Source organism: Dendropsophus ebraccatus, chromosome 4 (genome assembly GCF_027789765.1).
Source record: "Dendropsophus ebraccatus isolate aDenEbr1 chromosome 4, aDenEbr1.pat, whole genome shotgun sequence".
In the NCBI taxonomy this organism is placed as follows: domain Eukaryota; kingdom Metazoa; phylum Chordata; class Amphibia; order Anura; family Hylidae; genus Dendropsophus; species Dendropsophus ebraccatus.
In genome coordinates, this window is record NC_091457.1 from 112,023,729 (window position 1) to 112,093,861 (window position 70,133).

At 43.7% G+C, this 70,133-nt stretch overlaps 1 protein-coding gene across 2 annotated transcripts; it reads right to left on the reverse strand.

Annotated features, from left to right (window-relative positions):
• Positions 1–9,936: 9,936 nt before the first annotated feature.
• On the reverse strand, positions 9,937–58,823 carry MGLL (monoglyceride lipase). 2 transcript variants are annotated; one of them, XM_069968732.1, is made up of 8 exons: positions 58,742–58,823; positions 53,943–54,077; positions 41,052–41,158; positions 23,162–23,298; positions 21,963–22,073; positions 21,095–21,184; positions 19,339–19,554; positions 9,937–11,122 (listed from the first exon to the last, which is right to left on the reverse strand). In XM_069968732.1, exons 2-8 carry the CDS (start codon positions 54,068–54,070, stop codon positions 10,976–10,978), a joined length of 936 nt encoding a protein of 311 aa, XP_069824833.1. In that variant the 5' UTR covers positions 54,071–54,077; positions 58,742–58,823; the 3' UTR covers positions 9,937–10,975. The 2 variants fall into 2 exon arrangements, with proteins under 2 accessions (XP_069824833.1, XP_069824834.1); XM_069968733.1 differs by lacking the exons at positions 41,052–41,158; positions 58,742–58,823 and having other exon boundaries at positions 53,943–54,020.
• Between the last annotated feature and the right edge of the window lie 11,310 nt (positions 58,824–70,133).

Genomic DNA, 70,133 nt, shown 5'->3' on the forward strand with positions numbered 1-70,133 from the left:
TGTTTTTTAGGACAATAACTGCATCACCTGCCAAACGGACCCCAGGACAGATCTTGGATTAAAAGCAGCTATCCAAAGGTAAAAGTGGTTTGGGGGGGGTCAGATTGTGGGTACAGAGTCGCTTTAAAAGGGTTATCCAGCACTACAAAAACATGGCCACTTTCCCCCCTCTCTTGTCTCCAGATTGGAAGGGGTCACCCCCTTTTTGCATTCTGACTCCTCTACACAAGTGTGACGGGTAAATTTACCAGTTTTCATACCTTATTTTATATCATATGTCATGGTACTTGTTCAAGTAAAAAGTGCTCTTTTATCATCTGCAGATTGTGCTAAGTGGGCAGGACTTCACTTCTACGGTGCCACTTGGCCCCACCCACAGCATCACCATAGGCCCCACCTCTTCGTGACGTCATGACGACATAGGCCCCGCCCACTAGACACCCATTGGTAATGGACCGACCTAGAGGGGGTGAGGTCTAGACCTTTAGGCCAGCCTGTTCCAATGGTCAGCGAGGGGGCAGGGCTAAGTGGTGCTGTTGCTGTCAAGCCCCGCCCACTTAGCACAATCTGCAGATAATAAAAGATCACTTTTTACACCATGACGTATGATGTAAAATAAGGTATGAAAACTGCTAAATTTACCCTTTACATCCATGAAGAGAAGTCAGAATGCAAAGAGGGGATGACAGTGTCACTTTAATTGCAAACCACACCTGAAATGGAGACAAGAGTGGGGCAAAAGTAACCATGTTGTTGTAGCGCTGGACAACCCCTTTAAGTCTTTCCTTATATGTTTTATGCTTGAGACTATGTTATGTTTATGCTTCGCCTCTAAGGGCTCTATTAGGGTAATTTGGGCACTATCAGGGTGGCTTCACACTGCAATAAAAACGGCATGGCATTTGCAAAAATGCCAGCAGCCAGATGTTAGCTGAAGGTCAATGGAAGTTTATGATATGCCTTATTCACGTGGTGTTTTTCTCTCCACTCTGGTATTTTGAGGCTCTTTGGCAGTTTTTCCAAAACACAGCATGCTGAGGATGTGGCCTTTTTGGGGGGCAAACGATGGCGTTTTTTTTTACCATAGACTTTAATGGGATTGTTCTGGTTGTCTGAAAAGTGTCATTGGGGTGCCCTCACACACACTTTTTGCCTGTTGTTTCCTGCATTTATGTTTTTTTTGGCATTTTTTCTAGCGTTTTTGATTTTATGGGGGAGATTTATTAACAATTTAAGCCATTTTTTTGGCATAAAAAAGTCACAAAATTTTGAGCAGCTGCTTAGCTGCTCAAAATTTTGTGACTTTTCCCAGACATACACTGATCATGCCTACTTCAGTTTACGCTTAAAGTAGGCATGATTTATCATGTGCGACTATCTAAACTAGTCGCACATGTGTCGCAAACTGACTCCACACTAGAGGTGGTGTATTTTACAACCTATAAAGTGGAGCCGGTATGCTCCGTGGGTCGGGTGCAGTGCACCCAGTCCACGGAGTGTAAGGGGTAAAGTAGTGATGCAGCAGCATCACTACTAACCCACTGGGGCTGTACAGTAAGAAGGGGTGCATAGCGCACCCCTCTTTACAGTACAGGAGCAGGGAATTCCCTAATTAAGCCGGGATTCCCTGCCTACAGGGTTTCCCACCCAGAAGCAGAAAGCAGTCTGCTTCTGAGCGGGAAATTTGAAATCCTGGCACAGAAGTTACAGTCTGGTCCCCAGGGGCTTAACCCCTTGAGGACCAGACTGTTCTGGCACCTGTACCAGCAAGGAAGAGGATTAAGTGCCCCCTTTCTTGCTGGGGCAGATGCAGTGCGATCTCCATGGGGAAGGGGGGGTTGATGCTAGGGGCTGGGGGTTACCTGCTGAGTCTTCCTCTGCAGTTGCCAGCAGTCCCGGAATGTCTTAGGTAAACCCCGCCCCGATAAGCCCTGCCCCCGAAATCGGCTGCCGATCCTGCATGTTTATTGAGCCATGTAATAGGCTCAGTGAGTGCCGATAAAGCAGATTGTTGCAACGTTTAAACTAGTGATCGGGCTGTGTAATATGGCCCAAACACTGAGTCACAAACTGCAGCTGCATCCCTCCATGCAGGGGCGTAGCTAATGTCTCCTGGGCCCTGGTGCGAGAGGCCAACTTGGGCCCCCCCCCCCCTCCTTTCACGACCCAGTGATGCTATTGGTGTGTGTGTATATATATATATATATATATATATATATATATATATATATATACACACACACACCAAGACAGATATTACCACTAACACCAGCATATTGGAAGAGAAAGTATTATCACCGTACATATTACTGCCATACTGTTACCGACCAAATCCTGTATACTGAGACCTATATTACTAGTGATACCAGTATATAGGAAGGAAACATTACTGCCACACCACAACCACTACCATCACCACCATATTGTTACTGACCAAATCCAGTACACTAAATCACCTCATCCAGTAATATAGAGGTGGCCCCAGCTCTACACAGGCTCTATACACCATATACATTACAGTGCAGATATATCAGGTGACTCACATGGGACGTCTTCTCTGATCGGAGTTCTTCCCTTTTCATCTTCTTCTCCATTTGCCCTGGGCCGTTATGAGAACTTCTCCGAGCCACGAATCCACAGAATCTGCCAGACAGACATATTAGTCTCCTCACTCTGGCACCATCCTCATCTATATACACACTGCACATCTGTATTGTCCCCTTTACACACTCCTTTAGTGGGTAGCCCTGACTCTATGTGACCCCCTAATAATATATGCCCCCCTCTGTGTATTCCCTCTCCCCCTATGTTGCCCCCCCCCAAATAGATGGCCCCTCTCCCCCCATGTTGTCCTCCTTATAGATGGCCCCCTCTCCCCCCACCCTCCCTTATAGATGGCCTCCTCTCCCCCCTCCATATAGATGGCCCCCTTTACCCCCTCCCTTATAGATGGCCCCCTCTCTCCTTACCCTCCCTTATGGATGGCCCCCTCTCCCCCCACCCTCCCTTATAGATGGCCCCCTCTCCCCCCCTCCCTTATAGATGGTCCCCTTCCCCCCCTCCCTTATAGATGGTCCCCTTCACCCCCCCTCCCTTATAGATGGTCCCCTTCACCCCCCTGCCTTATAGATGGTCCCCTTCACCCCCCCTCCCTTATAGATGGTCCCCTTCACCCCCCCTCCCTTATAGATGGCCCCCTCTCCCCCCCTTCCCTTATAGATGGTCCCCTTCACCCCCCCCTCCCTTATAGATGGTCCCCTTCACCCCCCCTCCCTTATAGATGGCCCCCTTCACCCCCCCCTCCCTTATAGATGGCCCCCTTCACCCCCCCTCCCTTATAGATGGTCCCCTTCACCCCCCCTCCCTTATAGATGGTCCCCTTCACCCCCCCCCTTATAGATGGTCCCCTTCACCCCCCCTCCTCCCTTATAGATGGTCCCCTTCACCCCCCTCCTCCCTTATAGATGGTCCCCTTCACCCCCCTCCCTTATAGATGGTCCCCTTCACCCCCCTCCTCATAGATGGTCCCCTTCACCCCCCCTCCTCCCTTATAGATGGTCCCCTTCCCCCCCCTCCCTTATAGATGGTCCCCTTCACCCCCCCTCCCTTATAGATGGTCCCCTTCACCCCCCCTCCCTTATAGATGGTCCCCTTCACCCCCCCTCCCTTATAGATGGTCCCCTTCACCCCCCCTGCCTTATAGATGGTCCCCTTCACCCCCCCTCCCTTATAGATGGTCCCCTTCACCCCCCCCTCCCTTATAGATGGCCCCCTCTCCCCCCCTCCCTTATAGATGGTCCCCTTCACCCCCCCCTCCCTTATAGATGGTCCCCTTCACCCCCCCTCCCTTATAGATGGCCCCCTTCACCCCCCCTCCCTTATAGATGGCCCCCTTCACCCCCCCCTCCCTTATAGATGGCCCCCTTCACCCCCCCCCCTCCCTTATAGATGGTCCCCTTCACCCCCCCCCCCTTATAGATGACCCCCTTCACCCCCTCCCTTATAGATGGCCCCCTTCACCCCCCCCTCCCTTATAGATGGTCCCCTTCACCCCCCCTCCTCCCTTATAGATGGTCCCCTTCACCCCCCCTCCCTTATGGATGGCCCCCTTCACCCCCCCTCCCTTATAGATGGTCCCCTTCACCCCCCCTCCCTTATAGATGGCCCCCTTCACCCCCCCCTCCTCATAGATGGTCCCCTTCACCCCCCCTCCTCCCTTATAGATGGTCCCCTTCACCCCCCCTCCCTTATAGATGGTCCCCTTCACCCCCCCCCTCCTCCCTTATAGATGGTCCCCTTCACCCCCCCCCCTCCTCTCTTATAGATGGTCCCCTTCACCCCCCCCTCCTCCCTTATAGATGGTCCCCTTCACCCCCCCCCTCCTCCCTTATAGATGGTCCCCTTCACCCCCCCCTCCTCCCTTATAGATGGTCCCCTTCACCCCCCCCTCCTCCCTTATAGATGGTCCCCTTTCCCCCCACCCTCATAGATGCCCCCCTCTTTCCCCCCACCCGTACAGGCTGATAAAAAACAAAACTTAACTCACCTGACAACGCGCTCCCACGTTGATCCTCACTCCTTCGGTCTGTCCCCGGCTGCTGCGCGGCTGCCGGGGGTGTCGCGTCTTATCCCTGGCAGCGCGCGCATCCCAGAGCTCCCTGCGCGCCGGAACCGGAAGTCAGGGCCCAAGGCACGCAGGGAGCTCTGGGATGCGTGCGCTGCCGGGGATAAGACGCGACATCCCCGGCAGCTGCGCAGCAGCCGGGGGAAGACAGAGTCGGACTCTTGTGACCGCAAGCAAAACAATGCTTGCGGTCACAAGAGTGATTGAAAGGGAGGGCCCTGCGGGCCCCCCTTTGTGGCAGGCCTGGTCGCGGCGGCGACCCCCGCGACCACGGTGGCTACGCCACTGCCTCCATGCTCCCATCTCCACATACTCACTGTATTATCAGAGATATGTTTTTGGTGAGCTTTCTAATATGTAATCACAAACACTACAATTACAATATGGGTACCTCTTATAGAAGAAGCAGCGCAGAGGACCTGTCCACTCTTATGACATATATGTTTACCTAATACTTGTATTACCCATAAAATAACAATTTTATAGTATCCCTTCTTAGGACTTTTCATTGTAAAAGAAATGTATGAATAAATTGAAAAGTAGGTGTTTCAATCCCCTAGTCAATAAGCAGCATTTTAACAAACACTAAGGTTACCTTTACACAGACAGATTTATCGGACAGATTTTTGAAGTCAAAGCCAGCAATAGACTATAAACAGAAAACAGGTAATAAAGGAAAGACTGAGATTTCTCCTCTTTTCAAATCCATTCTTGGCTTTGTTTTCAAAAATCTGTCAGATAAATCTGTCTGTGTAAAGGCACCCTAACCAAGCAGGCACATGAGTTGGCCTATAATTCATGTTTTCTCAATGGGGAAAGACGAATAAGCCACTGCCAAGCACTAGTTAGTGGCTTGTCGCCCTTGTGAACAAAGAATTGGGCATGTTGAATTTTAACTTGCCCATTTGTTTGCTTCCCTGAAAGATGCCAAACATTTTACACATACACATTAGATAGATGCCCTAATTGGCAAGTTTAGCTGACAATGTGTATAGCCATCTTACAGGGAACGTGTCCCATTGAAAATGCAGTTATATTTACAGGCATTATGCTATGGAACAGAACTGAGAAGATTGATATATAGTTTGTGTGGAAAGGTCCACTTGGTCAGTTGTTGTTCATTCTGGGCTAAGTAGTCAAGTGGGCGGAACTGTTTAGTGATTGACAGATCTCTCTTTATGCACATTTATGCACATATAGCTGTCAATCACTGAGTAGGACAACCTATATTACTACTAAGCCCAGGGCAATAGATTACATGAGCAAATGACAAGTTATCTTAAAACTTTTTGCACATCAGTCTTCTCAGCAGTTCCTTCTCCACAACATCATGTCTTCAGACTGGACTAAAGTTGGTTTTTACCTTCAGATAGGAAATAAAATTTTCTACATATTATTATACTTCTTTTTTTAAGTTTATGTTCCAGGAACCTGACAATAGAATGCAGGGTTATGTCACCTAGAGATGGTGCCTAGGAATGTATCGCTGAAGCTGGCAGTTCATGGTCTCCTCACAATGGGGTATAATGTATAGTGGTGCTGACTCATATAACAGAGCCTGGTTATAGATGCCAGAACAGCTGTGTTGTTGTGTTCTGGTTCAGGAGAAAGCAGATACATGTTAATGAAGAGAATTTACATTTTAACTGCTGCACTGAATACATTTCACAGCTTGTACAAAGTATCGCTCTTGGTTACGGTGACACAGAAAGCCTCCGATAGCAGCTGCAGCAGGTTGCCGCTTACCACAATGAGGTGAAGCTGTGCGCTTTTCATTTTAAAGATCTGGGCCAGCTCTGGGCACTTCAAGGAAAACTCCTGCCATACCGGAATACTCAGGATATATTGCTAATATCAATGTATAAAAGAAGATCTATAAATTATGCCCAGTGGAGCAGCTATAGCAGACACAGGGGTTGCAGCTGCAACCAGGCCCATAAATCTGGGGCTCTCAGAGGTCTTTTACCATGTTACGGGCAACTGCTTATTTCTGACCTGCTAAAACTCAGCTCTTCTCCCCATGAACAAAAGGAAATATATATAGACCATGGGGGAGATTTATCAAACATGGGGGGGGGGGGGGAGATTTATCAAACGTGGTGTAAAGTGAAACTGGCTCAGTTGCCCCTAGCAACCAATCAGATTCCACCTTTTATTAATCACAGACTCTTTGGAAAATGAAAGGTGGAATCTGGTTGCTAGGGGCAACTGCGCCAGTTTCACTTTACACTATGTTTGATAAATCTCCCCCCATGTTCACACATTGTATGAACATCGGCCATTGTTTGACCCAGCAGGGTCAAACAACAGCCGATGTCTGAGATGTTCACCTGGCCAATACTGTAGTATTGTCTGGAGAAACATCACTTTATTTGAATTAGAATGTGGGCACATTCAGGCACTCCAATTAGCCATAGCCCACAATGTAAAGTACGTCCGGGAGCCATACTTTACACTGTGAGCAAAGACTATCTTGTATGGCCACTGTTCACTGAATAGACCTGTCAATTATTTTGTGTATACAGCATGTATACATTACGGCCGTTGTTCAATACACTCTAATGTAATTGCACACTCTCAATAAACAACGGCCATTGTTGCAACCTGTAATAACGGACGATGTTTATTGTAAAAATACAGTGTTTGTACATGGCCATACAGTGTATATATTTATTGGAGATAGCAATATCTATAAGACAATAGAAGGAGGGGACAAGCTGAGCTTTTGCAGCAGGGCCCAGGAATCTTTAGTTACGCTACTGATTATACCAGCTGTAAATTATTTAATTATGTATAATAGGCTCAGGTTATGCCAGCATGGTCCATATCACACTGTACAATATGATGTATGACTTATAGCAGGTGAACATATAATACTGTATATACCAGAAGATACTCGGGTTATACAAGAATGGCCCATATCACTTTATACAAGATGATGTATAACTTATACCAACTGTACACATATAACTGTATAACAGAAGATTATACCAGCATGGTCCATATAACTACATACAAGTAGATGTATAACTTATACCAACTATGGGTACATAATTCTATACCAGACTATAACCAGGTTATACCAGCATGGTCCATATCACTATATAAAAATATACTGCCATACCATAAGATTCTCAGGTTATATTGCCAATATCACTATATATAAGATATATTAAGTTATACTGGTTGTAATTAGATAATTATCAGTATACCAAGGTTATACCAACATGGTCCATAAGACTGTACACATGAATTATAAATTGTATAATCATGTATTAGGAGATGACCAGGTTATACAAGCAGGGTCCATAACAGTACATACAAGAAGATTGTTAAGCAGTACCTGTCACTACAAATAACATTTGACATGTCATCAGACATGTCAAAAGTTATTGAACACAGCAGGTCTCACTGCTGAGACCCGCTCTGATTAGAAGATATAGCCATGGAGAGATCGCTGCAGTGTGATCCACTCTCCGGCCAGCCGTGCATTGCAATTTTCAATGAAAATTTATGAGAAAATATTGAATGAGCAGCCGGCTAGGAGTGGATCGTACTGCCTCAATATCTCCATGGCTGTATCTCATGGCAGTGAGACCTGCTGTGTTCAACAACTTTTGACATGTCTGATGACATGTCAAAAGTTATTTCAAGTGACAGTGCCCATTTAAATTTGATAAAAACACGACAGAATTCGGGGTCTAACAGTCAGAATTTATTTAGACAGAACCTCAGTGTTGCTACCGAGTAACATTTATAAAAAAATGACATATATTGTGCCTTTTATTTTATTACAAAGTGCAATAACGTTTATAGAAATCTCCGGGGTTGCAGAACAGACCATTATAGAGACATGTTTGTTAAGTTTTCAAAACAGTGGTAAAATACCCTGTCCTTTCCTATGCAGGAATAATTTAGAGTAAACAGCGACATATTTATCGTTCTCTCTATCTGTTTGAAGCTGGTGAGGAACTATAAGTCCCAGTATGTCGTGCATGCTTTGTCTTCCAGAGAATGATGGGGCTTGTAGTCCCATTAAGTACACATATCAAGACATTGTAATTTTGCAGAAGTACATTCAGAAAAGGTTCTGCATAAATCCAGCTTTAAAGAGAATGTGGCCATGCTACAGCTATGGAGCTAAAATAGTATTCCTAAAATCCTAGGTAATTTACTAGGAAAACATTGCTGTTTTGTGGACTATTAAGAGTAGTCCTGTGTAGCGCAAGAGGATTCTTGGAATGTTTAAATACATCTTAAAGGAGCAGCTGATGAGAAACATCCAGTCACACCTAAAGCTGCATTCAAAATTCTGCTGGCCACCTCTGTGATGCAGTTCATTGTGGGGGGTTATTTCTCTCAACATCAGATTACTTGTATAGTTCCAGGTGCAAACACAACAAACCGTAGCCTGTAAAAAATAGAGCGCCCATGAGCAGTCAGAATCCTAGATGCAATTTTGGTTGTGAACGAAGATTATACAACTATGGAACTGCTTATATTTTTAAATCATTTAGTTTATTTTTTAGTTTTATTATTATCATTACTTTTAAATAAAATATCTTCATCGGAGTCAGAGCCCAGTATTCCTGATCCAGAGCTTTAAATACCTAATCCACAACCACACTAATATAAATAGTGTTACATTCAGAGAGGACATTCATTTTAAGGGGTTGATACTGAAGTGTTACTGGCTAGAAAGCTGTAGGCCTTATGGAATCATCAATGGAGTAACTATTAGGAGTGCAAAGGTACCAGTCATGATGGTAGTACAAGATGGGGAGGTCCTGTTTAAAGAGACTCTGTACCCACAATCTGACCCCCGTAACCACTTGTACCTTTGGATAGCTGCTTTGAATCCAAGATCTGTCCTGCGGTCCTTTCGGCAGGTGATGCAGTTATTGTCCTAAAAAAATACTTTTAAACTTAAAGCCCGTGCCAAATGGGAGTATCTGTGCCCTAACTTTGCACAACCTCTCTGTCCCTCCTCCCCACCCTCTTCATCATTAGGAATGCTCCAGGCAGATTGCCCTCTATTCCTTACCTGTGGCAGCCCGGCACATGGGCTGGATCACTAAGGACCTGTGCAATGAAGAGGGTGGGGAGGAGGGATGGAGGGGTGGTGCAAAGTTAGGGCACAGATACTCCCGTTTGCCACGGGCTAAAAGTTTTAAAGTATTTTATTAGGACAATAACTGCATCACCTGCTGAATGGACCCCAGGACAGATTATGGATTAAAAGCAGCTATCCAAAGGTACAAGTGTTTTTTTTTTTTTTTTTTTTTTTGGGGGGGGGGGGGGGGGGGGGGGCGGGTCAGATTGTGGGTACAGAGTCGCTTTAAGATTTTGCCTTGACAGCCCAAGAGCTTAAGGTAACACCTCTTGGCAGCTTTGGATCTCCATGCTCTTGCAGGTTCCCAGCAAAGTAACATTAAAGATGACTGCCAAGAGAAAATATGGCAGCTGAGCACCAGCTCTGGATCCATTTTTGTTGGCCACAGTATGGGGTGAATGCAAGATCTTTTTGTTTTTCCCTGCCAGAGTAATTGTTAAACGCTTTACCACCAGGAATCCCCAATATGCATTGCCCCACAAACATGAGTAGACCGAGGAAACGTTACATATTGTTAGTGGATAGCAGGCAAAAAGGCCACAAATTCACATTTCTAGAATGTAAAAAATAATCTAAAAAAAACTACTGGAACCATTCCGGCAGTAAATATATTAACATATTAAATATTGTATTATATTGTGTAATAAAATCTATTAAAACCAGGGCTGGGGGCTATTTACAGAGGTTCCTTCACATACACAACAGGATTCTCATTCCTAAAACACCAAGTCAATATAATGGTTCATATTGCTTTGTGCTTGCCGGAGAAGAGTCCAGTAGGCTTGTATTCTCGGTCTTCAAGGTCCATGATAAACTAGAGTGAATCCTTCATCCACAGGAATCCATCAGGATAGCTCCAGGAAAAGTGGACGCAACTTGTAAAATTATTGCTGAGAATGTTAATGCCCAAATCCTGCAGAGGCAACAGTCTTCGCAGTGCAGGGACGGCCTACATGTCCTTGAGAATGTTGGCGCTTTTCTTGTGCTTTCTCTAAATTCTAAAAAGTATTATAGTTGAAGTAAGGAAGTTTCCCATGAGTTCCTTCATATCGAGAAGTTCTGCTGGAGGACATTAGGTAGGAATTATACTTGGGCTCGGCTGGGTGGTGCAAAAGTTTGCTTGGAAGTGGGACAGGTGAATCTTGGGCTGTGGTAAGGTCAGCAGAAAGAAGACCATATTGGCTGGAGGCTTATTTTGAAGGAAACTGACTTCCGTGATGCATTCTCGGAGGACGTTCCTAAGTACTGTGAGTAGGAGTTGTACTGGATGGAGCAGCTCCTGTAGATTCTAACCTTTGAAGGATCCATCTCTCAATTTCTTGGAACACAGAAGTAGTCACCTCAGGCAGTTCTTTGTGCAAAGCATGGAATCCTTTATCATAGATCTGTAAAAGGAACAGAAATATTTAACATTCTCATGACTCTATGACGAAGAAAATTATAAGTGGCCCCTTAGTTGAGAATTACAAATAAATATGCCTATTATTGGTCTGCCAAGTTATCTTTCCCTTAAGGGCTGTACTGCCATTAACATTGACGTAAAATATTATCTCTAAAATGCTTTGCTCTCTTTACATGGTGCCAGTTAGGTGTTATACATGTTATCTTCTCAAATCACATTCAATATAAGTTCAGATTTTTCCTTTACTAGAGAAGACATGCTTTAAGAGCTATTCCCATCACCTAAACTTTTGTAAGGTCATGGGGAATGCAAAAAGAAGTTTAGTAGTTTAGTAGCCCCTTTCTCCCTCCAAACTGTTGACAACACATTGCCTAGGTTCCCAAAAACTGCTGTCAGCTCTGAGAGTGATTCCATCATATCTGACCTCAGCCCCAGCTCTACATTTGCCTGATAAAAATGAAGGACACTAGATATTCCCAGCACAGGGTTACAAGATGGAAGTATTCCCCACCTCCTCATGCTTTAAATGTGGAGTTCTTGAGGCAGACCTCACACACTGCTTGTGGCACTGTCCAACCATAGTTCTGGAACGTTTTGCCAAAACACATCTGGTGAACTTTGTGCCCTATAATGCTCAGTGGGGTATATTCGGATAGATAGACCCTAAACAATTCAAATGTGAGTGAGGGCCAGAAAACTTTTCCATCTATAGTCAGCTGCAGCCCGGAAGGCAACCCTACAATTGTAGATATCTCCACAACCACCGTCACATAATATTTCTAGAAAAGCTTTTATATCTAGTAGTATATATATGGTTTATTAAGGTTATTCTGTCTGATGTGAACCTGTTGTTTATTTGGTTGTTTTTCTACAGTTTATGTTGAGCTTATCACTTTATTCTTTTTCAAACTAGATCGAGCTTGACGTACTAAGCTCTATATTTCATTATATAAAAATGTTTGTGATGTTTTTATAAAGCAAAAACTCAATAAAAACTATTTTAAAATGAAGGACAACATGTTGGATTTTGGCTGATATGCAAAACCCCAAGCTCCTGCAGCTGCTTCAGCATCTGGATTCTATCAGAGAAAGACATGAAAACTTCTTGCAAGGTGCTGGGGACTGTGGCTGTAGAATCCCAGATAAGCACAAATGGCTCAAGCGTTATATTAATTTATATTCACATTAAATTATCTGACTTGGAATTGCCATTCTGCTTTTTGGGAGTTCTGAGTGGCAGACAAGCATAGACAATGAATGATACTTCCCTCTGTTCCTTACAATGTCAGATTTGCCGATCAGGGGGTGTGTTTATATGAAAACAGGTTGACAACTTTTATAAAAATAAAGCATAAAGGGATATTACACCGAGAGAAAAACAAGCTAGATTTTTCAGAATCGCCCTCAGCTGGTGTTCTGGTCACTAGAGATGAGCGAACTTTTCAAACCTGGAGGCCAGTGACGGCCCAGCAGTAGCCAAGATGGAGGCCAGGGCAGAAGCTGCAGTAGCCAACATGGAGGCCAGTGAAGGCCCAGCAGTAGCCAAGATGGAGGCCAGGGCAGGAGTAGCGGTTGTAATGGGGTGACATGAGCAGCAGAAGCAGAATAATGAGGTCCATGGACAGCCGAGAAGCAGGGCAGCAGGAATGGTGGAATGACCAGTAACATGGGGGTCAGGCAGGAGCAGCAGTAGCCAACATGGAGGCAAGGCAGGAGCAACAGTAGTCAACATGGAGGTCAGGCAGGAGCAGCAATAGTCAACATGGAGGCCAGGCAGGAGCAGCAGTAGTCAACATGGAGGCCAGGCAGGAGCAGCAGTAGCCAACATGGAGGCCAGGCAGGAGCAACAGTAGTCAACATGGAGGCCAGGCAGGAGCAGCAATAGTCAACATGGAGGCCAGGCAGGAGCAGCAGTAGCCAACACTGAGGCCAGTACAGGAGCAGCAGTAGTCAACATGGAGGCAAGGGCAGGCACACCAGTAGTCAACCTGGATGCCAGTTAAGGCCCAGCAGTAGCCAACATAGAGACAAGGGCAGACACACCAGTAGTCAACCTGGATACCAGTTAAGGCCCAGCAGTAGCCAACAAGGAGGCAAGGGCAGGCACAGCAGTAGTCAACATGGATGCCAGTTAAGGCCCAGCAGTAGCCAACATGGAGCCAAGGGCAGGAGAAACAGTAGTCAAAATGGAGGCCAGGCAGGAGCAACAGTAGCCAACATGGAGGCCAGGCAGGAGCAGCAGTAGCCAACATGGAGGCCAGTACAGGAGCAGCAGTAGTCAACATGGAGGCAAGGGCAGGCACACCAGTAGTCAACCTGGATGCCAGTTAAGGCCCAGCATTGGCCAACATGGAGGCAAGGGCAGGCACACCAGTAGTCAACCTGGATGCCAGTTAAGGCCCAGCAGTAGCCAACAAGGAGGTAAGGGCAGGCACACCAGTAGTCAACCTGGATGCCAGTTAAGGCCCAGCAGTAGCCAACAAGGAGGCAAGGGCAGGCACAGCAGTAGTCAACATGGATGCCAGTTAAGGCCCAGCAGTAGCCAACATGGAGCCAAGGGCAGGAGCAACAGTAGTCAACATGGAGGCCAGGCAGGAGCAACAGTAGCCAACATGGAGGCCAGGCAGGAGCAGCAGTAGCCAACATGGAGGCCAGTACAGGAGCAGCAGTAGTCAACATGGAGGCCAGTGAAGGCACACCAGTAGTCAACATGGATGCCAGTTAAGGCACAGAAGTAGACAACATGGAGGCAAGGGCAGGCACAGCAGTAGTCAAGATGAAGGCCAGTGAAGGCCCAGCAGTAGCCAATATGGAGGCCAGTGAAGGCCCAGCAGTAGCCAAGATAGAGGCCAGGGCAGGAGTAGCAGTTGTAATGGGGTGACATGAGCAGCAGAAGCAGAATAATGAGGTCCATGGACAGGCGAGAGGTAGCAGGACAGCAGGAATGGTGGAATGACCAGTAAGGTCTAGTTCCCATATAGGACATAATAGATGCAGAAAAGGTCCTACATCTTGGTGACAACAGGACCAAATCCTACTCTGTGGTATCAGGAGCAGGTGTCACAAAGTCCTTATCTATCCATGTGGCGTTCATTTTGATGAAAGTCAGACGCTCCACACTATCACAGGACAATCTGGTTCTCCTGGGACTGACAATATGACCTGCTGCGCTGAAAATTCGCTCGGATGACACACTGCTGGCCGGACAGGAGAGAATGTCCAAAGCAAATTCAGCGAGTGGCCAGACATCTAATTTTCCCACCCAGTAGTCCAGGGGTTCCGGCACATTAGGTGGCAACTTAGGGTCCAAAAACACCTGGACTTGCTGTTTGAGGTGTGCCCCCATGTCCTGCTGCTGTGCGGGTGCTCCCGTTACCCCGGCCTGTGGCTGCATGAAAGCGTGCATCATGGACATCAGGCTCAGACTGGTGCCGCTGCTCATGCCACCCAAGCTGCTAGAGGAGGATGTGGAGGAGGCAGCGCTGCTGGTGTGGCCCTGGTGGGAATGGCTTGAATGAGAGCGCCGTGTTCCAAAGGCTGACACTAACTGTGCATCCAGCTCCTCTCTATAATAATTCACTTTTTCCTCCCATTGGGAAGGGTGAATGAATTCACACAGCTTGTTGCGATACCATGGGTCCAGTAACTCGTCCCGTTGACGAATCCTTTGCAAGCGTGGGTCAGCCCGAAAGCATATCAACATGTGCTTAGCCATTTCCACCAGGGAGTGGGAAGGAGTCCCCACCTCCGTCTCCACAGCATACTGCCAATGGGTACTGCCTCCATCCTCCTCATAGCCCTGCATATCCTCCTCTGGCTCCCCTATGGTCTGGCAGGAAGGCTCATCTCCTTCTCCTCCACCCATCTCCCCTAAGAGTTCCTGTGCATTCAGGTCCTCCTCCTCCTCAACTTCATCTCCCTCCTCTTCCGCCAAGCCTTCCTCCAACGACCCAGGCTGCGACAGTGGCAAGACCTCTTCCCTCTCGCCACTGAGTTGCATCAGCATCAGCTCCAGTACATGAAGCATGGGTATGATGGCGCTCAGTCCTGTGTCTTGCCCACTGACCAGAAAGGCGGTCTCCTCAAAGGGTCGTAGCATGCGGCAGGTGTCACGCATGAGCTGCCACTGGCCCAACTCCAGGTTACACAAGGACATCGCCGTGTCCACCTGCATCAAGAGGAAATCAGTCAAGGCCTTCCTCTGCTCATAGAGCCGGTCCAGCATGTGGAGGGTGGAGTTCCACCGTGTGGCTACATCGCAAATGAGACGATGGTTGGGAAGACCATTCCTCTGCTGCAGGTCGAGGAGGATGTTGTGATAGCGACTTGAATGGCTGAAATGGTTACACAGCTTTCAAGCCATTAACAGCACAGTTTGTTAATGGGATGAAGACTTTAGAAAGTGTGTAACTATTAGGTTTAAAACATGTGCCATACACGGGGTGTGCCTCATACCTCCTCGACGCAGCGCGGAGAGAATGTTGCTCCCATTGTCACTCACCACCGTCCCAACTTTAAGATGGCGTGGAGTCAGTCACGAGAGGATTTCCGTCTCGAGCAGGCGGTGCAGCTTTTCTCCTGTGTGTCTCCTTGACAGCGTTACACCTCCGTGCTACACCCAAGTGGTACAAGGGAGGAACACTGGCGGTTGAGGAGGTTTTGGACCTACTGGAGGAGGTGGAGGACCGCAAAACAGGAACCCTGCTGTGACAACGGGGTGGTGTCATCGCCTTTCCCTTGCCAAGTTGCTGGGGGTCCGCCGGCCATATTACGTTTAGCCACTGAGCAGTAATGGACATATACTGCCCTTGCCCGTAATTACAGCTCCAGATGTCTGTGGTTAAATGTACATGTCTGCTTACTGAATGGCTCAGCGAGTCAGCAACCTTTTTCGCAAACATAGCTATACATGGCCGGGATAGCTGTGTTGGAAAAGTAGTGTCGACTCGGCAGAGCCTGGAGCACCAGCAATTTGGCCAGGTGGGTGTTCAGCTTGACTGCTGCGGGATTGCTGGGTGCATATGTCTTCCTCCGGTATAGGGACTCCATGATGCCAGGCTGCCTACTGCTAGCAACACAGGGGCCACCAGCCGAATAAGGGAGTGAAGCCACACTCCCTTCCACAGAGGAGCTCTGACTCTATGAAAGGCCCCCCTGACTACTGCTGCTTCCTGCTGCTGTTAACAGCGGGTCTGCCTGGGCCTGCTGTGACCCACTATCACCCCGTTTCTCCCAGGCGGAAAGGTGGTGGCGCTTCATATGGGCAGCCATGGCGCTGGTGCCAGGATGGCAGCTCTTGCCTCTTTCAATGCGCCTGTCACACAGGCGACAGATGACCACATAGGTATCTTCCGGGCACTTTTTTAAAAACTGCCACACAGGCGAGGTGTACAGTCTAGTACCGACAGGCTGCAAGAATGGACGGGCCCTGCCGATACTAGGACCTGCAGTGGAGGAGGTTTCACCAGTGTTCATTTGCTTGTCCCGGCTACGCTTCCGACTTGTTAGTTGACTACTGCTGCCTGTCTGCTTTTTAGTTGTGGTGGGCCTGCTGGCGGACGGATTCCCAGTTGACGAGTCCGTCAAATAAGCCAAATTCTGCCGTGGATCCCATGTAACATCCGATGTAGCATCATCCTGTTCCAGAATGATGCTATCATCCTCATCAGGCTCCTGCCCAGCCCTCTCTCGTCTACTGCCTACTGCTCTCCTGCCAGGCCTAACATGGGCCTGCTCTGATATCGCCTCCGACACAGCTATGCCCTACACATGATTGTCCCTTGTCTCTTCCCCCACGTGCTCATCATCATCAAAGAGCAGTTTGCTGCTCATAGACGCCAACAGTTCCCTTGCAGGCGGCGGGTCAAAAGTTAGCGGGATGTTGCTGAGGATGTCAGATGGAGGACGTGGGGGAATTGCTGCGTGCCCGTGCCAAGTCAGGGTCATGTCCGAGGTACCCACAGATACCTGGCTGTCTCACTACTCATCCTTGTGGACGTCGAAGTGTGAGCCAGCCACTCCAGGACTGTGGAATTAGATGTGTGGACACGACCCTGGTGTGACAAAGGAAGCTCAGGCCTGCCACTGGACCCTCTTCCTGCGCAACTTCCTCTTATGCCCCTTGAGCCAGACTCTCTGCCCTGCCCTCTGCCTGAAACGCTTTGACGGTTGTGATATACACACTATCAGAAGGGTCCAAGTATAGAAATTGTCTATATATATATATATATATATATATATATATATATATATAGCACTTTTTTAAAGACTTTTACGCTATACACCTGCACCAGGTATTTCTGTCTCTCAGGATAAGACGGATGTGATATACACACTATCAGAAGGGTCCAAGTATAGAAATTGTCTATATATATAGCACTTTTTTAAAGAATTTTATGCTATACACCTGCACCAGGTAATTCTGTCTCTCAGGATAAGACGGATGTGATATACACACTATCAGAAGGGTCCAAGTATAGAAATTGTCTATATATATAGCACTTTTTTAAAGACTTTTATGCTATACACCTGCACCAGGTAATTCTGTCTCTCAGGATAAGACGGATGTGATATACACACTATCAGAAGGGTCCAAGTATAGAAATTGTCTATATATATAGCACTTTTTTAAGACTTTTATGCTATACACCTGCACCAGGTATTTTTGTCTCTTAGGATAAGACGGATGTGATATACACACTATCAGAAGGGTCCAAGTATAGAAATTGTCTATATATATAGCACTTTTTTAAAGATTTTTATCCTATACACCTGCACCAGGTATTTTTGTCTCTCAGGATAAGACAGATGTGATATACACACTATCAGAACTATAGGACTTGTATATCTGTACAGCACGTTTTTGTTCCGTGCACTCTTTGCTGTCCTATGCCTAATCTATCTATCTTTCGCCATCTCTATATTTCTCTCTCAATCACTAGATGTTTCTCCTCTCCGATTTCCTAATCTTCCCTTTCCTTTGCTACAATATCTTCTCAGTAGTCTGTAGTACACAACAGCAGCAGCAGCCCCAGCAGCGTTTTGATAATCACGAGCGTTGTGCACTGCAGCCAGTAACAACCTCCTTCCTCTCTCTGTGCAGACTGCTTGGTGCGGTCATGTGACCGCTCCTCTTAAAGCAATACCGACGTCACACAGGGGATGGACTAGTGCAAGATCCCTGCTGATTGGATGTGTTCCAGGCATCATGGGAAAGCACTTTTCCTGCCCGGAACACTTCCTGCTTTCTAGAATGGCAGCTGCCTTTTTAGAAAGCAAGAAAAAAAAAAAAATCAGAGCGTATTTCCAAAAATCCGAATCCGATCGGACTCGGATTTTTGGAAAAATCCGAACCGGATCCCATACTGGCCGAACCGGTTCGCTCATCTCTACTATTCACCACTGTTCCTAGCTTCCTCTAGGGTGTTGGTCTGATGGAAATGAAAACACAGAAAAGCTCTGTCCACACAATGGTGAAATTGAGTGGATGGCCGCCATATAACGGTAAATAACTTCCATTATTTCAATACAACAGCCGTTGTTTTAAAATAACAGCAAATATTTGCCATTAAATGACGGCCATCCACTTAATTACAACATTATGTGAACAGAGCCTTTCTGTGTTTTCAATCCACTCCTTGTTTTGGTTGCTATACAGCCTCAAAAATACAGCCTCAAATATACGTAGTGTGAACCCAGCCCAAAGGAAGAAACACGTGGGCATGCTTTCCATTTTATTTTTTAAGCACCTCCACTAAATTTGAAAAAATCCCCACTGGTATACCCTTTAAATCAACTTAAAAATTATGCAGCTTCCTACTTTTCTGTGTCTCAAGTTTTCTCCATTTCAAGATCTCAGTTTCAGTAAATCTCCTTTGGGACTCTAGACTGATACAAATTACTGTATTTATACTATACATATTACTAGCCATAGCCTTTGCTTTAGTATATGTTCACACATGTTGGAGTTTCGTTGCCTTAAAGAAATGGAAAACGGTTATACAAAAAATTAAATGAATGATTGCTGCAACTGAATGACAGAGTAATGCAATGTGAATGCATGTGTGAACACATTTAAATTGTGGGTCCCCTGATGATAACAGCTGATAGTGAGGAGTACAAGCAGACATACTTGCCTCTACCAACTTAAGCCCAGTCTCCACATAAATTCAGAAATAAATGGTGACATCATCTCTTTACCTTTAGTGTTTTGTCCTCACTAAGAATGGTGTCCATCATAAACTGGGAGCCCCTGATATCACACAGCTTGTCTGCGGTGCCATGAAGAAGTAAAAGAGGAAACTTGAAATGAGGAAGAGCTTTCTCTACCCGCGCTGTGGCATTGAGTAGCTGAACTCCAAAGGAGACCTTCATCCCTCCATGGTAAACCAAAGGGTCAGTGGCATATGACTCCACCTGGGGGGGGGAACAGCTTCAATTAGCTCTCTTTATTCTATGTATACTATTATACATACATGCATTGCAGTCACATGCATTGGCATGGCCTGGGGTGGGGTTTGCAAATTTTTGCGCACATAGGAATATAAAGCGAATGGCTATATGTACAATGTGTCATTGTCACTCAGTACTTATGGGATCCTAATGTTAAAATATTATTTTATTTTGCTTACATTACAAACCATGAGAAAATCCTGTGTAAACCCCTAGTGAGCGTCGATACATAAACTGTATGCACTGTCACTGTCTTACTTTCAATAGCCGGGTTGGGTGGGGGGATGATGCTACTGTCTACACTTATATGACACCGATGCAATCAGTGAGGTACCCAGTACCTTCGGCCTCACCTCCATATTGATACCCTGCATTTTACAGATTTCAAAATACCCTGACAGATATTAGACACACAATTTAGACTTGGCTACGGATCAGTTTAGCGTTTCAGCGCAGGTGAGAGCAGAACAAAGTGAACACATTAACAGCTGCCACACTTGGTTAGTCATAAAACAGACACGGCTGTCAGCTGCTTCACAGCCATGGAATGACTCCTCCAGAATTTCAGGCAACTGCTGACCAGAAAGTGACCCGAGACATCAAGAAGGACAGAACTGACTTCAAGGATTTGACTTTTATTTAGTGAAATTATAAAATCAGCAGAAATGTTAACCGATAACTAGCTCATAGGGTGTTAATGCCAGCGTATCTAAGCCTATCATGTATGATACCCTCTGCTGAACTGTGTTTATATATTGAGTGGTGCAATGGAAAGACAGACACTCAGTATCTATGGAGGGAGTTAGACTGTAAAATATGAATGAAGATGTATAATTTAGAGCCAGATGACCTTTTTAACCCCTTGTACCACTTACTGCAGCGGAAACTGGAATAGACTGACCCATTTTAGTTTGCCTTCCTGTATAATAACTATGAGAAACATTATAACAACTGCTGCACACGGAAAGTGGGGTATTATCTATTCTCTATTCTACAGGCCTGGTGTACATCACAGGTGATCCATTTACAGCACTGTACGCTTAAAGCAGTCGAAAGAGTCACATAAGGACTAGAGATGAGCGAACCTCGAGGAGTCCATCCGAACCCGAACTTTTGGCATTTGATTAGTGGTGGCTGCTGAAGTTGGATAAAGCCCTAAGGCTATGTGGAAAACATGGATATAGTCATTGGCTGTATCCATGTTTTCCAGACAACCTTAGAGCTTTATCCAAGCTCAGCAGCCCCCGCTAATCAAATGCTGAACGTTCGGGTTCGGATGGACTCGAACCCGAACCCGGTACGCTCATCTCTAATAAGGACACTTGATCAGCTGTCAGTTGCTGCACCATGTATAAATGGTCAGGAAATTATGATGTAAGCAATATACATATAACACATTGATTTGGTGCATTCTGTGGCAAGTCTTGTTATGATTTTTTATTTAGGCTAAAAAAAAACATAGCCATATCATGAAACAACGGCAAACAGAACATAACATACTCACCTCCTGCTTATTCCGGGTCACAGAATTAGGGTCAATGCTGCCGAGTGACAAGTTGGGCAGAACATGGTTCAGAATTTTTGCTGCAAACACCTGTCAAGGAAATATATACATATAAGTTGTTATGTCCACATCCTAGAAGTTTCTACCACTTTTTCCCACTAACAAATAATAAACCATGGGGCTGCTAGCCATGTTTACAGGGGGCATAGCCTATTAGATATTGTACAGGATTAGAAAATCATAGCTTCTTTCTTCCAAAACAACACTACACCGGTTCAGGGGTTGTGTCTGGTTTTGCAGTTTAGAACCACTAAACACCTGCTGAGCTGCAGTACCACAAACAACCTGGTGTGGGGCTATTTAAAAAAAAAATATATAAAAAGCAGACATGTTTTATCTGGACAACTTCAGCTTCAAACAAACATGGTATAGCTGCATTTTTTTCTTCTGTATTTCTACTGGCCTGGCCACATTTCTGACAACCCGAACTGCCAGTCAGGGTCATAAGACGCCCGGTTAGGTCACAACTTATGGCTGTAAAATTGGTGCAAAAGTGTAGTCATGTTATACCCTAAAGGACAGAGCTGACATGTTTGCTGATACGACATATGTCATTAAGTAGGGAGCTGTTAAGAAGTGAGGTCTTCCACTCTAGGGAGGCTCATGTATTACATGAAAGGTCATTTGTCTGAATAGCCACCATGTAAAATCATCTGTTGGCTGGGGGGTCTTAACTAAAGAAGTTGTCTGTAATAAGACAATTCCTTTAGGAATTCTACAGAATTCATGGTACAGAGGACTTTTAATATGGGGGTAGACCGCTGCCCTTTTGTTTATATATTATAAGGACCACTGAAAAGGGACTTACCTTAAATGATGTGGCTGATTCTGGATTTGGTAAAACCAATGGGGAAATCAAGATGAGACCAGAAAACTCTGCTGGACGCTCATTGGCCATTAAAATGCTAATAGCACCACCCTGAAAGAAAGTAAACACACATGAATCCATATGATAAAGCGTGTGTATGAGACACCATGAATCAATCTGGACTAGTAGACACATACAGAATCTGTTCTGAACGAGTAATAAAATGTGGTGTCGTAAATAATGAGAGGGCACTAAACCCTTTTACAGTAGAATAGCTTGAAGTGACAGCCGTCCACTAACTTTACATATCTGCTTGACATATCTTCTAGGCACCAGGGTCAGGATGTAACTGCCCATGTGAAAAGGGGCCTAAAAGGATTCAATAGGAATTTAGAAACATGGAAGATTGTCGGCAGAAAAAGACCACTTGGTCCATCTAGTCTGCCCTTTTAGTATTTCCTTTCTTAGTATATTAGGATATATGTTTATCCTAGGCAGGTTTAAATTCTGTTATTGTAGTTGTTCCAAGTTGTTGTTTCAAATTTGCCAATACATGAATACAGATGACTAGTTCAGGAACCTAGGAAAGTTGAGTAACCACTCAGATGACATGACTGGTAGCCACACAGGTTTCCCAGAAGCACACAAGATACTTGAAGGCTTATATATACAAGTGTTTTTGTAAATATACAACTAAGCATATATGTGACAGATGGGTCAATGTATGTATGCAGGCTGGTAATGTCTCAACTGTATTATAGGGTCACTTAGTAGAATTCCATAGAGCATTTCAGGTACAGGTGGCCTCAGATAGGGCTAAAACAAAACTCAAGTCCAAGGCATTATTCACGACCGATCACCCCCTCATTATTAATTAATAGACGTGCTGGAGCTTTTATGTTTAAAATTTTATAAGAGCACTGCAGCTCCCTTACCCCAAGTGCAGACAGACATTAGAATCCTCATAGGGCAGATGAAAAGGAAGATGAAGGAGTGACCATGTCTAGTTTCTTCAAAATACTAACGTTTTTTCAGATTTCTTATTATCAATAAATACAAAATATTTACAGATTGGCTGAAAACCTGCCCTGTACTAGTCCAGCTCACACCACAACAGGGCTTATTACAAGGCTATGCACTAGTGTGAGTAGCACAAGTATAAGGGTATATACTGTTACCGTAGTTTGTAGGGGTCTTACCATGGAGTGTCCGCAGATAAACATAGGTAGGTCTGGAAAGGCTTTCCTCACCAGGTCGACATGCTGCAGGCAGTCCCTGACATAAATCTGGAAATCAGATACAATCATCCGCTCCCCTTCGCTCTGACCATGCCCAACTGGATAGGAAAGAAAAGTAAAAAGATTAAATTAATAATAATAAAAACATAAAAAAAGCATTTCTCTAAATACAATAAAATTCCTAGAAAATATAAGCTCCCGAGATAAAGGTATTCTTTGTATTGGTTATCCTAAAATCATGACCTGTTGGTGGTCCTTGAGGAGTGGAGTTGGGGAACACTGCCCTAGATGAATATTCCTGTGTCACTGGGTTGGCACTAGATATATTTATGTTCTTTGGCAACACTCTTTGGACAATGGGTGCTCGGTCAACCTCACCCTTGGCTTGTGTCCAGCATGTTTGCACTTTAGACCTTGTGGGTTGGTGTATCTGGTAGGCCAAAATAGTGGTAATCTGGCATAGAACATTAGAGGATACTTGACAGCTTTTAAAAAGTGACATCAAGGAGAAAACGAGAAGTGTGATAAGCATGCTGTGTAAACTTTTTCACAAGTTATCACAGTCTTAAATCAATGAAGAGCAGACTCTCCAAATAAATCCTGCTTCAGACCTCCAAACACAGACCAAGACTAGTCCTTAGAGCAGATCTACTCCCGACCAGACTGTAGATACTCACCTCTCCTTGTTTCTGCAGGCTGCAGTCCCCTTCATTGTCTGACAAGAGTGAAGAGGACAGCAGGAGAGAAGAAGTGAGTATGTGCAGTCAGGATGAGGTGCCCAGGAGACTTGATTTTTCTGAAGGGCCTCACTAACATTTTGGAAGAGTTTACAGAGTTTGTACATTAAACTCAGTAATAAAGCTCCTACATTCTCCCTGGCAGCTTGGTATGAGAAAACCTGAACGCTGGTCACAATAAATGGAAATTAAGACATTAACAAACGCAGCGTTTTGCGCAGTCTCTAGTTTTCCTTTGGATCTGGGGTTGATAAAAACACAGCATTGCGGCTACAGTACATGATATACAACAGCACAACGTTATGTTAAGTAAACCCAGTTACAGCTAATTTTCTCATTTTTAGTTTTTGATGAAAGTTTTGACAACTTCTGTAAATATTCAGTGGTAAAGCTTACACCTGCAAAATCTATAAAGAGAGATGATAAGTATGTGCTAATTAATACGCAGCGCCCGCTCAGGGCATAGACAGCAAATCAGCCACCAGTTATAACTCTCTCCATAGGAATGATGGTGACATCAATGATAACACAGATATCCTATTCTATATAGAAATCACAGTTATATAAGTCACTAAATGGCACATCATTATGCTGTGTTATATTCCTGCTTCTCTATCATCCCAGAGGAGAGAACATTTCCATTCAAGACGCTTGGTGACAACCCCACAGGGAATTTTAGTGGCAGCCACTGGGGGAAAAGCTAAAAGAACAAAGGTAACACGTGGCTTGGCGCCTAAGGGGGGCCCCCAAAGACCTCTGTGACACATAAGAAGGCAGAAAGGGCCACTGTTACAGATCTGCACTGGGGCCCAAGAACTTAATGTTACGCCTCTGGCAGCCATATGTTGCTTAGGGCAGTTGTCACTGTCCAATTATACGTGAAGTCTTGATACTCTGGGAGTAAGATTTGCTCAGCCTAGAAGAGGTTTGCATGGCATGTCTGCTGGAGGACCCTCCATTTTTGACGTTGTGAGGGAACACAAGGCCATATTGAGGCTCTGCTATTCTACTAAGCCATATTAACACTTCCATAGATGTCCAATCCCTCTTGTCCCCTACATTGGTTAGTGTTTCAGAAACCTCCTAAACACAATAAATTGTTGATCAATCCCAACTTTACCCTAGGGTATACCAACAGCTTTAGTGACAACAGATTTTTCCAAACATAAGTAGAAGGGTGTATGACAACTGCTTATCCTCATATGTCTACTATTACATGATATATAGACTCAGGTCAGCTTCGCATTCATGTCTATAACGGGGGATAGCTTCCATGTATGTACGTATATGGTCCGTGTCAGTGATCTCCTCTGTTGTTAACTTTAGTTGGGGTTGTCTTCCGCTAGGTGTCATGGGCAGTGGATGTGTGTTGTGGATGGGCTCACTATTGGTTATGATGCATCAGTCCAACCCCAGAGATCAACTTTCCAGCACTTTTTCTTTTTCTGTTATGTGTATATTTTATATACTTTAGAGTCCTCAAAAAAGTATGAGACTTCCTTATCTCCTTATATAATCATTGACAATGGTTAATCACTAACAATGCCGCTGCTCATGTGATGGGACAGGTAATATAGTGATTATACATTTATCATAAACCAGGATGACAGGCAGCCGTAGTCCTGGGAAGAGAGATAAACAGGAAAAGGAAGGATTAAAACCCATAAAATGTCACTCATATCCAGTAACTCCTAAAATCCTTGCCCTACAAGGTATGTCAGCTTTCTGGACTTCAGACTCCAAATACTGGGGTTTCTTAACAGAAATATGAATTTTTGCTTCAAGAAATTTAATAAAAATGTAAATTACATCTTCAAATCTCTAGACACATGCCTATACCACTGGAGGGAGCTCTTGAGTCATGGTGGGGAATATGTATCCAATCCAATAACTGGTAATAGATTATTACTTAGAAGCGACATGTACCTTGGCATGCTGCCCACTTAATGGCTCTTAATGGTCTGACATGCCTCTAACGGTGAAATAAGTCCAGCAGCACCAACCCCCCCCCCCCCCCCCAAAAAAAACAAACAAACAAAAAAAACAGTCCAACATAGCATATAGGGGATGTACACTGCATAAGTCAACAATCCAAGATTAAACTTATAGAACATAAAGAAATCCAACAGCATTCAAATTCAACAAGTGCTTCATGCTTGACAAAGTGGAAATGTTGCACTTGTAGTACTTGCATATGCAATAAATCTGGAAGAAATTGTACTCCGTCTGGATGGTGGACTTCTTTTTCGGTGTATTTCTCCAATGTTGCTAGGCTTAGGTGAAAAAGAATTAACTGGGCATGCTCAGTCATCTCCACTTAGGGGTATATTTCCATGAATTGTTGCAATCACAGCAAAAAGAAAAAAACAACACAAAAAAACTCTTTTGTAAAGCTGCTATAATAAAAAAACCTTGCAGCTAGAAACGAATAACAAAATATCTAGGGTATTATAAGTAGGGACCCATGTTCCTGCAGCACCAAGTACAGCCACGTTAGGCAAGGGTTAATGCGTAAACAGCAAACACAATGATCCCACTTGGTATAAAAAAGGACTCCCCGCTTGCTTAACGAGCTGCTGTAAAAGTCGGGTAAGCCGGCTCCTCTACGTATAGTTCTGACTCGGTCAGCACCATCAACAGCAATTTACTGCGCAGCCAGATCGTCCATCTCTGCAGTGACTGTAGTACTTTCTGTGCCTTTTGCTGTTATGGGGGGAAGAGGGGGTGAAGAATCCTCCAAACAATGAAAGCATAACTTCAAGAGAAAAAATGCTCTTACTAACTGTACTAAATGATGTTGGTGGGGGATGTACTGTTAAAGATTCTGTTCGCCTCTGAGTACCATCAGCAGTTTATCGAGTCTGTATTATACTCCAGAGCTGCACTCACTATTCAACTGATAGGCTATGTTCACACTACGTTTAAAAAAACAGAAAAGTCCCTTGGCTTGGAATCCCAAGAAATACAAAGCATTATTCTGCAGCCCACCAGCATAGAAGAAAAAAATGCTTTTTATTGCAAAAAGGTGCAAAAAATACAAAGGAGATGCAACATTTGATTTAATCACAAAATCATTATCAAGGTATGCTATGCTTGATAATGATTTTGTGATAAAATCGAAACGTTGCATCTCCTTTGTATTTTTTGCACATTTTTGCAATAAATAGCACTTTTTTAATCTATGCTGGTGACTGTCCCTTTGGGGTTAATGGGGCACATGGTAACTGTTTGCAATGACAAAGATCTGCACAGTAGGCACAGCTCTGAAGTATGATACAGACGATAATAAGGATCAGTACAGACTATGTAATGTAATGTATGTACAAACCGACTCCACCAGCAGAATAGTGAGTGCAGCTCTGGACTAAAATATAGCCTCTAACTGTAGCTGTACAAGATAATTATTCAAAGTTAAACATCTTTTTATACAGAACAACTTGACTTCTCTATGTTACTTTAAAATGGTGCTCAAAGATTGTATAGAAACTATTCTCCCCAGTTCCCTTGTGCAAATCTAATTGAGGTTCTGTTTTCTGGTTCCCTCCCAGACTCAAAACCCATACTGCTATATACAGAATTAGCCCTTATCTATATGGGTGTGTGCACACTGAGTAAAAGAGGCGTATTTTCGAGTGGAGTTCGTGCGGCGGATTCCTCTTGAAATTCTGCCTTTCCTATTGCGTCAATGGGATTTCTTTTGTGCCTCTACTCTCTGCTCAAAGAATGAAATGAATGTTCATTCACATGTACCCATAGGGACTCCATATTCCACTACAGATGGCCTGTACACTTGGTAATTTTTTTGGACATAAAGCCTCAGGGCTATTAGTAGTCCTTTAGGAAATATCAAGCATACGTGTTGCAGAACAGTGCCCCTAGTGGTTAAAAGTGTCATAAAGGCCTTCTTACTAGGGAAACGCCATTTCCCATTGCGCCAGTGTTTATAAATATCCCTCAGTAAATGTTGCTGATTCATATTGGTTAATGGGACGTTTTCCATCCATTCTGTCATGTTAACGCAGACCTCCAGTGCTGGAGGCAGAGGGTGTCAGCTGTGTTTTCTCATTCTGTACAGACAGGGTGGGAGCTGTAATCTTCTAATCAGAGGGACAGAGATATGACTGAATAATAATAATTATAATAATAATAATACTATTATTATTATTATTATTATTTAAGAGGAAATGATTTTATGAGATGCCAGTTAAAGGCTAGATGACACAGTGCTGTATCCAGGCTCAGCCTGTATATACTGTATATATTACTACACATGGCACTTTGCATACCTGCCATGTTACAGCTGAGATGTTCTGTGCACCTGGGATAAAGATAGATGTGCTCCATGATGGAACAGGAACAGGCAGGGTTATCACATCTGTATCTAATGCAGTCGCATATTATTGGCAATTTAGCAATTTGTTAATGTACAATAAATTTTAATAAAAGAGCACCAAAGAGGCACTATTGTCATACAAGAGGGGTAACATGGGCCAAATATACATGGAACTCTCCCGCTGTAAAGTGACATTCACGCACTATTGATTCTACTATTGAGATCAGCCCCATAGTCTCCCTGCTGCTGGGTTTCTGCTGAGAAACCTGTTATACAATCGGACCTGTTATATAATGGACACGGCAGTATCCAGGAGCAATTCATGACTGAGAGAGATGATACCCACCATCACCAAAAGACCAACACACTGGACGCCATATTTTGGTAGTAAAGGCCACAGCATATTTATTATTATCAAACAGCTATAAAAAAGTAAAAACAATCTATGACTATGCTTTTATTAACTGACATAAATAGATATAGTGCAAAAAGAAGTTATTCCTGAGTATAAAAGAGAGGGGAGTCCTTAAAGGCAGGCACAATTGCTCAGATATTTTTTGTAATCTCAGTCTAGACCATTCTCCAAGGATACCCCTTTTCCTGTGGACTTTGCCCAATAAGAATCAACCAACCCCCCCTCCCCCTCTCCCCCAGTATCCATTAAACTATAACCAAAAGAGGAAGAGAAAATAGCTCCCAAATTGCAAACCTTTTAACGCCTAAACCTCTTTTTCCTTCAAACCCCACTTTTTTTTACTCCTGATGCCAACGATGACCACTACCACTAAGACAGTACATGTATATAGGACAGACAGGAATGACAACTTGTCCTGCTGCTTGAGAGTCCATGTGTTTTCACCCTCAACAAGCAGCGGTATTGCAGCATGCAAGCTTTTCTTTATGAGTTTTTCTTATGGCTTATCATAATATGCACCAAATAACAAAGGGCGGTACAGTCTGGACACTCCAGTAGGCACCAATGGTTTCCTCCGGGGCAGTGGGTTTAACATTGAAGACAATTGAAGGAAAGAAGTCATTTCCTTTTCTTCTTTTTTTTGTTCTAAACCAATAAAATAGAAAGAAGGGCACGTACTCATGTGAGAGGGTTGGTTATAATTCTGTCTTCATACAGACATCATTTAAAGCATTATCAAAGTGTGTCAAATAGAAACTGGTGTCAACTGCCCACAGCAACCAATCACAGCTCAGCTTTCAGCTCTGGTAAAAGGTATAGCTTCCAAGCTGCAATATTATGGCCATAAAATGTATTGAATGTGAATTTCCAGCCGCCTTTCCACCAAGTTTATTAGAAGTCAATCGCTCATAAATGGACCAAAATACTATGTGTGAACATAGCCTTATTGGCTTTTTTTTTTCAATAAAAGCGGGGATATAGCTATATAGTGGTGCATAAACAGCTACTACACCCTGGCCCTGGTGCACAAGGGGATCCAAATGCCACTTGGCACTTGGCAGGTGGGGTCTATTTTACCGACTTTGCAGGAGCTTTAAATTGTACCTCTAAATACATGAATTCCGTTACAATAGTGTCCCAAGGCAGGTCCCCATATGAAGATCTAAATAGGTTGGTTACACCCATGCAGGATTTAACCTGTCCACATGAGTATGGAAGTATATGCAATACGTGGACACTTGGCGCTGTGGATCTAGATGATGGGCCCAGGGGAGTCAGGTCCGGTCTGTGGCACGGGTGCGGTACAGGTCTGAATACTGGCACACTGTGAACTATATTTACAGCTCCTTTCCCTTTTGAATTATGAGCAAAATTCAAATGCAATCCTCCTTTAATAAGCAAGAATTATAATTGCAAGGGCAGATCAAAGGAAGAGACCTATAATCAAAAATCCTTCAAAGGAACGGTTTATCGTCTGTTATTTAGAGCGAAATGTTGCATTAGAGGAAATGTAATTGCGTATGCAGGAGATTATACTCCCCCTCTTGTGTCTGCCAGCGATCCAGCCAGTGAAGGGTTAATCAGATAATACTCCCTTATGAATGTTCCTTTTTTTATTCTGTTGATGGATTATTATCCATCTGCTGCTGGAGTCAGAAGTAGTTTTACATTTATGAGACGGCGGCTGTTTATAGAAACAGACCTGAGATTCTCATCTCCTGCCCATAGAGATTCTATTATGTGTAACGGTTCTGGCTGTCACACACCTGATCTTGGAGTTCGCACTTTTCAAGGCTCTTAAAGCCCTAGAAGAAACCTTTTTAGATTACATTGCCCAGGGGTGATTTAGAAGCTTAAATGGACTCCATGTTGCTAGGACCCTAGGAAATAAATAGGAATAAATGTGATATAAGGCCTTAGTTATGTCTGATTCTGAAAAAGCCAATATGGCAACTATTATACCTAACATAGGGCTGTCACCCTGCTTTGCCAGAAGTCATATGTGCCTATTTATTGATGCACACATCTCCTATTTCTGTTAACCTATAGACTCTCCAGTCTGGAGGGATGCCAGGTTACCAGATGTGACATCACTGATAGCTTGAGGCCATGTTCACACATGGCAAGAACATCGGCCGTTGTTTGACCCGGCTAGGTCAAACAACGGACAATGTGTGAGATGTTCACCTGGCTGATACAATGAACATCACTTCATTTGAATTGGAATGCAGGCACATTCCAGTGTCTCCGCTCTCCAAGTTGCCATAGCCAACAATGTAAAGTACGGCCGGGAGCTATACGTTACACTGTGAGCACAGGCCATCTTGTACGGTTGCTGTTCACTGAATAGCAGCCGCACAAAATACACCTGTCAATTATTTTGTGCGGCAGCAGAGAACACCGGCCATAGTGTATACACTTCGGCCATTGTTCCATACATACCAAGATTCCACACTGTCAATAAACAGCAGCCCTTGTTGCAATCTGCAACAACGGCCGTTGTTTATTGTAAAGATACTGTGTGTTAACATGGCGTAAGGTACAGTTACACGTACTGTGTTAGCTGTGGATTTCATGGTGTGAATATCAATGTAACTAAATGATTGCACATAGCATTGAGTCCACAGCAAAACGAGTGTGGCTGTACATGTGAAAGACAGGACTCCATTGTCTTCTCTGTCTGCCATTTTGCCTCTTTTCTCATGCTAAGAAACATGTTGCTATGATCTTTACTGTTTTCTAGGTGCTTTACTTACATACTCAGACCACATATGGTTTGATGGCTATTTTAGTATCGATACATTAAACCACAAGGCTCAACAAGTGCAGAAGTGTGACTTCTATACGGTTTACTGGTAGCCACGCCAAAGCTTGTGTACGATGTATTTCTTGTAAGTGACATATGTAACAGCCTCCATTTTGAATAGATTAGAAGTCATCTGAGACCTTTTATTGTGTCTATTTGTTTCTCCAAGGACCTGGTAAATTATCTACTTCATCTGTAATTTAGACCAGAAGGACATAGAGAGATTAGGAGAGATTTCCCTTGCATACTCTAAAGGGGTATTCCCATCTGGACCACAGGATATGCTGTAGATGTCAGACAGATGTGGGATCCATCTCTATGACCTGCACATATCTCCAGATGAGTGCCCCCTAACTCCTGCTTGCGGCCACTGGAGATAGTTAGGAAGCTGAAAACCACCAAAAAGATTGTGTCTACAACTGCCATAGAGGTTATTGGGTGCTACATAATCTTCAAAAACTGTTTGGCTTCTTGATCACCTTAAGTGGCCACAAGCAGACTGAAGGGGTTTGTGGGGGCCTGACCATGTGATAGGTACAGCATTTATCATACATGTAGATGGAAATACCCCTTTAAAGATAAACTTTTCATAAATACTGGAGTTAAATAAAGGAATTGTCAAGTTTCAGACCCAATGCCTGTCACACCATACACCACCTATGTTGGATTTTCGGTGTTTTGGGGTATGGGCATGGAATTTATCCTTTTTTCTGGATCAGAAAATGACAGCCAGCCAACATTTTATGGACATATGGGAGACACATAATAAATGATAAAAAAAATATAAGTAATACAAGTATTTAGTTCAGAATAATGATATAAACATTTCATGAGGATCTCCTATAAACAATAAAAAGATGAGTATTACAATCACAATAACCTGTACAAGTTCTCCCAAATCATGAATGCATCAATTTCTTTTTCACATAGGACAGAAAAAAAAGTCCTTGATTTTTATTGAGAGCCTAGAAATATGTGAATAGTTAACAACCCTGTCCCAAGTACTCCGGTCTCTAGTAATGGACTGGGTTAGGTTATCATTATTACGATACTCTCAAATACTACAATGACCATAGACAAGGTAGTACATGTCATATGGGTATCATCGCTCCAGGAACAAGCAGGCAGCAAAACATGTTGGAGTGAGGAGGGTGATGGGACCAATGGCTAGTGGGTCTGAGATGTAAGTGATCTGGGGTGTGCACTAAGCTTGATGGTTTTATGTGACCAGTTTACAGGAGAGTATAGGGCATAGTGTAATGGTTACAGTGAAGTGCAATATCTGTATAGATATCAGGCATTAGGTGTGTCAGGAATGTGCAGTAGCCTGGTGTGAACTGGGCCTGGTGTTTGTTTTTGTGTGCCACACCCGACTGCTTCTCAGCTTTCGGCAATGCAGGAGTTAAGCTGAAAAGCTGCTGAACTTGATAATGCACCTGTGTTGTCTGTGTGATTGACGGGTTCCTCTTCCTGTCTGCTACCTGGAAGATCAGAGTGCTGGTCCAATGGGGATCCGGACCGGGCTCTTGGTCAGCATAAAACAAAGCTGAGGCAGAGTCCCAGCACTGGCTATTAGATTAACTTCCTGGTGTCAGCTTCCCCTGTCTACTCCTGCGATCCCTGCTCCTTATCCCTCTGTTTTGCTCGACTTGTTACCTGACCTCCTGCCTGACTATCTGTTTGCTTGCTGATTTTGTACTGCGCTGCCTGTTTGGATTTTGACCCGGCCTGTTTGACTATTCTTTTGTGTTTGTTTGTCCGTCTTGTTCAGTGTGCACATATTTAGCGCAGGGAACATCAACGTGGTTGTCCATGACCGCCTAGGGCCGACTGAGGCAAGTAGGCAGGGACAGTGGGTGGGTTCAGACCTAGGGCCCACTGTCTTGTCGTGTCTGTACCTCCCAGTCCTGACAAGGTGTATACATAATTATAAAACTGTATTATTATTGCTTGGGAGCCCATTATTGTTTGTGGCAGCCTACCTTCTGAGAATTTTTGTGACTGCACCTGCCACATAGATTAATATACTTGGCACTATTGTGAATATAATATGTAACTTATGAATTTATTATTGGATTGTAGTTATTCTTTGAACATCCTGCATTTGGCACTATACACTTTGTATTTATTACCCGGTCCCTATTGTGGTGTTTTTAAATTGTCTGATGTGATGTATGTATGTTTTATGACGAATCAATTTGTGTCTAAAATAAACTTTGTGATTTTTTTTTTTTCAATTATCTTGGAGTAATCATTTATTGAGGTTTTTGTTGGGATTATTACTGTATGTTGGAGTAACCTCAGTGTTCAATATTATTTGTGCACACGTGATGTCCTTATGTAAGATATACATGTCATATGGGTAGACCATGGTGCTGCTATGAAGCCCTTGGTGGCAAAGTCCCGCATAATAATGCAGGGGCATCTTGATCTATGTTGTAGGGCTTCCTCTCTTCTATGAATGTGACTGGACAGAAATGAGGGTATTGTAGTTTTCAGACCGCCTTGGATACAGGTCTAAAAAATGTAGACTTGTGTCATCCTCTTTTGTAGAACATTAGTATAAGTAATCATAATCTGCCTTTAAGAATAGTCATTCACTGGTTGCAAAGAATTCAAACAAGAATGAGTTAAAAATATGGTCCAGACATGGCTAGACCATATTAATGCTCCTCTTCATGAAAAGGAGTTGGCATGTCTAACTCTGGCACCATCCTGGGATCCCTGGCAGCCCTGCCAAGCTATGTCAGTTTAGTAAATATAGAAAAGGGACAGTGCCAGCAGGAAGATCCTCCTTGTTGGATGGTGAACTGTTGGTATCTGTATTAATATCTGGCTCCCTGCAGAGCTTAATACTGCCTGTACAGTGCATCTTGGCTGGGAGACAAGCACCACGATGTCAATGCTAATATACCAGGTCCACAGAGTCCTCCTCCATCTGTTAGCCCATCTCTGATTTTCCCACTGTATCAGCCAGAACTCGGGGCTTGTCACTTGCTTCCTAATTTTTTAAAAAAATATTCACATTTTATCAGTATACTCGGGAGCTTAATGATCATTATCCATATAATATATGAACAACCATCCCACCAAACAGCAAACAAAGCAAAAATGACTATTTATTCTTGGGTGACATAAAGCATCTTTAACTTCTAGGTGTTGACCCTTTACTTATATTTTCAAACATGCAGAATGGGGCCCCTTTTGTTAGGGATCCCATATTAACTACATTAGTTGCCTCTATGGGCTTGCTGTACCTAGTTACCCAGGATCTGTCACAGAAGGACACTTTATTCACATGTGCCAATGAGCGCAGCTATAGAGGGTGCAGAGGTAGTGATCGCATCTGAATTCTGGTGCCCAAGAGGCCTCTCTGCCACATACAATAACACCAGTATCACAAATGGCACATGGTAAGTGGGTGCTCTGGGACCCAGAAGCTTCATTTTATACCTTTTACTATTCCCCTGATGACCAAGGAGTTACTTCTATAGGTTTCATTTGCATTGGTCGTGTGCTAAAGTTTGACGCCTGGCATGCTACAGAAATCTCTACAGGTGTTCTTGGGTCTCCCTACGAAATGGTAGTTCAACCGGAGCTACTAAGAAACATCTACAGATCCTGGCTCAGGCTACAGACACGTAGAACAACTGTAGCGCATGACACCAGAAACTTTTGCCTTCAGACCCTTACTTATGTTACTTGAAGCTCTTGGGCCACAATGCGAAATCTGTAACCAGGTCTGTCTTATGTAGCAGTAAGCCCCCATACATACAAACAATGGCAACTGCTACTTCTGCACCCCCTATAGCTACACCCCTGTGCAAATAACTGAACTCAAACATCAGTCTTGTAAGGCATCTGTACTTTACAGAATACAAGTACAGCAAAACAAATGGCCTCAATCTTTAAAGGGGTTATCCAGTGCTACAAAAACATGGCCACTTTTGCTCTACTCTTGTCTCCAGTTCAGGTGTGGTTTGGAATTAAAGGGGTTATCCAGTGCTACAAAAACATGGCCACTTTTCCCCCTACTGTTGTCTCCAGTTCAGGTGTGGTTTGCAATTAACCCTTAGGGGACACAGCCAGTTTTCATTTTTGCGCTTTTGTTTTTTCCTCCTCGTGTATATAAGCCTTAGGGGGGGGGGGGGGGGGGCGTGGGGGGGTTGTTTTTACTCCGTTCGCCCTAGGGTAAAACTGACTTGTTATATATGTTCCTTAAGTTGTTAGGATTACAACGATATGTAACATGTATAACTTTTATTAGATTTGATGGCTTGTAAAAAATTAAAACCTTTTAAAGAAAATATATGTTCCTTAAAATCGCTCCATTCCCAGGCTTATAGCGTTTTTATCCTTTGATCTATGGGGCTGTGTAAGGTGTTATTTATTGCGCCATGATGTGATCTTTCTATCGGTACCTTGATTGCGCATATACTACTTTTTGATCGCTTTTTATTACAATTATTCTGGATTTGATGCAACCAAAAATGCGCAATTTTGCACTTAGGGATTTTTTTGCGCTTACGCCATTTACCGTGTGAGATCAGGAATGTGATTAATTAATAGTTAGGGCGATTACGCACGCGGCAATAGCAAACATGTTTGTTTATTTATTTATTTTTATTTATAAAATGGGGAAAGGGGGGTGATTCACACTTTTATTAGGGGAGGGGATTTTGTGTTATTAAAAATACATTTTTCTTTTACTTTACACATATACTAGACGCCCCCCTGGGGAACTTCTAGTATATGCACTCTGATCTCTCATAGAGATCCATGCAGTATAGTTATACTGCATGAATCCATGAGATCGGTGTTCTATTGCTTTTGGCTGCTGCAGCCAAAAGCAATAGAATGCCGAGCCAGGATCAGCGTCATTATGGCGCAGACCCCGGCCCGGGATGGATGCGGGGATCGCCCCCCCCCAGCTGCTTCTAAGTACTTAATTAGCGGGCACGGCGATCGGACCGTGCCCGCTAATAGCCGTGATCCCGGGCTACATGCGGCACCTGGGATCACGGCAGTTCAGAGGGGGGTCGCCCTCTGAACTCTGAACTCCCATAGCGGCAGGTGCAGCTATGGGTTAAGCTTCATTTACTTCAATGGAACTGAGTTTCAAAACCCCACCCAAACTGGAGACAACAGTAGGGGGAAAGTGGCCATGTTTTTGTAGCACTGGATAACCCCTTTAAGCTCCATTTACTTCAATGGAACTTAGTTTCAAACCATTACCCAAACTGGAGACAAGAGTGGTGCAAAAGTGGCCATGTTTTTGTAGCACTGGATAATCCCTTTAAGAACTATTGCATAAAGGATGTAAAAGTCTGACTTACTGGAACCAACCCTCTACATTAGGTCCTGTGAGAGTAAACGGTTCATTTGGAACCATGAAAGATTCTCTTTTATATTATGCCCTTATATAATATACTGTAAGCCTACATTCACCTAATGATCCACTAGACACCAGTCACTCCACTGAGGTATAAGGCACTTAGTACCTCACCCACATGTATCTTGTAGATTTACACAGTGCATCTTCACAAAAGTTATTTCAGCTCTAAACATATAAAACCAAAGTCTAAGATGAGGAAATCTAGTAGAAAGGAGTGTATAGTAATACCAGGGCACGAGGGAGTCACATGAAAGTAGCTGTAGGCTTTCATTTTATGCTGCACACCCACATTAACTTTTCCTTCTAGTTCTAGGAGTTCAGTCCAGACAGTGATGATTAGACGAGGAGTGGTCTGTAATTTTCTATGCAATGTAATTATAAAAGTCTGGAATGAATGGTTACTATTCAACCAAAGGGGGAAAAAGTTCTTGGATCTGCAAATTTTTCTTTCTCAGCTACACCTCTGCCTAGTTATGTAATACACCCGCTCAATGCTTGTTTTACTAGGAAATCTGCAATTATGGAGTCTGAGAAATGACACCCCTTGTTACAACAGTGGCCATATTGACTGTAAACCATCTTTTCCAGAAATGAATATAACAGAAACATTTTTACATACAATGTTCCACTATGTCGGATTTGCGTCCCAAGGCTAAGTTCACACTACGGGATATGTCATTGCTGACGGCCGTCAAAATAACGTCAGATATTTGCTTAAGACGACTGTCTATATTGATCATCAATGACAGCCGCAAAATCCCATAGTGGGAACTTGGCCCAAGATACAATGCAGATTTCTTGCATCAGAAAATGTGCAAAAAAAGCTGAAACTGATCCAGCTGGAAGAGAGGGCGGGGGGGGGGGGGGGGGGGGGGGGGGGGGAAATCACCTTTCTTTACATTTGTGTCTGTTGTTTTAGTCTTAAGAGGGGTTTCCAGGACTTTTCTATTGAAGGTCTATCCTTTTAGCAGATTGGTGAAGGTCTGACTATTGGCACCCCTACTGATCAACTGACTAACGGGGCCACAGCATTTGGGTGAGTGATGAAGCCAGGAAAATGGAGCTAAGTTGCAATACCACACACAACCTGCAGACAGATACTGCTACAGTATATATTCAGCACAACAAGGCTTGGTCTACACATTGCAGCTGTGGGGCAGTAGGGCGTCAAGAACTGAGTGCCAAAACTGCATGTGCTTTACTGTGAATTGCCACAAAATAGGTCAGTTACGTAAAACCAGATATGGTGCCCCTTTTTCATGCTATTTAAATGCTGTCTATTGTATATTGCCATGACATGCCATGATTAAGAAGGTTATACTTTGAAACGCGTTAGTGTTATACCTTTTTACAAGCATCAATGCTGAAACATGTTTTGAATTAGACTTAGCAGTTTTAACCATTTTTGTAGCTGGAGGTATACTATTCTCTAATGCCATACATAAAAACCAATGCTTGCTGTGAAAATCTACCAATTTGTGATCAATATGCAAGCCATCACCTGCGACTACATCAAGCTAAGCCAGAAAAACTGTTTTCTTTAACAACTAGACAGTCAATCAGGTTGGTTATAAAAAAGGTGATTATTTTATTAGGTGCTTTTCCCTCCAAGGGTGATCTCTTAATTCTCAAAACTGTCCCCACAGATTCATGTGCAGCTTGTTAGCAAAGGGGTTTCCCAATAACCCTGTAAGGAATTAACTGACTTCAAAGTTCCTTCTAAACTCTAAGCAACCTCGACAGGAAGGAATTAAATTCAAATTTTATTGCAGACTCTTCCCTGTAAGCTTAAAAATGCAAGTTTTATGAGAAGTGACATTTTTTAACTATAATTGTAACCAGCCTGGTGGCTGGGAGGTTCACGGTTGGGTTCATATGTGGAATAAAAATATAAAGGGGGTACTTGCCCTAGAAACAAACAAAAAAAACCTCTATACGGATCTGCAATGTGCAAAAATTGCTGACAAGTTCAAGTACGGACCGTTTTGTGACACAGATTGTCCCATAGAAGTCTATGGGACTGTCAATAATTTTTGCAGATCAGTAATTTTTAGGGATGAAACCTCTGTAACACATTGACATAGACCCTGACACAGCGCATGTGCTGTTGGCATCACTATGTGGCTGCGCTGCTTTGTGTTCCCTGTTGTATGCCACCTTCTTGTATGCCATCTTCTCCTCCAGTCCTCCCCTCTACTGTACTGTCTGTACCGGCCAGCTCCTCCTGCTGACCATTGCCTACAGTGTAAAGAATTAGGTGTGAAAGTCCTTGTGTGCACAATTTTGTTTTACATGTATGGTACTGTACTGTAGTGATTAAATTGTAAATTATTTTATGAAAAAAAACAGGTACAGTAGTAGCTATTGGTGGATACTGGAACCAATTAAACATATTTACATTACCACTTATGGGAAAAAATGCTTGGTTCTCAACCAGCCTGCCAGAATGGATTGTGGTTGAGAACAGAGGTACTGCTGTATTTAATAGTATTTAATTATGGTAATTATATTATACATAAGAAGATATGAGATATAGTAGTTATATTCTTGTATGTAGGTTGCATTACTGGAGCAGTTGTATTACTGTACATAGGGGGCAGTATTAGGCTATATTCACACTACGTAAAAGTACGACCGTTGTTGCCATCGGCAACAACGGCCGTACTTTGCACGTGTATGCACATTGCCTCTCTTTCTATGGGATCCCAGTAGGAGCGTATACACATCGTATGCGCTCCGGCCGGGATCCCATGCAGCGCCGCAAAGAACTGACATGTCAGTTTTCTGCGGCTGCAATTTGGTGAATTGCGGCCACAGAAAGATCTGTCAGTTCACACAATGAAGCGAGCGGCTCCGGCCGCTTGCTTCAGTGTGTGCTATGAGAGTTCTGATGCAGGCGCACGCTGATGCGCCCACATTAGAACACTGCAGCCGGAAAGATCATCTGGCCAGTACTGCAGTACCGGCAGGGATGATCTTTGCAGAGACCGGCCATTCCATGTCTCTTACAGCGTGTGAGCATAGCCTTATAGTAGTTGTATTATTGTACACAGGTCGCAGTACTGGGACACGTTCACACACTTTATACAATAAGCAACAGCCATTATTGCAGGTTGCAACAACGGCCACTGTTTATTGACACTGTGATTACATTGTAGTGTATAGAACATCAGCCGTAGTGTATACACTCTATATACAGTACAGCCGGTGTTCTATGCGGCTGCAGAAAAAAACTGACATTTTTATTTTGTGCGGCCACTATTCAGTGAACAGCGGCCGTACAAAATAGCCTGCGCACACAATGTAAAGCCCGGCTCTATGGCTTATTGAACTGCGGGCACACCCAAATATGCCCGCATTAGAATTAAAATAAAGTGATATTCACCTGGGCGATACTACAGTATCGGCTGGGCTAACATCTGAGACATTGACCGTTGTTTGACATCGGCCTTGTCAAACAACAGCCAATGTTCATGGCATTTGTGAACATGGCCCTAAGGTATTTATATTATTGTAAATAGGTAGAAGTATTATAGTAGCTGGTATCGTTATGTACATAGAAGGTAGTATTCTAGCAGTTATTATACCGTACATAGATATCAGTATTATTGTAGTTATATTCATGTACATAGGAGGCAGTATGATAGTAGTTATATTCTTGTACACAGGGGACAGTATTTTATAGTAGTTATATTCTTGTACATAGGGGACAGTATTATAGTAGTTATATTCTTGTACATAGGAAGCAGTGTTATAATAGCTATACTAATGTTCATATGCAGCAGTACTAAATGAGTTATTTTTCTGTACATGGGGAGCAGTATTATAGCAGTTATATTTCACAGAAAGAAACTCCTTCCCGACTATAAAGAATATGATCCATTCTCCACCCTTAGATACGATGAGCTTTCATTTTAATTGATTACAAGAATCAGATTCCAGCAGTAACACTGTGCTAGATGCAGCAGGTTGAAAATAATTATCTTGCCAACAAAACTGCACGGAAACATAAAAAGGATGGCAGTTCACTTAGCAACATAAACTGGACTCAAAATACTAGCAAGTGATTCTACCAACTCCTCATTGGCATATTCAAAGTATAAATACCGTTGCCAAAATGTAACCCCCTAAGTGACATTTTTTTCAATTGCAGATGGACACTTACCATGGTCATTAGCAAAGACGAGGAAGTTGAGGCCTGATAAAATCTGGGCCAGATCATCATATCGACAGCAGTGCTCCCCAGCCCCATGACAAACAAACATCAGCGCCCTGCAAAAAAGTACAAGGTAAATAACTACTGTACATTCAGATTCCTAATACATGGACGAAATGCATTGGTCCTGATATCTGATAGTATTCATGAAGCAGAAGTCCGGTACCACCTTCACAATCTTTCTGGCCTCATATACATGGCAACATAAAGAAGCACATGGAATTTCTGTGGGTTAGTATCAGGGCCGGCGTCAGCACCCGGCATACTAGGGCAAGTGCCGGGGCCCACAGCACCTCTAGGGGGCCCACTTTTGCTACTTTTTTTCCCCCTGTCACTGAGACTGCAGGTGGCGCCATCACGTTTGCTACCATGCCTGTTGCTGTGGGTGTGCGAGGTGAAGCCTGGCTACTGCAACTCCGTATTCCGTGCCCCTCAAGGCCTGGAGCAAGATGAAAGCGATCCAGGAGTGACAGGGGCACTGAAGTAATCTGTACAACGGCAGGGGGAGGGGAGGACGAGCTCCGGAGCAGAGGCCATAGCGCTGTTTCACTCTCCATCACGCTGGATCCTGGGCTTCAATGTCCTAACAAGAAGCTCTCCTGCTCTCTTTTTTTTCCCAGGTGCCTGCTCCTACTGCAGGCCATTAGGGGTTAACAGCAGGGACATTGATGTCTTATCTGCCCCTGCACTGCCGACCTCCAGACGCTTCAGCTGTTAACCCTTTCTGCTGCTCTGTGAGGAGGTCGGCAGTGCATGAACCATAAGACTTTAGCAGATTATTGCCCTCTAAGTGTTACAGTTATGTACATATTGGGCTCAGCACACAGGTCTATAGGTGTGTTGATAGAAATCTATTAATATGCATGGCTGTGGTTTTCAATTGCCAGATGTAAATAGGAAATCCCAATCACTGATGGCAGCAGAGATTCTTGCTAGGTCTAACCTGCACTGATACACTGTAACAAATCAAAAGATGTGTAAAAAAGGACTTGATCAGTGCATAATTACAGCTTTTCCATTCACAGACAGCAAGCAGAGATGAGTTCCTGGTTGTAGAGTCTTTGCTATGTGACCAACACAGGACAGATACTACAAAGGGGATAGCTACATGAGGGATTCTACTTACTGGGCAGGCGGGGAGAGGGTGGCTACCCATATGAATGCACAGAGGGGCCAACTACTATATGGAGGTACAGAGAAGATATAGCACAGAGCCACCTGGATACTATTTGAAGACACATATTGCCCTTAATTGCTTTTTTGGGGACAATGGAGGGCTGCAGAATGACTACCCTTCATATCTCCTATCTATCTATCTATCTATCTATCTATCTATCTATCTATCTATCTATATTATCTCTCTAGCTGGATATGTATGCACCACAAAGGGGCCCGCTGAGGCTTCGTCGTCCAAGGGCCCACATAAACCTGGTTAGTATTACAGAAAGTGTCTCTTTAAAGCGGATGTACCATCAGTATATTCGCTTAAAGTTTTGCACATGGACAGAATGACACCGGCGCAGGAAAGCTGATGCAGTCCTTTTTTTTAACCGCGCCATTCTATTCCCGGGCACTGGCGCGGGGGGGGGGGGGGGGGGGGGCGCCCCCAGTGGGAGTAAACCCCCACCCCTCTATGACGCAGCTCCATTAGAATAAATTGAGCCGCATCATTGAGGGGTGGGGTTTCCTGCCACTGGGGGCGGACCAGCCCGCCTCCATTGCTTCACCCCCGGCCGATGTCTGGGAATAGAACGGCGCCATACGCGGGAACCAGCGTTGTTCTATTCATGTGTACTGATAGTACATTTGCTATAAGAACCCTGTCAAGATACTGAAAGCACTAAAGACTATATTGGGCACAAACACAACCTAACAGTATGGGTCCATACAGTTCTTAGTAATGGGTGCCACAGATTATACATCCCCTTTAATGCAAAATTTTTCAACAAGGTATGCCAGGGTCACATGACACCATCCACCCTACCAGCAACATTCCTTGAGGTATTCTACTGAAATATGTAGTCTCGCAGAACAGGTGCATGTCCTTTTAACCACAGCATTAACTCTTTGTTCATCACAGTATACGCTATTGTACATGTTATTCTGTCTGTAAAAGGTGTCTTGGGAACTAATCCAAAAGTATTCGGCTAGCTATGCAAACATAGATGGGGTTGCCTTCTAACAGATCTTATGGATTATGTCCCACCGACCTTGGGCCAGTATAACTGACCATTCAGGACGCAGATCCCAAAGAAACTGTTCTCTAACGCAGCTGCACTTACAGTGTTTACTTTGCATTAATGCGACCCCACAAGCACAGTATAATTTGTAGACTGGGAAGTTCCACCCTACAAGAAACAGATGTCTTTTTGATGTTGGAAAAATATACGCAGCTCCAATTTTCCTGTGGAAAAAAAGTTGCATCTCACGTCGTCCCTTCCGTTGTGCACAAACACCCATTTATAAATAGCAGATGTCCAGCCTTTGACCCTTCATTACCATAGTTAACATTGCTAGGGTGAGGAAATAACATGAAAAATAATTTTTTTCAGTCAATTCCAAGAAAACTGGAAACTAATATGACAATTGAGGTAAAATAATAATGTTGTCCCCTAGCTTTCTTAGACTCCTGTATGGCCAATCTGCCTTGAGTGGCAGTAATACACTCCACCCCGATGCTGCTCGGAGCAGCCATATTCGTAACAAGCCAGCTTCCCAGGAACAGATATTGCTAAGAAAAATGGTTGAAGAGAAAGCTGACAAAAAAGATCAATATACTCAAGGACCAATATACATCCAGATAGTACAATCCCATTTCATATGCCTTATCAGATCACATGGACGTCAAATATTGGGGGGCTTATACTGCTTCTTATCAGCAATATATTGTAATGCAATCCTACCAGATTTTTTGCAATTTAGAAGCCAAACCTTCTTAATGAAAAAGCTAAAACTGCACCGTGACACGGTATAATAATGACAATTACAATATAACCCCTTGGAGAATAAACTGCACAATGCAATTTCAGAAGGATACATTAGATACTGTATTACACTAGTATGTAACAGTTGATTCTTTGTCTTAAGGAATATGTTATAGAAAATGAAAAGCCCAAATAAGCAGAACAGGAAATGCTAATTCTTTTGCTACATCTGCATAGGAAAGGAATGCAGAAGCCAATGGAACACAGGTGGTAAATGAACATTGCACAGTAGAGTGTTTAATGCTGCATCACAATGGCACACTCTCTAATCTGACAGCTCCACAATGCAATTTAAACATCTATATTGATTTATCCAGCAGCCAGTGAACTACGACGGAGGCACGTGCTATGACTGAATGCCACATTGGTTTAACCCAATAAATGCTGAATTTTCTTGACACCTTTTGCAGAATAGCTACATAAACCATATTGTGACATGTTGCCTAGAAGATGATTTCATTTTGTCATTTATCTTCTTGTTTCCCAGAGCATGTCTTCTTCAAAAATCCTCCATTTACAGCTACATATAAGAATTATTTTATTTCAAAAGTGACCCAAATGAAATCATAGACCCATCCTTTAATGGCGCTCACATATTAGAGATTCCTCGTTCCAAAAGGGGTTTAACCAAATAGAGTTTTGTAGTGACCCTTGTCCCTTCAATGTGTCCACATTCCAAGACCCCCCCTTTTTTTAAAGGATTATCCAGGATTCAGAAACAGCGCCACTTCTATCTTCAGTTTGTGTGTGGTATTGCTGCTCGATTCTATTGAATTGACTAAAGCCTAGTTGTAAAACCACACACAACCTAAGGACAGGTATGGCGCTAATTTTGCAAGAAGGCAGCTATGTTTATCTAATCCGGGATATTCTGAAGCCGCACCCCAAGGACCTTACTTATTATCAATAGGATAGGAACCCCCAATTCACAGGGTTCTCCCAAATAGATGCTCCTCTCCCTGCATTGAATGCTCCCTATATACAACTGCACCCTATCCTCAAATTCTCACTGGCGAGCCCTAAATATCGTTCATTCTTCCTACATTGCATGCTTACCCCAAACCCTGGATCTCAGAAGCCCCTGTTGTGTGTACCCATATATTGAGGGTCCCCTTATTCTTGAAGGTTTTCCCTCAAATTGCTTTCTAACATATATTAGATGCTCCTATATGCGCCTAAGGGCCCTATTCCACCGGACGATTATCGTTCAGATTATCGTTAAATCGTTCGAATCTAAACGATAATCGTTCGGTTGAAATGCAGTTAACGATTAACGACCGAACGAGAAATCGTTGATCGCTTTATGAGACCTGGACCTATTTTTATCGTTGCTCGTTCGCAAAATGTTTGCATTGAATAAGACATTGAATAGATACGAACGCAATAGCGAATAAATAGCGAAGAAAAACTATCGCAATTACGATCATAAGTAACGATTATCGTTCCATGGAAATGAGTGAACGTTTTCAGGTCTTTCGCAATAGCGGTCGTTTGAGATTGTTAATCGTTAACGATTATGCAAACAATAATCGTCCGGTGGAATAGGGCCCTTAGTCTTCCTACACTGAATGCTTACTCTAATCCCCACTCCCTGGCTCCAATCGTCATTTGCATCAACATATCAGGGGTCTCCTAAATCCCAAAGGAAGCCCCTTAAATAGCCCTCCAGCACTGCATGCTCATTCGTCTTTTCTTTGAATCCTTCCTATTTTTTTCATAAGACACTAAAAGGGGAAGAAGGATTTCAATCAGGTCATTATGTAACACCAAAGACGGAAGTGGCTTTTCTGGGCTCCATAAACTAGTAATATTCCTGGAGCCGGGGGGCAGGAGGAGGTTCAGTCAATTCATTTATACCCACATATCAATTCTAGGAAAGCCACAGGAAACTGCAACATGATGGACAGCTTCAGTATTGAGTCTTTCCACATGAAATCTTGCTAAATATCTCTGTCACGTTGCTTCACAGAATAAGCTCAGCCGTTTAGGCATGACCTTGAGCAAGCCTGTTGTCCTTGAATCGCTCAACCTGAGGTCAGTGCAGCAGACATTCCTATACACTGTGTTTTTGATCAAAATAAATGGATTTTCTATAGATTAAGCTCACAAAAAGCTAGAGTAACAGACAGCCTGCTAGACAGCTCGCTGATCGAAGATGCGTCTGACGTTCTCCAGTGATGAAGGCAATTTCTGGCTGCAAATATGTGCAATGTTGTGTAGAATACAGGACAATATAACACAAGCAAGGAAATCTTGTTGCATGAAGTGGTTAGCAAGGAGCGGTATATAGATAGCGCCATAGAGTATCAAGTTAATAGTGGATATAGTGCACAGGTAGTGAAAATAAATAGTACCGTACAATACTACATGTAGTGCCTGGGAAAATAATTACAAAGAGTACCCAGATATTGAGTACATATAATATCCAGATAATTATGCATACACTGTGGGGTAACTAGAGTGGGCAGGGTATTATACCAGGACAGTAACTTAACTGACAGTTATTTAAAGGGTTACTTGAGCGAAAATATTTTTCTTTCAAATCAACTAATGTCAGAAAGTTATACAGATTAATAATGTACTTCTATTTAAAAATCTCCAGTCTTACCAGCTGCTGTATGTCCTGCAGGAACTTTTTTTAGTCTGACACAGTGCTCTCTGCTGCCACCTCTGTCCATGTCAAGAACTGTCCAGAGCAGGAGCAAATCCCCATAGAAAACCTCTCCTGCTCTGGACAGTTCCTGACATAGACAGAGGAGGCAGCAGAGAGCACTCTTCCAGACTGAAAAGAATACACCACTTCCTGAAGGACATACAGCAGCTGATAAGTACTGGAAGTTGGGAGATCTTTTGCATAGAAATAAATTACAAATCTACTGTATATAACGTTCTGAAACCAGTTGATTAGAAAGAAAAAGTTTTTCACCGTAGTACCCCTTTAAGCAGTAATTATGGGTAGATTTAGGAGATCTCCTATACTGACAGCAGATAGCCCTGCCATGTTTTTTCCTTCAACAAAAAGAAAGATGTAGAAACTATGACTATAGTTACACCCAAGTGCATGATCTAACCAGAACTTGAGTACGTAGATATATTATGACAGTACCCAGCGAGTCATCCCACAGAGCCCAGATAAACAATACCTGCAGCACATATGGATGCTATTAGTGAAACCATAGATGTAAAAACATAATAGATCCCAATAGACCTCAGGTGCTGGTGCTTTCATCGATGTCGTCATCTCCTGGTGTCAGTTTTCACAAGATAGGTGGAGGAAACCTCTAAATACTTCCGTTCAATGGTCTGGCATAAGATTTAAGTACAAAAACACCCCTATTACTTGTAATAATCTGCACCAAACCACACCATATAAAGATATCTGTGGTGTCTGTCCTTCATAGGAAGAAACTGACAATGCTCTGGTAGAAGATCACAGCAAATGAGTCACTATTAAACACCATCAGCAGAACCCTAGAATTACGTGACATTTGCCAGAACCACATCACATTAGTTAACAGTTCTGAGGGCTGATTTACCAGCTGTTGTATCCTCTAAGTTATTGGAATGTGATTCCTTCATTGTAACCCTCATAAATGTGCTCCTAGTTATTATATCCCATCTGGAGTCGGCATGTAGCCTTGTCAGGCAGAACTAACATAGTTTCGTTTATCTGGCTATAAATTCTTGGTTGGTGAGAATATCTCATTTTCTCACATAAGGGATGAAGTCTGAAATATTAAAGTGACTCTGTACCCACTATCTGACCCCATTAGGCTGGCACAACCTCTCTGTCCCACCTCTCCGCCCTCTTCATCATTAGGAATGCTCCAGGCAGATTGTCTCCTATTCCTCAGCTGTGTGAATACTGAACATGGGCTGGATTGTTAAGGCACCTGTGCAATGTTCAGACAGGAGAAAAGGTTTCAGTGGCATTCATAATGATGAAGAGGGTGGGAAGGAGGGATGGAGGGGTGGTGCAAAGTAAGGGCACAGATAATCTAAGCCCCGGCAAGTTTAAGGGTATATTCACACGAACGGGCTCGCAGCGAGATTCTCGCTGCGAGCCCGGCAGGTCCTGGCAGTTCCCATACACTACATACTTGCTGCGGTCTAAACAACCGCAGCGAGTATGTAATTCTGCCGCCCTTAACCCCTTCTGCTCCTGGCCGGCTCCCCCGCTGTAAGCATACTTTACCTGTCCTTGCTGCACGGGGTCCCGGCGTCCTGCTCTCCCGTCCGGTCAATTAGTGTGTTGCCCAGCTGCAGCCACTGATTGGCCGGGCGGGAGAGCAGGACGCCGGACCCGTGCAGCAAGGACAGGTAAAGCCGGCCAGGGGAGCCGGCCGGGAGCAGAAGGGGTTAAGGGCGGCAGAATTACATACTCGCTGCAGTCGTTTAGACCGCAGCAAGTATGTAGTGTATGGGAACTGCCAGGACCTGCCGGGCTCGCAGCGAGAATCTTGCTGCGAGCCCGTTCGTGTGAATATACCCTTAAAGTAGTTTTTTTAGGACAATAACTGCATCACCTGTCGAACGGACCCCAGGACAGAGCTTGGATTAAAAGCAGCTACCTGAAGGTACAAGTGGTTTGGGGGGGTCAGATTGTGGGTATACAGTCGCTTTAAAGGGGTTGTCCAGTATTATCAAATATGCTATTAGCAAATTTCCGGTTATTGAGTTATTGGGGATATACAGGACCCTCATCTGCTAGAGTGGAGTGTAAGAACAGAAGACAGGACCAGAGCTGGGTTGTTTGTCACTAATACACAGTTACCTACTGTAGTTGCCTAGCCAATAACAGCACAGCACAACATTTAGTGCTTACTGCTATGCCATGATATAATGCTGGTGAAAGTGTATTAAACAGGCTGGCCTTGTGTAGATGGCATGTGATGGAATAAGGGGTTGCTGATGCACTGGGTTTGCAACGTATTAAGGGAGTAGCAATAGAAGGGTTACACTAAGCACAAAGCTGCTGAAAAGCTAAAGTGTGTGTGTGTGTAGGCAGGTACACTGCAGCACTGTGGACATACAGCAGTTTACACAAGAGATAGTTCGCTTGAGCTTTGTGGGTGGTCAGAGATAGGAGTGAAGCCTTGATTTACCTTTTTGTATCAGTGTGGTTCATAGGCAGTGCTTAGCAGACTAAACACTGTTTTTCTGGGTTAAGGAATAATTTTTATTAAACTTACATACGTCAAGAATCAAATAAACACATGAAGGAAAGTTGGTTGAAATGATAGTGCCCATTTAATTTTCCATATGGTAGCCCTTCAGGAAAATTGAACACTTGATATCAGGATAGTTTTCTTTTGCTCCACATATCTTTTTAAAACCCTAATAACAGAAAATGATTTTTCAAAATGCATAACTCTGCCCATATACTGAAAATACCATACTTTGTATTCTGTTTTTACTCGCTATAGCTACTTTTGTTACACAGCTAACAAAGCAAATAGTTAACAGATAATGTATTAGGGCTGTATCAGATCTACTGGCAAGTTCAGAGGTTCAATGACCCTCACAAGTTGCACACACAGGGTGGCATATAGCATGGTGACATTACAGTAATAAGCCCAAGGTCCCATTGCAGAAGGTTAGGTCACGCTGCTCAGGGCTCTTCTATACCTGTGACAATTGGTGACCTCTGACACACTAGTCGGCATTTCTTTCCCTCTCTGTATGGGTGAGATTAGAGTGTTGTAGCACTAATATAATGCTGAGTTTGTGCTAATACACATGAGTCAGTCTGAAGAAGCGAAGTTGTAGTGTAAAACTTGAGCAGAAAAAAAGTGGTCTGACCCTTAAATTAGATATATTAGATATAGGTATATTCAGACTCTAATCTAATCTTAATAAAGCACTACATGACCTAAGCGGTCAACACTGAAGACAGTGAATAGCAGGTAAGGATAAAATTCTTTATATGTACATAATAACACTTATACAGTATATACACGAGATGTGCCATTAAGATAAAGCGGGAAGAAAGTTTGAGTTCATTCTGTAAAAACTCAGATGGTTTCCAGGTGTTCAATGAAAAGTTCTCCTGGAAACTGGCTGATAGTGGGGGTCCTGCTGCTAGGACCCCCTGAGATCCGCAGCTGTCAGTGGGGGACTTGCCTAATGTTATCATGATGTGAGAGGGAACGGAAGCATTGAGATTAATGTGTAATGCACAGATGACGGGGCTGCCTTTAGCTGCTGATCTCCTGTGAAGAGATCCTGATCAGCCACCACTATTACCTTCATACGCTTTAACCCTATAGCTACCAGAATAAGTTAGGGCAGCTATTTTTATTCCATTTTTTTCAATGTATAATGTATAACATTAGCATTTTTCATATGTATTTTTCAAGTTGTGTACAAGGAGGCTGTATGGAGTCCCTGGGGCTCTGTATTATGAAGCCATTGATAGTCTTCATGTGGCTATACAGACATGGTGTTAAAATATAAATACTCATATGGTAATCTATAATATGGGTCAAAGTAATCCAATATAAAAACCGGATGCATACAGAGCTATGGTTGGCCCCAGACATTTATGACTACAATATATTATATGAGTGTGCATGGGTCCTAAGGGTATATTCACACATTGCAGATCTGCAACTTATTATTTATCTGTTTCGGTGCAGAAACAATGCATACTCTCTACAAATGACCTGCAGCAGATCCGCAGGTAATCCACAAGAAATCTGCAGTGTGTAAAACTATTCTTATTTTCTTACTGTAGCTGGGGCATCAGGAATAGGTGAACACGACTGTTTGGGGTCAATTTAGTGATTAAAGGGGTTTGCCAACGAATAGACACTCCATATCAGTAGGATCAAGGATGAGTGTCTGATTGGTGGTAGTCTGGTTATTGGGACCCCCATAATCATAAAAATTTGTGTCCTTTATCCCCCTAGGAAAATACAATGGTGATAAGACACACATAATACACTTTGCCTCTCTTTTCAACACTAGCTCTGGAATAAGAAGGCCACAGGTCCCAGTGATCATTACTTCATGTGGATAGGGGATGAGTGCCTTTTGTGGACAAACCCCTTTGAGACCCTTTCACGCAGACTAGTGGGGGGAATAACAAGAACCAATGTCATTTGCTGAGCCCTTACATTGTTTGACCAATCGTGCAGCCAGGTCTCATGAACGACCGTTGTTTATTGAATGCTTCATGCAGCTCTTAAAGTTTACATTCCCTCAGTTTACACATGGCGCAGCCAATAACCCTGATTTTATTGGCCCCACAACAACTCCAGTAAGCTGACAAACAAACTTTCCTAAGTATGCTCATTCGCCCGATAAAGGGGCCTTTATGGCCCTATTACACAGGAAAATCTTTCCGTGTGTATGCAGGCAACAATCGAAAAATCGTTTATGTGTCGTTAATAATCGCATCTTTTAAGTGAACCATAAAATCATTGTTAATCATTCACTAATCTTTCGGTGCATGTACACATCGTTTGTTATTATCGTTTTGTCTAATAGGACCCTTAAGGCCCTATTACACACATAAGGGGAAATTTATGAAACATGGTGTAAAGTGAAACTGGTGCAGTTGCCCCTAGCAACCAATCAGATTCCACCTTATACTCCGCACAGACTTTTTGGAAAGTGAAAAGTGGAATCTGATTGGTTGCTAGGGGCAACTGAGCAAGTTTCACTTTATACCAAGTTTGATAGATCTCCACCACAGAGTTTAGGACAGATATCTGACAGATTTTTGAGACCAAAGCCAGGAGTGGATTTGAAAAGAGGATGAACCTCAGTCTTTTTTTTTTACCTGTTCTCAGTTTCTAGTCTGTTCCTGGCTTTGACTTCTATAATCTCTCAGATATCTGTCAGATAAATCTGTGTGTGTAACAGGGTCCTTAGTCACATGACTGCCAGGTCCAGTGCTTCTGGTCCTTTAATTAGTACAAAGTGGTCACTGGTTAATCCCATTCACTATTAAATAGGTTAAAGGGTTTATTGAAGTCACCGGCAATATAATTATATAACAACATTCCAACATAACAATTATACCCTCTAAATTCCATAACAATTTAAACTAGTCAGGTTTGACAGGTAAAGGAATTTTAACACTATCTCCACGTCATTGACTTGTTTACCTCTGTACCTATAACCGACTGCAGCAGAATAGACGCATTCCGCAGGATTGACACAGCTAAGTAAATATTCTTACAGCTGTGATCAATGGTGCTGTACCTCCGTATACACGCACACAGCAAGAAAGACACTAAAAGCTGCAGGTCTGCTCCAACTGTGTCATTTCTAGGCATCTTTGTAATGAAACTTAATTAGAATCTTCGTTAATCTCCATCAGCAGATATCATCTTCTTCTCCATTTAACAGTATTCCATTTGCATATGGAGCACGCTGGAAAATACTCTCACATATTGTTTGCAGACATTTTGCAGCATTCATGCAGCTTGTATCGGAGTCTGGTAGGGGACAAATGCCTAACCTGATTTCTGTGGGTGCCTCGTATGTGTCTTAAAGGTCAATCGATCAGTCAGTTTAGGATAAAAGCAATGTTCCCACAGTCAAGTTTCTTTTGAATACAAAGCCAGGAACAGATCGTAAGTGGGGACATGTATTAAGGAAAGACTGTGGTCACAAACGTTGCAGTATTATTGCAGTACTTTTGCGGTACTACAGCGCTTTCACAGAAATTGTGCAGTCAAATTAGTGTTGTTCTCTTAGATGGTTTACACAGACTATTACATGGCCTAGTAATCACACGGCCCTTTCCTGCAATAAGCTGTCAGCCAGACATCTCTTATTACAGGGAAAGATGTGCAGCCAATGGTTGATGTGCAGCCAATCAACCCGATCAACCAACGAACAAGCATTCACTCATTCATCAGCTAAAAGCTAACCCAATCACACACAGCGAATAATAGGGTCGATTAACTTCAGCTCTTTTTAAATGCATTCCTGGTTTTACTTTGAAAGCTGTATTAAAGCAAATGAACCACTAGTACATGGCTTGGTGCTTTTTACATGAACAGTCCAGCGCTGGTGTGGTGATGCTGGTGCCATGGTTCTATTTTTGAACTGCCGCCCGGTTCTTGTGCATGGTGCTGGTCTACAACCGAGCACTGGCCTGCCAAGAAGCACTGGAGGCGGGGTGGCACCCAATGTGACGAAATTGCAGATTGCCACACGGGCGCCAGCGGCCTGCCTCCAGTGCTTCATGCCCGGTCAGTGCTCGGTAATAGACCACCATTGTGCGTGGGAGCCGGGCGCCGGTTAAAAAAAAGGACCGAGGCATCCCTGTGCCAATCTATTCACGTAAAAAACAAAAAAGCTAAGTACTAGAGTACATAGAGCTGTATCCATCTCTGCCAGGCATTGGAAGTCAAATGCTGAGTGTTTAGGGTTTTACGAACCCAAACTTACTATAAATTCAGTCATCTCTAATAGGAACACAACCTTACAGTTAGCAATTACTACACAGCAGCACATTCTGGCAGATTACTGAGGAGCTGTTATCCCAATCTTAAAGGAATTATCCAGAATGGTATCACTGTACAGTGAAAAGCTCTGTAGCTTTCTAATATACTCTGTGTCTCAGATTCCTGACTGTTCTCTCTGGTTGCAATCCCTCTACAGACCTAATATTTAGTGCAGCAGAATTTGTTACTCATCTACATTCTAATATTCATGTCATCATTCATGGACAGCAAAAAGGAATCTTAAAAATGGCGGGGAACTAAAACCGTAATTTTATACAACAGTTTTCAGTAAATACCCGCTAGTGCATTCTCACACTAGATTACAATTGCAATTACACCCCTTAAAGGGTTCAATTAAAAAAAAAGTCTGCTTTATGATAAGTTTCCCTTACCTGGGCTGACCTGTTGGTTTCCAATATTTGCAGTATATTTGCTGTCCATCTGCATTGGTGTAATGCTGCAAACTTTTGTATGCAGCATCCTGCGGACTAAGCCCGGGGGAACCGTCTTCAGGCATCATTGGGGTACTGCCAGAGAAGAGAAAAACATCCAAAGTAAAAACAGATTCTCAAGATCGCATCAAAAACTTATGACATGACCAGGAGGCCCTATAGGTCACAGATACAGATGCAGCATTGTTTACACAGGCAGAGCAGTGGGAGAAAGGGAAGTGGGATGTAATATGGGATGTATAATTTGTATAATGAGGTAGATGAACAGTATATGCTACTCAGCAGGTCTGTGGAACCTGAGTGACAATCCTTAAGCTAAATTTACACGTCAGTATTTTTCATCCGTTTTCCTGGACCAGGAAATACGGAATCTATTACAAACCATTATTTTCAATGGTGCTATTCATACATCCAGGTTTTTTTGCGGATTCCGCAATCCGTGACAAAAAAACCCGGACATGTTGTAATACGGTCCGGAATTACGGAACGGACACCCCAATAGAAGTCTATGGAGAGCACAAAATTTGCAGAGAGTACATTGCAATCTGCAAAACCATCCGCAAAACCATCCGTATCAAGGATCACCAAGCTCCTCCTGCCAGAAATATCCTGCCTAATAGAAATGACTGTAAAATGGCCCCTACACAACCAGGTGACCTTTTTTGGGGATTGGCACAGCAAATGACATCATTTTTGCTATCCCCTCTTTTTTTTCAGTATACCTTTTTTTGCGGATCCCCAAAAAACGGATAAAAATAAGCAACACAATACGGATGCAAAACAGATGATTTTTTTTTTTTTTTTGCGGATTGCAGATGAAAAATAGAGTATCCAGATTTTCATCCAGGAAAATATAGTGAAGAGTGAATGTGGCCTTAGAGGGGTTTTCTGGTTTATACAACATTCTGAATTTAGTCTGTGTTCACGTGTTGCTGTTTTGCTGCATTTTTTTCACAATTTTGCCAAAATCATGGCAAAGGACCAAGCACATTCACGCATTACATGGATAAACTGTACTTGTACATGGGGTATCCCTGCCACAGATTTTTTAATTTTTACAGTGAATCAAATTGCTAAGAAAAAAAGAAAACATACTCGTCTGTCCTGATCCCCCGCTGCTGTTATTCTCATAGCTCTAAATTGTCAAAACAGCAGAGCAGGTTGGTGTGCATTCTTTTTTATTTTCATAGCACCGACTCACTTTAAAAAATGTGGGTTTGGAATACCCCTTTAAATGAGAAGCATGTAATGCTTCATTTCACCTGTTGGGTCAAAAATGACTAAAGAGAATATTAAAGACTTATAATTTTATTGGTAAATTCCCACCTGTGTATAGATAGCACATTCATTCTGTTTGTATACAGAAGTCAATGCCAGTTCTTAAAGGGACAAACACACCCAAGTATACAAAGCATCCTGTATGTATAAATAACAGAGTGTGGCAAGGAAATGGCTACACATTGCGTGTTCTGCTTTGCAGTCACACTTTACAATAGGCAACTACTGTTCTGGGTCATTTATATAAGTGAACAGTTCCTGCATTTAACCAAATATCCCCATGACCAGCAAAAGACAAGTCGACTACATTCCTTTATTAGAAAACCAGCAGGAAGCTTATCCGCTCTACAGGGCGGCAACAGAATTATTTCTGCTACATTCTCATCTGGCAGTAAGAGGGTTAAAAGAGACCACACAGACCCACCCAGGACACACTGGTTATTGCAGCCGTTCCTTAGGCATATAGAAGAACAGGAAAGCACAGGTGTCACTGATACTGACTACAAACATTTAACATATATATATAGATATATATATATATATATATATATATATATGGCCAACATATATGACAGTGCTGTACAGAGATGGGACCAAGCCAGAGTAAACAAAAGCACACCCACAGCAACACAGTGAGACATACAAACTCCATACAGATGTTGTTCTTGGCTGGAATCAAACCCAGGAGCCCAGTGCTGCAAGCCAACAGTGTTAACCACATACACTAAACATACATTGTGGAGTGTAATTGTATTCTAAACATAGATACAGTACATATGTAAGAATAGCAACACATAGCAACAGTGCTAAACTATATATAACACCTAATATGCCTAGTCAGTTTTATAGGACATAAGTGGATGTTAGTTCCTATAACGCTTCCTTTATTATTATGAAATGACGGCAATATTTCTACATTGTAGGTACAGTTTCTGCACTGACAATGTGCAGACAGGTGAAGGTCACAGGGCAACTAAAAGGGGTGAAAGCATCAGGAATAAACAGAAACTGCTGCCACATTGTGGAATAACAGGGGCATACAGCTTCCTTGGGAGAACAGCACAGCCTGTGTTCAGATGCCAGAGCAACAGATTGGGCATCCCCAGGTAAAGGTCCAAGAGGATTGTTCAATTATGCAGATAATAATAATGCCACCTGGTAACCCCAGTATATTGGGACTGAAGGGAATTATTAGCAGAAGCAATATAAACCTCATCTTATAGACCCAAATGATCATACACAGAGCTCACACAATAATCAATGCCACAAGCTGCCAAGTGATCGATACTAAAAACACACACTCTGCCCTATCTGCTAATACATCAATAACAGGCGGCATTATCTACCAGGAGATCATGTGAAGAATATCTGGAATGCAAGCCAGGAATGTGTGTGCAGGCAGCCGGCAGTCGCTTGTCAATATACCCACTGGTACAGCCTGCTGGTTTACATTACATAGGTCTCCTGCAAAAAGAACAGTCAGCTCTGCAGCCAAGGGATGGCTATATATACTATAATATCCATCTATACAGGATCAGGTATGGAAACAGAGAGTCAGCTCTACAGCCAAGGGATGGCTATATATATTATAATACTGATCTATACAGGATCAGGTATGGAAACAGAGAGTCAGCTGTGCAGCCAAGGGATGGCTATATATATTATAATACCCATCAATACAGAATCAGGTATGGAAACAGAGAGTCAGCTGTGCAGCCAAGGGATGGCTATATATATTATAATACCCATCAATACAGAATCAGGTATGGAAACAGAGAGTCAGCTGTGCAGCCAAGGGATGGCTATATATATTATAATACCCATCAATACAGAATCAGGTATGGAAACAGACAGTCAGCTCTGCAGCCAAGGGATGGCTATATATATTATAATACCCATCAATACAGAATCAGGTATGGAAACAGACAGTCAGCTCTGCAGCCAAGGGATGGCTATTTATATTATAATACTGATCTATATAGGATCAGGTATGGAAACAGAGAGTCAGCTCTGCAGCCAAGGGATGGCTATATATACTATAATACCCATCTATACAGGATCAGATATGGAAAGAGAGAGTCAGCTCTGCAGCCAGGAGATGGCTATATATACTATAATACCCATCTATACAGGATCAGGTATGGAAACAGAGAGTCAGCTCTGCAGCCAAGGGATGGCTATATACTATAATACTGATCTATATAGGATCAGGTATGGAAATAGTCAGCTCTACAGCCAAGGGATGGCTATATATACTATAATACCCATCTATACAGGATCAGGTATGGAAACAGAGAGTCAGCTCTGCAGCCAAGGGATGGCTATATACTATAATACTGATCTATATAGGATCAGGTATGGAAATAGTCAGCTCTACAGCCAAGGGATGGCTATATATACTATAATACCCATCTATACAGGATCAGGTATGGAAACAGAGAGTCAGCTCTGCAGCCAAGGGATGGCTATATACTATAATACTGATCTATATAGGATCAGGTATGGAAATAGTCAGCTCTGCAGCCAAGGGATGGCTATATATACTATCCTCCCCATCAATACAGAACTGAATGGACAGTTCTGCAGTAGGAGATGGCACAAAACTATATACTATTATACCCATCTATATGCACTACAATGGAAAGGAAGTGTCATCCCTGCAGCCAAAAGATGGCACAGACCCAGACCCAGTCATACCCTTTAGCATGAGCATGGGAAGAGAATCAGCTCTGCACAGTAATGGTAAATGTGCCCTATCATAACCATGAGAAAAGACACAGTTATGGAAAGAGAGTCAGCTCTGCGGCCAAGAAAGTGGCACCGACCTTCTTACCCATTGATATAGCAGTAAGCACAAAAGGGGAAGTAAGCTCTGCAGCCAAGCTCATGCAGGTTCCTTCCCATATATGCATGAAGAAGGATGGGCAGCCCCCCTATGTAGGTGATAGAGCTACCAGGGCCCTCTGATGCCCATCTATAAAGGTATACCCTGCAGAACACCCCCTACACACAAGCTATTGTATCTGGCATCCAATAATGTCTATAAAAACAGTGCATTCCTGCAAACAGAGCAGCTCTGCAGCCATGTGCCAGGCGGTGGTGATCCCTGCCTTACCAGTGCCCCATTGTGCCACCTGCCTGCTGCCAACTGCTCTGTAACTGTGCCCAGAAAAGCTTTAGGTGTTGCATTGCCTTCTATAGTGGGTGAGGGTGCTGCTGTCTGATGGGTACAGCCAGTGCCCAGCAGCCATGGCACAGGCTATTGCCACATCCAGGGCAATTGTATGTGCCTCTGTGAGGGTGAGTGAGGTGCCCATCCCCAGTGCCCGCCCGCAGAGGCACCATCACACCCAGGAGATATTCCGGGTGATACCCAGCAGCAGTGAGGGGGCAGCTGCCAGTCCCCGTGCCCTCACCCGCTGATGCACCACACACACACACACACACACATGCCGCCTTACCCAGCCGCAGAGCCAGCAGAGTGCGCTCCTAGCCCCGGAGTGTCATGCTGTGCCAGCTCGCAGCCCTCTTTCTGACAGCAAGTGTAGCCCGCACGGATGATGAGACGAGGGGGCGGGGCTAGGCAGATCAACTGGGCGGGGCTACAAACTGTCACTCTGCCAGCACTGGTCCGAGCACGTGGATGGCCGGGAGTGGGTGGGGACAGTGTAGGTGGAGGGTGTGACCAGCCTTTGACCACGCCCCTTCTGAAGGCAGCATGTCTGTTGTGGAGAGCTGTGTAGCAGCAGAATGATATAGAGAGAAGGCGAGGAGCCATTGTGTCCGCACATCTACATGGCAGTCACGGATATGTGTCTCATAGCATTCCCTCTGAGGAGGTGGGCTGCGCTCTGCATTCTTTATTAATAGTGGTCTGTCACTTTAAATGGACACTATGGCAGAGACTCTTCTTATCCATATACATATGCCTATCCATTCCTCTTCCTCTCAGCCTGATAGGGATCCCTCCTGTCCCTATGCTATGCCCATTACATTACACTCAGCAATGTCAGCATCCATCCTCTCCTCCGTGCTATATACTACTAGTCTCCTCTTCTTTCAGGCTACGAGCGGCAGGCTCCGCCTTTCCCCGCCCCCATGACATCAGCCCGCACACAGCAGAGCACAGGCGCCGCCCATATTTAACCCTCTCATGTGCGGGAGCCATCACACGCTGCGCCCCAGCATCGGCGGGCACGTGCAGCTGGGCGCTCTCACCGCCAGATAGCATCCTTCCATCTGCATCAGGGATGGGGACCTGCGGCCCTTGAAGGACTACAATCCCCATCATGCCTGGACAGCCAAAGCTTCACCTTTCTCTCTAAGCTTGATGGGAATTGTAGTTTTGCAACAGCTGGAGTGCCAAAGTACCATCCCTGATCCACATGTTCCCTAAGGCTAAATTCACACATCTGTAGCCAACATAGGACCAATGGTATTCAATGACCCTGTTCACACGTCCGTATGTGTACGAGGCCGCGATCTGTGCTGCAAAAAAATAGGACCTGCTGTAACGTGGATTGCATTTGGCATTGGATGGCATTTCTTTATATTCCAGCCTCTCTAATGATTTCTATGGGGATCAGTGCTGTAACCAGAGTCCGACTTATGACGTCCTATTTTTTCAAAGAACGGATTGTGGATCTGTAAAAAACGGAACGTGTGAATAGCCTAACAGTAAGAAATGGGCTATACAATTGTGTGTGATCACGGACAACTGCACCGGACCTAACCCTGGATTGTTTTTATTATAGCTTACCTACCAGCGTCGTCACATGTCATCATCTATCTCTCTATACAGATACTGACTGCGCCAGCTATAGCCCCCTATCCAAACCTTATGGGGGCAATATAAATACAGATACACATACGGTACAAACATGAGCTGTAACTACACTGGTGCCTTGGATTACGAGCATAATTTGTTTCGGGACCGTGCTTGTAATCCAAATCCACTCTTATACCAAAGCAAATATTCCCATAAGAAATCATAGAAATGCAGACAATTGGTTCCACACCCCAAATATAATAATTTCTTATTCTAAATAACATGTAAAACAGATGAAACAAACATTTAGAAACAGCAGAATATGTGATATTATAAGTTACTGTACAGTAATGGAGAGGATGGGAAACACAAGGGTGGACAGAGACTGCAGGGAGCAGGAAGGAATGAGTAGGGCAGATGTAGGCACAGTATAGCAGCACTCTCTGTCTGGGGAGAGAGGGGTTACAGCTATGAAGTCCTGTCCTCTGATGCAAGCCTCAGCCTGAAGTGGATCTGCTATGATTTGGAAGGTGAGGGAGACTTCCTGGGTCAGAGTACAGTACTGTAGACCCGGCTATGCAGGCCATGTCCCTCCCCCATTCCTCCTCCCACCCAGTACAGGGAGCTCTTACACCAAAACAATGCTCTTTAACCAAGTCACAATATTGAAAAACTGTGAGCTCTTGAACCAAAACGCTCTTAAACCAAGTTACTCTTTAACCAAGGTACCACTGTATTTGTTTGTGAAGGAAAGAGATGCACAATCCAACAATGTGACTTGGCTTGCTCAATTCTCCATGCTTGGTATATGTACAGTCGCTGATCAGCCCTTCCCATTCTACTGCCATGCAAAAACTAGGTCAAAGGTGCCATCACTTAGGACACATATCAAATATCTGGCATCAAGAAATAGCATGTAAGCCTGCTGACGTGTGACGGTATCTTATGGCAATGTACATTGTTAGGATCAGGGTTCCTATGAGATTTCCCAATGTATACTTCCACCTGTGAGCTCTATATATTAGTTGTTGTACAGGACAAACCAGGACGCAGTAACAATAACCTACTGAGTATTCAGGTTACACTTGTAGTGCAGAGTGTATATTACATAATAGTTGTGTATAATTACTCAGTATGTTTTGTCATAGGATTCTTATATAACCCACCCCAAAACTTATTTAATTCAATAACCATCATATGTGAAACTACAACTCCTATCATGTCATTGAGTTGTAGAACCAGATTCAATGTGGATCTACAGGCTGTAAAACTACCACTACTATAATGCACTCTACAGGACACCTGCATTATAATTATTGCATTGAATGGGGATGAGCTGCAATACCAGACACAGCCTGTACGAAAGGAGTGGTGCTGCTTGTGGAAAAGCATGTTGTATCATAAAGGGAACCCAAATTTCCCAGACATGTGAGTGACAGATCTGTGTAGGAGAGCAGTAAACCCATTGCTGCATAACGTCATACATAGATGAATGGTTGGCAACCCTGCCGAGTGGTAAAAAAAGGGTTACACTTCAGTACAGTAATAATGATATTACAAGCATTGCTTATGACAAGATACATGTACAGTATAACATGACCTCAGCCAAGGCATCACCTTGTCAACTTCCTCTGGAGTTTGGGTGCAGGCCGTATGTAACCAGGCGAGGTACTATGAGGCATGCATTCTCTGACAATGAGATAGGGTCCACATGTAAGGTTTTCTCATATATCACAGTTTCAAGTGGATTCTCATTGCATGCACATCCAGAGCGCCCATCTGTTAGTGCAAGGTAGGGCAGGAACCTCACAAGCAAGCTCATTGTTATTAAGCAGTGTATTGGTGCTTTTACACAGAGAGACTTATCTGTCAGATTTTTGAAGCCAAAGCCAGAAACAGACTATAAACAGAGAACAGGTCATAAAGGAAAGACTGGGGTCTATCCTCTTCAAATCTATTCCTGGCTTTGGCTCCCAAAATCTGTCAGATAAATTTGTCTGTGTAAATGCACCATATGGTGGTATTATTTGGGAATTGAATTTCGGTATTCTGTCAGCTCTTTAAGATACTGTTATTGGATCCTGCATATTATTTAGACATCAAATAGTAGTATTATGTGGGCCATGTTTGGGCACTACTTCACCAAGGACAAATCCTTGAAGTCTCAGGGTACTATTACATGGCCAGATCATAAACTGTAAACGAGCACTGATCCTCTAAATTGGCGCTCGTTTACTGAGCAATTACTGTTGGGCAGCAAGGGCTGCACGGACATCATTAGCGATGTCCGTGCAACCCTTGCCTTTAGGTGTAAAATAATAAAGTATTAACTTACCTTACCGCTTTACCTGGTGTCCTCAGGCCTTCTCCGGTGTCTGCAGCTCTGCCTCCGGTTCTGGTCTCTACACTGACAGGCTGCCCGCCGCTCAGCCAATCACTGCCTGTCAGTGTAGAGACTGGAACGAAAGGCAGAGGTGCAGACGGAAGGCCTGAGGACACCAGGGAACGGAGTAAGGTAAGTTAATACTTTATTATTTTATACTACAATCATTAGCCAACGGATGATTATTCGCTATTACACGCAGTGCTGCGCACCCAACGATTATAGGTCTGGACCTAAAGAAACGATCAGCCGACTATCGTTTCATCGGCCGTTCTTTTCTCTATTACATGGAGCAATAATCGTCCGAATTGGCCTGACTCGTCCGATTATCGCTCTGTGTAATAGGGCCCTCATTCTTACTTGGATCTTTTGTTCTCCCAGACTCCTACATTACTGGGGCCTTCCACTTTTTTTTTGTTCTTTTCTTGATGACGGAAGCTCAGTACAGTACAGGCCATTAATTTCTCACTGGCTGACACCTGGCATCTCCACTAATCATCTGTGTTTTAAAGCCATGGCACCCACACATGCAGAGAACAGAGCTTGAGGCAGACAGCTATATACATTGTGTAGTGGCTGGGATAGATTACTAAATTTTAGCTCTAATTTAATAGGAGATGAGGTGCAGTAACCCAGCATGACCACTACAGAATGTACAGAGCTGTCAGCTTCTCGCTCACTTCTCTTTGTATGTAGGTGCTGCCGCTATGGCAAACAGATTTTTAGCTGTGAGAACCCATAAGTTAAAGGGAACCTGTCACGCAGGAGACCGTGGCAGAAACCAATCTATCCCTTAATAAAAATACTTACCCTCTCCTCCTGGTGATGCTCCTGATGTTGTTCGCGCTGCCGAAAAATCCCTGCCAGCTAATGAGCAGAAATGAATCCAATATTCATAGGAAATCAGCTGCCTTAGGTCCACAATGAAGTGGTGTATCCTGTCTGACACAGTACTCTCTGCTGACATTTATGTCCATGTCAGGAACTGTCCAGAGCAGGAGAGGTTTTCTTTGGGGATTGCTACTGCTCTGGACAGTTTCTGTCTTGGCCAGAGGTGACAGCAGAGAGAACTGTGTCAGACTGGAAAGGACAGGACATACAGCAGCTAATAAGTAACGGAAGAACAGATTTTTAATAGAAGTAAATCACAAATAGTTGAGATGCGATAAATCTTTATATCATTTAAATTTAAGCTATAATCTTCTGGTGTTAATGCAGCAACAGTCAAAATTTGGATGAGTAATACTTATGTCACTGATCGCATCTTTTGAGCTGTCCTCAATATGTAACCTAGAAATTAAAACACCTATCAAAATAAAAGGAAGACCATAGGATTAGTTTATGAAAAGTTTAAAAAAAAAAATCAATTCTTTTTTTCTCTGTCCCCTTTTATCCTGAGAATAAAGTATAAAAAAAATCCCAGAAAACACATTGAAACGACAGTTTGAACTGATGGAGTCCCCAATTTTTCTGCATAGAAAAAAGCCTATTTTTTATTTAGCTGTGTCCCAGTAAAAATGAATGGATCAGCAGGGCGGCTGCTGTCATGGCAGATTACGGCACCATGGACGGCATTTGTCTTCTATTCCTTGGAAATATCTTGGTTCTGCTGCTACAAGATATATTTGGTAACAAGAAACTGGTTTTGCAATGGAGATAATCTAATTTGTATACTACATTAATTGTGTAGACTGTCAAAGTGCATGATGTTTTCTAACAATATACTGCACATCCAGCTCCTAGATTTAACCCTTTCCTGGGAATCCATGACTGGGAAGAGCAGGATTTATTTCAGCTAGGGCAAAGAATAGATGTAGAAACTTCTCATGCAACGTGGAGTATGTGAAAAAGAAATCTATGGCCACTAAATTCAACATCACATGCTAAAAACTATATCAATGTTATATAGTTAAATGGTCACTGTTGTTTCAATGTCCCTGAATTTGATAGCCTTTGTGATTCCTTACATATTTGTAAATCACTTAATTTACCTAAATTATACCACATAAAAATGCCACAATCTGCTGTCCACTTTCTGTTGTTAGAGATTGTCTGTCTTTAGTAATAGACACAAAGAGACAAAACACAGAAAATGAAGATGCTATGTGCAGGTACACTTTAAAGAGAAACTCTCCCCCCAACCCAGTAATTATCCCAAAAAATCAAAGTGTTGGTAAGGATTTTCGCTTCAAAGGGTAGTATTAGATATTTATGGTATATCTACAGTGATATGATATATGTGAATCAACAGGTGTGCCTGTTGAATCAGCTGCTATAAATAAAAACGTGGACATCCTTGTGCAGTTCACTCCATTGACTCCTATGGGAGTTCCACAAACATGGTAATCTATTCACATGAGTTGCTTCAACAGGCAGGATAGGGGTCAGGAAGATAGAAGCAAGTACCAGAGACATTGTCTTATACACTAATGTCATATCCTGTAGATGGGCCTAAAGGGGTAGTGCAGCGTTTTTCTTTTTCTGCTTAATTACCACACATTACAAAGTTATATAACTTTGTAATGTGTGTTAATAAGCGGTCTGGCCCGGTTCCCCCCCTTTCCAATGCGCACCAGAAGCCTTTTCATTGGCTGGAGAGCATCACATGGCTTCCAACCCTGATTGGCTGAGCTTGCTGGAAACCATTAGATGCGTATCAGCAGCCTTTTCTATCCCATTCACTGCACCCGGACCCGGAATTGAGGACGGTGGCAGAAGATGACGGGGACGTGGCCTTTTTTTTTTCTTTTTCTTTTTTTTTTGGGGGGGGGGGGGGCACCGCACTACCCCTTTAACGTTAATGTAATGGGAGGTACCCCATATCTTTGGTCTCAGGAGCAATAGGACAAGGTTTCTACTACCTTTCGGCCAGACACAAAACAACCTAAACCCCTCCAATACTCCAAAGTCTCTTGTTACATATTGTAAGGTGTGTTTGTGTGTGTGTGTGGGGGGGGGGGGGGTACATTTTCCTTTAGGAAGGGATCTAACATGAATTATGCAGACTTTTTTTTTCTTTACTGTATTGAAAATGCTGGTGCCTGAGGGGCCTAAAATTCCACTTTGCCACAGTAGAAAACACCAGTAACATAAATGCTCATAATAAGTTTCACTGGGTGAAAAAGGTATGATGGCGTATAAATTCATAGCACTGGTTTCCCTGACCATTAATTATAAACAAACCTAAAATAAATAAAAAAAAAAACACCTCCAAAAACAATAGTAATAATAAAAGACATCAAAAGAGCACAGGGCAGGAAGGATGCTTACTCTATAAGTGGAGGATTGCAATTTCCTGTCTACTTCCTAAAACAGCACAACAAAAGCCGTCAGTAGGTGTGTGACTGTATCTCTGCTAGGCTTTAGCGGGGGAAATAGAAGAGAATTTGGAACACCATTGTATAAGACTTGATGCTTTTGAAATCTCTTATTATTGTACTTCAACAGTTCTGCTTTGTTTTTTTGGTCCAATACATAGTTAAAGGGGTACTCCAGAGACTGAGGGGTTCCCGAACCCCTGCTCTGATTAAGCGCTGCCACTCAGCGGCAGAGAAGGGAGTTGAAGGTGTTAAACAGTCGCTTAGGGATGTGAGATAAAGAAGATATGAGGGAGTAAAGTAATCTTGTTTAGCAGAGGTAAGGGCACATTTGAAGTTAAAGAGTCACTGTCGTATTTTTTTTTTTTTTTGGCAGAAATCAATAGTCCAGGCGATTTTAAGAAACTTTGTAATTGGGTTTATTAGCCAAATATGCCATTATCTGCATTTAAAAAGCCCTTTCCCAGGTCCCCCCCTCCTTCCTCTTTTTCATCCACTCCAAAAAATCTGAAAATTGTGACTTGTTGCAGGAGTCGTCCCCTGTCTGTTCCTATAGAGAGGGGAGGGGGGAGGAGGAAGGAGGGAGTTAGCCGGCAGCAGAAAGCAGATATTAGAGGATTACAGGCACAGAGCTGGGTGACAGCTGTAATTAGAGGTCAGGGAGGTCAGTGCTGATGGTCAGAGGAGATACAGGGTGAGGGATTTGTAGAGTAACTCTTTGTTGTCCTGTTTTGGTCTTTTATTTAGCTCTCTCAATGAAGACAGGGGGGAGAGCTTCAAACTGCTTTTTCATGATAAAAATGCATTTTTTGGCTAATAAACCTAATTACAAAGTTTCTTAAAATCGCCTGTACTATTGATTTCTGCAAAAAAAAAAATTCACGACAGTGACACTTTAACCTCTTAAGGACCCATGACGTACCGGCACGTCATGGATCACTGTCACTTAAGGACCCATGACGTGCCGGTACGTCATCCCTTTAAACGGGCGCCGCGGCCGGCCGGGTCCCGATCGGGGGAGATAGCCTGCTATAATACATAGCAGGCCATCTCTCCCTGTCGGCATGGAGGGTTGTTAACCCCCCCCATGCCGACGATCGCCGCTATTGGCTGATAAGCCCATAGCGGCGATCGGAACCTTTCCGGGCCATCGGTGGCCCGATGACCCGGAAAAAAATGGCGGTCGGTGCTGTCCGAGGACGGCACCGACCGCCATTACTGTAAAAAGTAATGGTGGTCACGGTACCACCGTCCCGATCGCCGTGAACGGCCGGCCAGCCGGCCGGCCGTTCACGGCGATCAAAGTCCCCACAAGTAATAAATACCTGCTCCGGACCCCTCAGCTAGGTAGCTGAGGGGTCCGGAGCAGGTATTTGTACATTACTCACCTGTCCCGGGGTCCTGATCGGCGTCTTCCGGGTTCCCGGCGTCCACTTCCTCTTGTTGGGACTTCGGCTTCTTCCGTGAGTCCCGATCGTCTCTTTCCGGCTCCAGCGTCGTCTATTTTCGTATTTTTCCGGCTCCAGCGTCGTCTATTTTCGGATCTTGCGCTCTGCTGCCCCCTAGCGGCTGATAAGTGTAATACACGTATCAGCCACTACAGGGATGTTCAGAATGTAGTAAAAAAAAAAATTTTTTTCCCAATTTTTTTTTTTTCTATTTTCCGCACCCTATCGCCGCTGAGTGTTGATCAGCATCGCACGAAAGTGCGCTGCTAATCAGCAACTCCTCCTTTTTGGCGTAGGGTGTTTTTTTTTTATATCCTACTGCCACGGTCTGCTTATAAGTGCCGAACATAAGTGCGGCATTCATCAGCAACACCATTTTTGGCGTAGGTTTTTTTTGTATACTTACTGTAAAAAACACGTAAAAAAACACTACATTACACCACACTACATTGAATAAAGTTTTACACTACACCACTACATACCCCATATACCAATCCCCATATAAAGATGGCCCCCAGGGTGTTTTCGGTGTCGGACGCATACATTATTATTGCCTCCGACACCGAAACAGCCAGTGAGGATGAATTGGGGGGATCCTTCTTTCCTCCATTCATCCTCATCCTCCTCATCATCCAGTGACGTGTCTGGGAGTAGCGTAGCGTACGCTGCCCCCCAGACACGTCTTTTCCGCCAGTACCGTCCCAATAAGAGATGACGGTATGGCGTGAAATTCTACAAACTCTGTGAGAGTACCTCAGGGTACACTTACAGATTTAGGGTACGTGCACACTGCGGAATGGCGAAGGATAACCCTTCGTGCATTCCGCAGCTGGCACCCGCCGGCGGACTGATGCAGGGGCGCGTCTCCGCCTGTGTCATAGACTCTATCCTATGCATGGGCGGATTCCATTATCCGTCATTCCATCAACACGTTGGACGCAGAGCGGAATCCGCCCGTGCATAGAATGGAGTCTACGACACGGACGGAGACGTGCGCCTGCATCAGTCCGCCGGCGGGTGCCAACTGCGGAATGCACAAAGGGTTATCCTTCGCGATTCCGCAGTGTGCACGTACCCTTAGAGTGTATGAAGGAAGGGACACTCGAATCCAGCCGCCAGATGCCCCCCCCCCCCATCCTCGGAGTTAGTGGGGAGATCGTCCGGGAACTGATCTTCCCACTGCTGGATAAAGGTCACCACCTGTACGGGGATAACCTTTATACCAGCACCCCCTCTTCCGGTCCCTCGCTGCCCGAGCTACTGTAGCTTGCGGCACGATCCGAACATATCAGAAGTAGTAATAGAGCCCTAATATTTAGCAGCCATGGAGCGGACCCAGCGCTTCTGGATATGAAGGACCCCGTATCGCACCAGGACAACATTTTCCAGGTGACGTCCCCCACACTGGAGAACAGGAGACCCCAGAAGAAGTGCAGAGTGTGGGGTAACAGGGGGATCAGGAAGGACACCATTTACCAGTGTGACACCTGTCCTGATCCCCCCGGCCTCTGCATACTGGATCGCTCCAAGGCGCACTACACGTCATTGGGGTTCTACATTATCTAAATTCTGTCCCTTATTCCTATTTCAGGGGTCACGTTGATCCAGGGATTATTCTGATCGCCATTATGGAGTCGGGAAGGAATTTTTCCCCTGTGATGAGGCTACTGTCGTCTGCCTCACGAGGGGTTTTTGCCTTCCTCTGGATCAACACAGGTTGAGTTTGATGGACACCTGTCATTTTCCAACCTTATAAACTAATAATTGGCCTAATACCCCCAAATAAATTAGAATTGTCCCTTTTCCCCAGCTAAGTAGGTATGGCCGCCATTCCCATTAGAGGATGCCATGATGCAATTACAAAGCCTCTGTGCGGCCAGGACAATAGAAACCCCCCACAAGTGACCCCATTCTGGAAACTACACCCCATAAGGAATCTAACAAGTGGGGCAGCGGGTATATGGCCCCCTGGTGACGGCCACATTTGGGACGTGAAAATGAAAAAAATGGTATTTTTTATTTTCACGGCACATGTCCTACACATGTGCCCATCACTAGTGGGGTCCATATGCTCACTGCACCCCTTGTTAGATTCCTTATGGGGTGTAGTTTCCAGAATGGGGTCACTTGTCGGGGGTTTCTACTGTTCTGGCAGCACAGGAGCTTTGTAATTGCGACATGGCCTCCATCCCCCATTCCAGCCTCTAAATGGCGCTCTGTCCTTTTGGTGACTTGCCCTGTGCCCATATGGCAAATTATGTCCACATGTGGGGTATTTTTCGTACTCAGGGGAAACTACCCTACACGTTTTGTGTTCATTTTCTTTTTTAACCCCTTGTGGAAATGGAAAAAAATCAAGGCTAGACCAACATTTAGTGTAATTTTTTTAAAATTTTTACTCTAAATCATTGATCTTGTCTTGATTTTTTCATTTTCACAAGGGGTTAAAAGATAAAAAAAAACACAATGTGTAGAGCAATTTCCCCTGAGTACGGAAATACCCCACATGTGGACATAAAGCGCCATGCGGGTGCAGGGTAAGCCTCCAAAGGGAAGGTGCGCCATTTGGTTTTTGAAGGCTGGATTTGGATGGAATGGATTTCGAGGGGCCATGTTGCATTCAAAAGGCCCCTGTGTTGCCAAGACAGTTAAACCCCCCACAAGTGACCCTATTATGGAAACTACACCCCTCAAGGAATGTAACAAGGGGTGTAGTCAGCATATGGACCCCACTGGTGACGGGCACAAATGTGGAACAATGTGGCGTGAAAATGAAATATTAAATTTTTTACACTATAATGTTGGTCTAGCCTTGAATTTATCATTTTCACAAGGGGTTAAAAGAGAAAAAAACACACAAAATGTGTAGAGCAATTTCCCCCGAGTCCGTAAATACCCCACATGTGGACATAAAGCGCCATGTGGGTGCAGGGCAAG

Excerpts from the sequence above, each read along its gene's own strand:
- MGLL (XM_069968732.1), bottom strand. The coding sequence starts at position 54,070 with ATGATGCCTGAAGACGGTTCCCCCGGGCTTAGTCCGCAGGATGCTGCA. Across the intron at positions 23,299-41,051 it reads CGTCTTTGCTAATGACCATG|TTGGGCATGGTCAGAGCGAA; the intron begins GTAAGTGTCCAT and ends TTTCCTATCCAG. Across the intron at positions 11,123-19,338 it reads GTGAGGACAAAACACTAAAG|ATCTATGATAAAGGATTCCA; the intron begins GTAAAGAGATGA and ends TTCCTTTTACAG.